We start from the raw sequence: 51,559 nt of genomic DNA, 5'->3' as shown, positions 1-51,559 counted from the left end.
GTAATCTGTTAGCAGCGAGCATTTCCATACTCCTTCTTAGTTCTGAATTTTTGGTTATCCCACGTGCAATAAGTTCAAGCAGTGCTTGAACTTTGCAAGTGTCACAACCTTGGTTCCCATGTCTGTCGGGTTGTTTTCAGTTGGAATCTTCTGCAGGTTCACTTCTCCTTTGGAGATCATATCCCTCACAAAATGGTACCTTACGTCCACGTGTTTTGTTCTCTCATGGTACACGGGATTCTTTCCCGATGGATGGCACTCTGACTGTCTGATAGATGTCACAGTTCCATCCAGCAGCTTGGCTTCTTTCAGGAATCCTTGTAGCCATATGGCTTCTTTGAATGCGTTGGTTACAGCAACGTATTCGCTTCAGTTGTGGACAAAGCTACCAGGTTGCAGTTGGGACTTCCAGCTGATGCAGTTCTCCCAGAGTAAACTGATATGCTGTGTGGTGGATTTCCGCGAATCTCTTCACCTGCAAAATCAGAAGTCTACATACCCAACCAGATCAAGTGTGGAGTTTCTTTTACAGAAATTTAGACCAACATTTTCTGTACTTTTAATGTATCTTAGTAGCCATTTCAGAGCATTCCAGTGATCACACCCGGGTTAGACATGAATCTACTTAGGAGTGATATAGAATAATAAATCAGGTCTAGTACTGATCATAGAGTACATGACAGAACCAATGGCATTTGCATATGGTATTGTTTCCATTTTTAATCTGTCAGATTCTGTTTTGGGACTTTGGGCTTTACTGAGAATGAAGTGACTTGCTAGTGGCATTGTGGTACATTTAGAGTCCTCATTCCAAATTTTAACACAAGTTTTTGCAGATAAGGCATCTGATGCAATTTTAGGCTGTAATTTTTTCTGTTTCTTTCTATTAGCATACCTAAAATTTTCTTAGCACAGCCCAAATCCTTCATGTCAAATTCAGCATGACATTTCCCTTTCAAATCCCAATTTGGGCCTTAAGTTACTAATTAATAACATGTCATCAACTATAATACAAGTACACAAGGTTTGTATTAGCATGTGCAAAATAGAAACAATTATCATGCTCACTTCTAGTAAACCCTATGCCTACTTTAAGGAGTCAAACTTTTGTACCACTGCCTGGGTGACTGTTTGAGACCATACAGGGATTTATGCAACAGACATGCATGATCAGGGAACCTTTTATCCTTAAACCCTATAGGTTGACTCATATGAATCTGTTCTTCTATTCACCATGCAAGAATGCAGTTTTTACATCTAACTGCTCTAACTCAAGGTCATAATGGGCTACTATAGATAGCATCAATCGTATAGTTTTAAATTTAACTACAGGTGAGAAAATTTCAGTAAAGTCTATACCTGCCCGCTGGGTGTAGCCTTTTGCTACCAACCTGGCCTTGTATCTTGGTGGATCAGTCTTGTTTATGCCCTCCTTTAGCTTGTACAGCCACTTGCAGTCTACTAGTTTGACATCCTTTGGTTTTGGAACCAGAGTCCAAGTTTTGTTCTGCCTCAGAGAGTCCATTTCCTCATCATGGCATTAAGCCAATGTTTCTTGTCCTTTAGTTGACTGTCTGTTCATAGGATCAGGTTCTGTTCCTGGATTTCTACCCCAGCCACAGGGCTGTGTAAATGAGGTCTGCATAACTGAACCTTGCTGGTGGTCTTATATCCCTTCTGGTTCTATCTCTGGCCAGTTGATACTAGGCCAGATCAGTTTGTTGGTCATGTCAAAGTTTTCTTCACTCTCATTTTCACCATCAGGTTCAGCATTGGTTGCAGTGTGCTCTGTTTCATATTCTGGTTCATCAGTATTGGTCTCAGGCACCTTTGCCTTGTTACTCCACCTCAAACTGAGTGTTGTCTGTTTGCTGTGATGTCTTCACTTGTTGGCTTGAGGTACCTGCATTGTTATTAGTAACCCTGCAAGGGAACACAGATTCATTAAAAATAACATCTCTACTGATGATGACCTTAACCCCTGGGTTTTCTCTCCCACAGCCCTATATCCTTTGGTTCCTTCTTGATATCCCAAAAATACACATCTTAAGGACCTAGGTTCTAATTTTCCATCTACTGTATGTGCAAGGCTGCACAGCCAAATACTCTTAGGTGGTTGAGTAGGGTTTTCTTCCTGTCCATCTTTCTTCTGGGCACACAGAGCCAGTAGCAGTAGAGGGAGTTCTATTTATAAATAGGCAGCTGTGGTTAAAGCCTCTCCCCAAAAAGACTTAGGTAGTCCAGCTGTGAAGAGGAGGCATCAACCTTTTCTAACAGGTTTCTATTCATTCTCTCAGCAACCTCATTTTGCTGAGGTGTTCTCCTAACAGTCTTATGTCTCAAGATCCCCTGGTCTTTACAGTATGCATCAAACTCAGTGTTACAGAATTCCATGCCATTGTCAGTTCTGAGTGCTTTCACCTTTTTCCCATTGGTTTTCTACTAAAGTCTTCCAACTCTTAAACTTGTTTAGTGCCTCATCTTTGGTTCTAAGAAGGTGAACCCACACTTTCCTACTGAAATCATCCACTATGGCTAGAAAGTAACTATTTCCCCCATGGGTTTTGACTCTTTCTGGACCCCAAAGGTCTGCTGAAGGTAATCCAAACTCCCTCAGACAGGTGAGTTCCTTTTGGGAAGCTCAGCCTGTGCTGTTTACCCATGACACAGACTCACAGAACTCTAAGTCTGAACATTGTCATTCCAAAATACCCGCTGTTTGAGATAACTCATACCATTTGGCCTATATGGCCCATCCTCAGGTGCCATTTTTCTGCATTAGAAGTGTTAGTGGATATAAAAGCAGTAGTATAACATCAACAGATAATATTGGCCACTCAATATATACAGACCATGCCTCTTTACACCCTCACACAGAATTTATCATTCTTATAACAGCTAATCATCCTTTTCAGCTCTATAGCTACACCCTGCTTCATCCAATGTGCCTAATGAGATCAGATACGCTTGAGCTCTGGTATGTACCTAACTTTGGTTAACATTATTAGTTTGCCATTCTTAAGTCTAATAGTAATGTTCCAACTCCTTGAACCCTACAAGAGTTATTGTTTCCAATGAATACTATTTCAGGTTTCACCAGTTATCAAGTCTTGAAACCATGTTTTGTTAGGGCTCATATGAAAGGAACATCCTGAGTCTAGCACCCATTCATTGGCAACTTCTGAACTGGACACAGTAAGAGCTTCAGTGATTTCAAAACTGTTATTAGAGGATGCTAGGTTACTCTCTGTACTAGTCTCGCTTTTGCTTCCTAATCCAATCGTAGCAGTTCTTTTTATGTGACCAGGTTGTTACAATGGAAGCATTTCCTAGTTTCTGACTTGGACTTATTGTTATTATAGCCTTTGCCTTTCTTCTTGTTCTTTGGTCCTAAGTTTTTGGCCCCCTTTACAGAGTCTTTACCAAAATAACCAGTATCTTGTTTTCCTTTTACAAAGAGATTATTCCCATTTCTCTTTTGTATCTTCAACTCTAGTTCTCTGATTTTAAGCCAGCCATTATCAAATCTACACTAGGGACTGTGCTAGTGTACTGTAATGCATTTTTTACAACTAAGTATTCATCGGAAGAGAATTTAACAGAATCATTGCAAGACTAGAATCTCCTAATTCCTGATCAGTTCCTTTTAGCACTATTGTCATTTTTAGAAATTCATCTAAATTTTCTTCTAATGACTTAGAGGCATCCATTCTATAAGAAAACAGAGCACCTTTCAAGAATGCTAAATTAGGAGCAGATTTCAATGCATACAGAGTTTCGAGTTTACCCCAGAGCTCTATAGGTGTGTCAAGACCATCCACTTTTCGCAGAACCCTATGATAAATTCATGATTATCAGATTGTATTTCTTCATCTATCTCTGCCTTCTTTTTCGTCTTTTCTTCTGGCCATTTGGTTTCATCTTTTTCCAGTGCTATTCCCACTTGTTGTGGGTAGAAGTGCCTTCATTTTTTTCTTCCAGGTATTGAAATCCATCTTCCCATCATACTGGGATATCTCTACACGCGTGGTAGTATCATCATATTTACGATGACAAAACAACAAAAAAAACAAGAACACCAGACTAAGGAGTACGTGGCTTTGTTACACCAGTAGTTACCAATTACTGCCAGGCAGTTTTTAAGAGGTCACTGGTATTCCAGCCTATATACCCTTGAACCAAGACAATCCCTAAATCTGACAAGAAACCCTAAACACAGTCTAAGGAGTACGTGCTTTGTTACACCAGTAGTTACCAATTACTGCCAGGCAGTTTTTAAGGAGGTCACTGGTATTCCAGCCTATATACCCTTAAACCAAGACAAACCCTAAATCTGGTTTTTGCCCTATTTAGTCGATCCCTCGTGTATTTGACCTAATCTCTGAATTAGCCCCAAGACTCAGCAAGAATTGATAGCCTAATGATCTAGGGACCTTTAAATTGAAAAACCCCCAAAATCTGACAACCCTAATTTTGAGTTCGTCAAGATTTGAACGATTTCTAACCCTAGACTCGATTAAGACCTAAAAAGGCTCTGATACCACTGTTGAAAACAAACACGAACAATCTTCAACCTGCAAGATTAACCACAAGCAAACCAAGATCTGCAAAATCAAGGCACACACACACAACACAGATATACCGTGGTTCGCTTGTTCAGATAGACAAGTTACATCCACGTTGAACTCCAGAATATGGAGCTCGCTGCACTAGTATTAATATCCTCAAAGATTACACTTTACAGAAGAATCTTCTTCACTAACAACTCAGAAACAATCACTCACTCACTCTCTGTATCCCGCAAATCCTAAACACTCTAGAGGGCCCTATAACCTTCAAGGAACCCCTGCCCTCAAACACAACTCTAGAGGATTCACACAGAGAAGATAAACCAGAATGAGTATGTAAACCCTAACACAGACCACCCACCATTATTCAGAGAAGAAGAACGAATAACCAAACTCGATTACCCTTAATGCGTGAATAGTCCCCCTTTTATACTGTTGACTTCTGAACGCATTGAGCCGTTGTTCTCTTTATGTTGATGGCTGAGATTCATTTGGGATGTTAGACAAAACGGCAGCGTTTTGTTTCCTGGTTAAAACGACGTCGTTATACTTCAATTATTTAACATGGCTTACCTTGATCTTTCATGACATCTCTCCAATATTCTCCCATATCTTTCCTTCCATCATAGAGCTAGCAAACTGCACAAGAAAAGAAAATTATTCCCATAAAAAACTGAGATATTGATGGAAAATCTTAATTTATTTCCAAGTAAAAATGTTCTACGTAAGCTATATGTAAAGCTTCAAAATATATATGAAAAAGATCGATATTGAGCCCTGTGTTAATCTTGCTCTTCGTAGAAAGAAATCTTACCAAGAAGTAAGGAGAGTATGCAGAGAGCATATGAAGCTTTTAGTTTCCCATTAAACCAAGGTTCTTAGATAAAACTGTATGATTTTGCATGGAAGCCTTATTTTTCTCGCTATTTATAAGAAAAAATTCTCGAATCTTTTGCAGGTGATTAGAGCTGTAAATAATTAAGCACGTGTTAAAGATGATATGAAAGCATGTTAAATAATTCAATTTGAAATCCAATATTTCAACGCCGTGACCATATATGATCTTTTAAAAAAGAACATCGACTGAGACACTTACCCTAATGAAGAGTGAATTATTTGTTCATTTCTACTTTCCCCTGGATACCTTACTGCAATAGGGTCGGGGCTGTGAAGGCATATGAAACTCATGTGCCACTTATTTTATCTTGATATTATTATATTTTGTTATTCAAATATTATATTATGAACTTTGTTTTATGTTTAAAGGGGTATCTTCTGTTTTCTAGCATATTAATTTCATTCTTAACATGTCCATAATCCAGAGATTTCTGTTAGAGTGGGCAAAATAAAATTAATTGTACATTGATATTTTTGTCCATTAATATTTTTGTTAGGTGGGTCAAAATCTAAAAATTATACATATAGCATTTAAAAACAAAATTTGAGGGTGGGCCAAAAGAGGCTGGATCTGCCCCCCTGTCCTAATGAAAGATAGATTCATTAATTATGGGTTCTTGTTTTATAATCTTATTGGTCGACCTTGTATTACTTTCACATTTTTAATTCTGGTTCATTGTCAAGGGGCACTTTTTGTTTTTTAGGTATATAAGATATTCATACCCTATTTTGAGCCTATCTATTCTTAAGGTCACAGAAATCAAGGGGCACGTTGAAAGCAAGCATACTAGACTAATTCATATTAAAACAAAAAGAATTCTTCTACTATTTCCACTTTAGGTATATAAATATTTTATGAAGATTCTTAAGATCCTTAGACGAAGTTTCATTTTAAACGAGTGTTCATCCACCCCGTATGATGTCGATGTAAAATATAATATGTGGTGTTGATGATATCTTCATGTTTAGTTATAGGATAGTACTCTTTGTATCTCATGTAGCTCATTACAGTATTTTGGCCTTCCACAAACTTAAATATGCAGAACAAATTAAGATGTCGTATGCTCTCTATGTAGGGATAGCAATTGGGCAAATAGAACTACGGATCCTAACCTCAAGGGAGTGTTCGGCGGTCAAAGAGGTTTGCTCTCTCCCTTGAGTTTCAGGTTTAAAGTTAAAACATTGGTGTCATCACATTGTGTTTACCTAGTCTTTTATACTTGTAAGGTATTTAATGAACCGTAAAAATTAATTGAGTTGCACGCAAACTGGCCTTAAAAAAATAATAATATAATAAATAAATAAGAATCCTAGCATTTCAAACCCTAATGAAGGTTGTGATAATCATCAAATTAAACTTGTTCTTTTAATTAGAGTGGTGTTATTTAACCCATTCAAACTTTCAAAGCCCCAAAAGCAATAATAATAAATAAATTGCTACAGTTAAAGAACTTTGGATCATACTGTGTGATGAACTTAATGGTCTCTCTCTCTGTCTCTCATCTAGCTAACCATGAATGAATTAAGAACGTAGAGATTTTACCTCAGAATTTGCATGAAGTTTTCTCATTTCAAATACCAATGGATTCAAATACTATATGGTCATAAAACATGTAAACATTAATTGAACATGCATGATAAAAACGAGTTTGATTGTGATCTCTTCATTATTGAGGCTGAAAAAAACTGTTAGTGGCAGACATCAATAATGCAAATTAAGATCATAAAGAACACCAAACCATGCTAGCTACCATTATCTAATATATAAATAATTTTAAAGATTTGGAAAATAAAATATTCTAGCGTATATTAAACTCATTCACCCCTTCTTCTCTGTCTCTACATTAATTATCCATTCGCACATATTTCTTTTTTAATTTGTCTTTGGTTAATAATGTGAAATTAATGCCGACACCAACCTAATATATATGGATATTAGCGTGAAGGTAACTTAATTTTTCTTGACTGCATGAAACACTCCAGTTCTGTTTCATGCAGGTGATTAGAGCTGTAAAAATAATTAAGCATGTGTTAAAGATGATATGAAAGCATGTTAATTAATTCAATTTGAAATCCAATAATTTTAACTCCATGGACCATATATGATCTTGTAAAGAAGATCATCGACTAAGACAACTTACCCTAAATGAAGAGTTAATTATTTGTTTATTTCTATTTTTCCCTGAATATCTTACTGCAATAGGGTCGGGGCTGTGAAGGCATATGAAACTCATGCTTCCACTTATTTTTTCTTGATATTATTATATATTTTGTTATTCAAATATTGTATTTATGAACTTTGTTTTACGTTTAATGGGGTATCTTTTGAGAGATGAATATATAGTTAATTAATTCTTTTGTTTTCTAGCTTATTAATTTCATCCTTACCATGTCCTTAATGAAAGATCGATTCATTAATTATGGGTCTTCACTTTACAATCTTGGTCCATCTTTTATTAACTTTTACATCTTTAATTCTTGGTTCATTGTCAAGGGGCACTTTTTTTTTTTTCTTTTTTTAGGTATTTGAGATATCCAGCCCACATTAGATCCCGTCTATTTATCAAGGTCACGGAAGTCAAGGGGCATGTTGAAAGCAAGCATACGAGACTAAATTCATATTAAAACAAAAAGAATTCTTCTACCATTTCGACTTTAAGTAAATAAATATTTTACGAGGAATTTTAAGATCCTTAGACGAAGTTTCATTTTAAACGAGTGTTCATCCACCTCATGATGATGCCGATGTAAAATACATTATGTGGTGTTGATGAAATATCCTCATGTTTAGTTACAGGATGGTAAACAAATTAAGATGTCTTAAACTCTCTCACGTAGAGATAGCAATTAGGCACATAGAATTACATATCCTAAACCCAAGGGATTGGCTTGACGGCCAAGGAGATTTGCTCATTTCCTTGAGTTTTTGGGTTCAAACTTTGGTGTCACCTATCATATTATGACTTACTTGGTCTTTTAGGCTTGTAGAGTGTTTAATGGACTGGGAGGATTAGTTGAGGTGTACGCAAGCTGACCCAGACACCCTAGTTACTAAAAAAAAAAAACCTATGGATCCTAAGGTTATCAAGCCCTAACGGGAAGGTTGTGATAATCATCAAAACTTGTTGTTTTAATTATGAGTGGTGTTATTTAAGCCCCATCCAAACTCTTTTTGAGCCCCCAAATCAATAATAAATAAATAAATTGCTACAGTTAAGAACTTTGGATAATCAACTTTGGATCATACTGTATGATGAACTTAATGGTCTCTCTCTCTCTTTCTCTCATCTCGCTAGCCATGAATGAATTAAAGAATATATATATATATATATATATTATGATCGGGGGTGTCCGAACCAGCTTGGGTGCACCTCAACTAATCCCTCAGGACCCTAGAACTATCGGCTGAGTAAGAGCCCCAATGCCACCCTTTTTTGGGGTCATGGGGAATCAAACTAGGAAGACCATATATTAGATCCTCCACTTGCTCTTTTACCATCTTGAGGACTTGAACTTGGGAGACCATGCTACATCCTCCTCTTCCTCTTTTACTATCAAGGAAACTTGAATTTGCAAGATCATGTTAGATCATATTTTACTCTTTTACCATCAAGTCACCTAGTGATGGTTGAAAATAGAGATTTTACCTTCAAAATTTGCATGAAAGATTTCTCAGCTCAAAAATGTATTCAAATACTACATGGTTAAAATTAGACTACAATAAAAAGAACATGTAAACATTAATTGAAACATGCATGATAAAAACGAGTTTAATTGGTGATCTCTTCATTATTGAGGCTGAAAAAAACTGAGAGTGGCAGACATCAATAATGCAAATTAAAGATCATAAAGAACACCAAACCATGCTAGCTACCACTATATAATATATAAATAATTTTAATGATTTTGGAAAATGATATATTCTAGCGCATATTGAACTCATTCACACCTTCTTTGTCTCTACATTAATTATCCATTTGCACAATTTTCTTTTCTAATCTATCTTTGGTTAATAATAGTGAATTAAATTAATGCCGACAGCAACCTAATATATATGGATATTAGCGTGAAGGTAACTTTTTTCTTGATTCCATGAAACATTCCAGTTCTTTGTTCTATATATATACAATCTCTTCTCTTTCTGATTTACTTGTTAACTAAAGGAAAAGGAATATGATGTGTGGACAGAAGAAGATGTTCAAGCTTCAAACTCAGCAAAATATGAACTACATGCATGCAACATCCTGCTGGTCCACGTGCATCAGTTAAAGTCAATAACGAACTTGCTTTGGTTAATGCAAGTTGCTTAGCAACTTGCAGTCTGTTAAAGCAAGTTGATGAGCAACTTGCGTGTAGTTAATGCAAGTTGATAATCAACTTACATACGACAGAAGAAGTGTGTTTTTCTGTTATGATCGAATGGTGTATAATGAAGCTCTTGAATTTTGGTTAATGGTGTAGATTTAAAGTTGATTAGAGTTTGTTACATACTCTCGCGTGTATATAAGACACAAGTGTACCTTAGTTTTATTCACTGAAAAAAGATGGAATAAGATAAACTTTTGTTTCCAGAATTTTTTTTACTTTTGCTTTGTTTCTTTCTGTTTTCGTTTCTTTTCTGCTCTATTTTGTTTTTTCCTCTGTTCATGGTATCAGAGCTATTGACATATGTCAATGGCAGATCCTAAGACACCCCTCACATCAGTTCTCAATACAGAAGGAAAAGCCATGAATTCAACTTCAGTCTCAACTCTGAATAGCGTGCTACCTACCATTACCGTAAAGCTTGGAGAACGAAACTATGCCTACTCCCAAGTCCTCCCTGCACTAAAAGCTTACGAGCTAGAAGGTTTTGTTACAGGTGACAAACCTTGTCCTCCTCCCTTTACTATTTCTGAAACTGATGAATCAAAACAAACGGTCAATCAAGAATAGTTAGCATGGAAAAGAATTGATCAGTTTTTATTTAGCTGGTTGATATCCATCATTTCAGAAACTATGTTCAGGCACGTTGCTAACTGTGGTACAACATTTGATATATGGCACACACTAGAGATGCATTTTCTAGCAGACTTTAAGGCTAAGATCCTACATCTAAGAAATCAACTACAAACGACTAGGAAAGACAGCTCTAGCATAAATGATTATGTGCTCAAGATGAAGGCAATTGCAGACTCTTTGACCACTAGTGGTGTGGTTGTAGCAGATGAAGAATTACTCTTATACATTCTTGATGGACTTGGAACCGAGTATGATGCAATGGTGGCTACTTTAACTGCTAGAAGTAGTGAAGTATCATTACAAGAAGCACAATTCCTATTACATAAACACGAAATGAGACTAGAGAAACAACATTCTGCCTATATTGGTTTTCATGAAGCTGCTGCTTTCTTGGCAAACAAACAGCCCTCCAACTCTCAACTGACCATGCCAATGTCAAACACCTCAGGACCACAAACAAATCAACCTATACATCATCTCTCTCACTCCCAAAATCAACATGAACCAAAACACTCCTACCTACCTACTCAAAATTTCCAACCCTATAATCAAAATTTCGACAGAGGTAGAGGAAGAGGTCGAAACTTTTATAAGCCTAGACTGTTTTGTCAATTATGTGGAAAGAATGGACACATGGCCTTGCAATGCTACCATCGGTTTGATACTTCCTTTCAAGGAAACCAAAATCACAGACCACATTTTGGGACAGAATACAATGCCTCGCAGTAGCATACTCAATCCACAACTCCTGCACAAGTGTTCTTTGCAACAACTTAGCCTACTCACTCAAGTTACTATCCAAGATAGCCTTACCAAATTTCCTCACTAGTGACACATCATCCACAATCGTTTCAGAACAATACTCCAGCAAACTCCTCTAAACGAAATCTGTCACAGCAGCATTATGAATATTCAAGAGAAAATGAATTGAACAAGCAAACTGCAATAATTTAGCCAAATCAGATAACATCTCCTCTAACAGTTTCAGATCCCAACTGGTTTATTGACTCAGGTGCAACTCATCATATAACACCTGACCTTCAAAATCTCTCAGTCAAAAATCAATATACTGGAACCGAATCTCTCCAAGTTGGGAATGGACAGTGTCTTGACATCTCACATACAAGTTTGACTATTTTACCCTCCTCTTGTATGAACAAATCCATTCAACTTAAAAACATATTATGCGTTCCACATGTGCTAAGAATTTGCTGAGTATTTCAAAAATTACAAGAGATAATAATGTGCTGGTTGAGTTCTTTGCTGATGATTGTGTTATAAAGGACAAGACTTCTCAAGTTATTCTTCTTAAAGGAACTTTACACAATGGCTTGTATCAACTTGACATCCCAAGTGGAAATGAAGCCTACCGACAACAGAATTCTATTCCATTACAACATTCTCTTATGCAACAATCACAAGCTGCAAATTTCTTTTCTGGTTTTTCTTGTTCACAAAATTCTACAAGACAGCAAGGTTCTCGTGATACATTTACCAAAGAAGGAAATAACAGCCAAGCTCCAACATCAATTAGTGAAGGAGACTTGTGGCATAGGAGATTAGGCCATGCTCATATTTCAGTCCTTAACTCCCTTGTATCAACGTTGCATGTAAAGGACAGCATTAATAAAATTCAATTTTGTGAAGCATGTCAATATGGCAAACTCCATCAAAACTCATTTCCTTTATCACATTCTCGGGCAAGTAAACCTTTTGAGTTGATATATACAGATGTTTGGGGACCTGCCCCTGTAGTTTCAACTACTGGATTCAGATATTACCTATTACTTGTTGATGATCATACTAGGTACTCCTGGATTTACCCCCTCAAACTGAAATCAGAAGTAACTTCAGTTGTTAAACAATTCATACAGCTAGTAGATCAACAATTTGATGCCAAAATCAAGACATTTCAATCAGATTGGGGAGGAGAGTTCAAACCACTTGCGGTTTTCTTTGCTCAATAGGGGATCCATTTTCGGCACCCCTGTCCTTATACGCATCAACATAATGGGAGGATTGAACAAAACACTGTCATGTTACTGAAATGGGACTCACATTACTAGCACAAGCTTCCATGCCACTACAATTTTGGTGGTTTGCCTTTCATACTGCTGTGTACCTGATTAACAGACTACCATATTCAGTTGTGGGAAATCAAACTCCCTTTTATCTTCTGTTTCATAAAGCACCAGACTACAAGGCTATCCGCATCTTCGGGTGTCAATGTTTTCCTTTTATTAGACCCTATCAAAAACAAAAATTTGCCTTTCATTCTGAGGAATGTGTTCTCCTTGGGTATAGCTTTATTCACAAGGGTTATCTATGTCTCAACACTATTGGATGAGTCTACACCATACAAAGTATCAAATTCAATGAACAGATTTTTCCTTTTGCAAAAGGTTTCTCTATTTCTCATACATCAGCAACCAAGACACCCCTGTCATTTCCATCTAATCCTTGGAAGCTTCTTGCTACCATTCCTAATCAGCATGCCTTTTCTACAGCACCTTCTCCAACACAAAATCTTTCCACACAAAATCAGTCCTCAGATCCACCATTAACTCTTGAAGTTGATCTCAGCTCGTATACCACTCAAGCCCCTTCTTCTCAAGTTCAACCTACCACCACCACTGTCCAGAACACACACCCTATGATTACCCGAAGAAAAGCAATAGCCCTTGTTAGCACTCTCACATCTGAATCTCATAAAGAACAACCAGTACAGTATTCGCCTTAACCAATCCTCTATGGGTGTAGGCTATGACTGCCGAATATGAAGCTCTCCAACAAAATCACACTTTGTCTCTGGTTCCATATACAAATGATATGACTCTTGTTGGCAATAAATGGGTTTTTAAGGTAAAACTTAATTCAGATGGAAGCGTTCAACATTACAAGGCAAGACTTGTTGCCAAAGGATTTCATCAAATTCCCGGAGTAGATTATTTTGAAACTTTTTCTCCAGTCATCAAAGTATCCACCATCCGAGTCATTCTCTCACTTGCGGTTAGTCATGGTTGGGAGGTCCAACAAGTTGATGTTAATAACGCATTTCTCAATGGTGATCTAACTGAATCAGTATACATGCCTCAATCAGAAGGATTTGTTGATCCATACAAGCCTCAATATGTCTGTAAATTACACAAGGCGTTATATGCGTTAAAATAGGCCTCGCGTGCATAGTATGACAAGCTAAAGACTGCATTATTGCTACAGAACTTCCAAAATTCAACCTCTGATTCAAGTCTATTCTATTATCATAATAGCAACAAAGTTGTGTATATCCTTGTTTACGTTGATGACATCTTACTTATGGGAAATGACACCTCAATCATTCAGCAAGTAATCACCAATTTGGACAGCATGTTTGGTCTCAAAATACTTGGCTCCATTAACTATTTCCTCGGCATATCTGTTGTTCATACTAGTTCTGGATTATTACTTAATCAGAGCAAATATGCGCAAGATATTCTTCTCAAGTATGGCATGACTGAGTGCAATCCCTACTCTACTCCGATGGTTCTTGGCTTCAAACTCTGTCTTGAGGATAGCCCTCCGTTTGAACAACCCTCTGTTTACAAGAGCCTTATTGGAGCTCTGTAGTACCTCAACATGACCAGACCCGATCTCTCCTTTACGGTAAACAAACTCAGTCAGTTTCTCAAGGCTCCAACTATTAATCACTGGCAGGCTTGCAAGCATGTTCTTTGCTATATTAAAGGAACTTTACACCATGGTCTAACATTTTCTAAAGGCTCCAGTCTACAGCTTGAAGGACATGCTAATGCTGACTAGGCAAGTAATCAATCTGACCGAAAACCAACCAATGGATATTACATCTTCCCTGGCTCCAATCTGATTCAGTGGTGCTCCAAAAAACAGCATGTTGTTGCCTTATCCTCCACTGAAGCAGAATATCGTGCCTTAGCCCATGCTGCTATTGAGATTGCTTGGATTCAAAATCTGTTTCAGGAGCTTCATATCTCCATTCCTGGCCTCCCCGTTCTCTGGTGTGATAATACAAGTGTTGGAGCTCTTGCTTCCAACCCCGTCTTCCATGCACGCACCAAACACATCGAAATTGATGTGCACTTTGTACAGGAAATGGTTCAAGCTAAACGTCTCGTAGTCCAATATGTTGCCTCCACCTTCCAAGTTATCGATATTCTTACCAAACCTCTCTCCAGCTCTCGATTTTGCACTCTTCGGGATCAGCTTCATCTTTCTGTCTCTCCCGAATTTGAGCTTGAGGGACGAACTGACCATCCTGAACAAGCTACAAATTCAAAGATAGTTTAGTGTTAACTCAGCTATGAGAGCAAACTTTAAAGACGATGAAGGTTGAGTAAATAAAGTTAAACTGGGTTCATTGTTATGCTTGAAAGATGATGAAGGTGACAATTGATGAAGTTTGTTAACTCAACTGTGAGAGAAAAATTTAAAGACGATGAAGGTTGAGTAAATAAAGTCAAACTGGGCTCATTGTTATGCTTGAAAGATGATGAAGGTGATGATGAAGTTTTTTTTGTTTAGTTTTTTTTGTTGAGTTTTTAGCTTGAGGGACGATGTTGACAGAAGAAGATGTTCAAGCTTCAAACTCAGCAAAATATGAACTGCATGCATGCAACATCCTGCTAGTCCACGTGCATCAGTTAAAGTCAATAACCAACTTGCTTTGGTTAATGCAAGTTGCTGCATGCAGTTAATGCAAGTTGATAATCAACTTGCATATGGCAGAAGAAGTGTGTTTATCTGTTATGATCGAATGGTGTATAATGAAGTTCTTGAATTTTGGTTAATGGTGTAGATTTAAAGTTGACTAGAGTTTGTTACATACTCTCACGTGTATCTAAGACACAAGTGTACCTTAGTTTTATTCACTAAAAAAAGATGGAATAAAATAAACTTTTGTTTCCATAATTTTTTTTACTTTTTGTTTCTGTTTCTTTTTGTTTTCGTTTCTTTTCTACTCTGTTTTGTTTTTTCCTATGTTCAGGATGAAGATGGGTTCAGGATTTGCAGCTTGGAACGTCTTCCTGTGTCTTCTTTTTTTTATGGTAATTAATCTTCAAACTCTATGGAATAAAAGCAAGTAAGGGTGTTTTCTGTAAACTTTGTAAGTATACTTAGGGTGTGTTTTGTAAAGATTGTAAGTAGTAAAACGTTGCATTTTTGTACTAGTCCCAGTCACTATATAAGAGGTTGTTACTGTTTGTTTTCTTAGAAGTAACAAGAAACACGATCTGTTAGCAATTAAGTCACATTTTTCATTCCTCTCTTTAGCTACAGCTCATACTTAGCCCTCTTTACAATTTTCTTCTGATTTTCATTCACTTTCTCTCAAATTAGTTCAAGAATCTTCATGGTGTTAGAGCCACCGACACACGTCCATGGTGAATCTGACTTCTAAGATCTTGGATTCTGGTTCGAAGGTTGTGAAAGAGCAAATTGACAGTGCGAGGGCAATAAGTTCAGTAGCCCACTCTTCACTTCCAACTCTTTCAGTCAAATTAGGGGAAAAGAACTACAGTTACTGGAGATCTTAGACTCTACCTGCACTTGCCTCTTATGAGCTTGACGGCTTTGTAACAGGTGTGAATCCATGTCCTCCAATGTTTATAGTTGAGAAAATGGTTGATTCTGAACAAACGGTTAAGAAACCTAATCCAAAATATTTTGATTGGAAGAAAACTGATCAATTTTTAGTAAGCTGGTTAGTGTCCTCTATTTCCGAATCCATGTTTAGACATGTAGCCAAGTGTATAAGTGCGTATGAGATTTGGAACACATTATAGTTGTAGTTTCAGTCATTCTCTAAGGCTAGGACTCTGTACTTACAAAATTTGTTACAAAGTACCAAAAAGGAGTCCATGAGTGTTAATGAATACATCTTGAGGATGAAAGAAATAGGTGATGAGTTGGTAGCAAGTGGAGTTCAAATTGGAGAAGAAGAGTTACTGTTATATATTCTGGATGGTTTAGGTCCAGAATATGATGCCATGGTAGCAAACCTTATTGCTAACAGTAGTAACACCATTATTCAGGAAGCACAACTACTGTTACATAAACATGAGATGTGCATTGAAAAACAAAACAGTGGAATGACCAGTTTTCATAAGCAAATGACCTCTGCTTTACTAGCTGCTAAGCAAGCTTCGATTGACCCAAATAATGTGTCACCAGTTCAAAGTCTTAATAGCACTTCACTAGTTCACAAACTTGGTCCTAGAGGAGGCATTTTTCAAACCTTGGGTCTGGCTCTTTAGTTCAACCGAATATGACATATACACATCATTAAGGGTATATTCAACAGCCTCCTAATTTGGCCATGTACACTACTATATCACCTCACATTGCTACTGCCCAATATCTTCCTACTGGTGGTTTTCAGTTTAATAACAGTGGAATGAGAGGCAGAGGTCGTGGCAGAGGCTTTTTTAGGCCTAGACTAGTTTGTCAAGTGTGTAGCAAACACTCAGCTCTGCAATGTTACCATCAGTTTGACTATAACTATCATGGGTTTCAACCTCACAACTCTTCTCCAATCCCACCAGCTAACTCACCCATACCTCCTCATATTACCAATACCCAGCAGTACTCTAGAAGTACTCATGATTCTGCTGCTCAAGTTCAAGCTCTTTATGCAACAAATTTCCTACAACCAAAAAATGTCTTTAGCCCCTATGATGGTTTTCATGATTTCTCAGCTACTAGTGGCACTAGAGGTTCTTCACCAAGTCCCACTACACCCGGATATCATTCACAAGTACCTGAATTTCAGTCCTTTCCTCAGTTTGGTCCTAGGACTTCTACCAACAACTCAACCATGGGGCAGATGTCTGTTGCATCTGTGTTGCCAATTTCAACTTCACAAGCTGTTGCCATGCCACAAACAGTTGCTGATAAATCCTGGTACATGGATTCTGGGGCATCAAATCATATGACTGCAGATGTCTCTAATCTAATGTTAAAGTCACCTTATCAGGGAGGATCTCAAGTCCAGGTTGGCAACGGTTAATCTATTCTTATCACACACACAGGTATATTACTAATACCCTTTACTGAATCTAGTAGGATTTTACAGCTTCTAAACATTTTGTGTGTGCCTCATATTACAAAAAATATGTTGAGCATATCTCAAACCACTAAGGATAATCGTGTGATTGTGGAATTTCATGCTGATTGTTGTTTAATAAAGGATAAACACAGCAATGATGTGCTCTTACAAGGGGTAGTGAAGGATGGTCTCTACCAACTCACTTTGCCATCACTTGGCAGCTCTACTGCTGGTTCTACCTTTCAGTCTGAATACTCAAGTTCCTCAACACTTACTTCACATGCAGTTACTTCATCTCTGTCTAATAAAGAGCAGTTTTCAGAATTTTGTCATAGTTTTGATAGTGATTGTTCTACTACTAATAAGTATTAAGAATTTTGGATTTGATGAGTCATTGAATGTTGTTTCTCTTTGGCATGCAAGACTAGGTCATCCTAGTTAGAACATTTTGCATAATGTACTTGACATACTACATGTAAAGCATTCTGGTTCTGGAAATTAAAAAAAAAAAAAAAATTGTGTGAAGCCTATCAATATGGAAAGCTACAGCAGTGTCAGTTTCCAGTTTCTACTTCTAGGGCTCTTAGACCATTAGAAATAGTCTATTCTGACTTATGGGGGCCTGCACCTCTTCTATCCACAGAAGGTTATAGATACTACATTATTTTTGTAGATGGTTTTAGTAGATACACTTGGATTTATCCCTTAAAGCTAAAATCAGAAACATTTAGTGTGTTTCTTTAGTTTCACTGTTTTGTTGAGAAACAACTGGATGCAAAAATGAAGTGTTTGCAAACAAATTGGGGAGGAGAATTCAGACCTTTTTCTAGTTATTTACAAAAACATGGTAAAGTTTAGACATCCTTGTCCATATCTTCATCAACAAAATGGGAGAGTGGAAAGAAAACATAGGACTATTACTAAATTTGGACTGTCTTTACTTGCTCATGCTGCCATGCCCCTGAAATTTTGGTGGTCTGCGTTTAGCACAGTAGTATACCTTCTAAATAGGCTTCCTTCAACTGCTATAGAGTTTATGTCACCCTATGAAACATAATTCAAACAGTCACCAAAGTATGCAGATTTGAAGGTGTTTGGTTGCTTCTGTTATCCATTTCTTCGACCCTACCAAAAACATACGCTATCTTTCCATATTGAGATAAGTGTGTGTTCTTAGGGCATAGTCTTGATTATAAAGGGTATAGATGTATGAATGCCTTTGGCCGAGTGTTTATAGTGAAACAAGTGAAATTTTTGGAGACAGATTTTCCATTCAAAACATGATTTCATTTTGCAGAACCCGCCTCTTCCACTACTGTATCTTCTTGTTTCAATACTATTTCTCAATCATGGGCTCTTCCACAACCATACTCAATATCTAAGGACTCACCTTCAGATTCTGTTATATGTCAAAAATGACTCTCTCAGACCCATAGATTCCATTACACCAGCTGTTCAGGACTGCAGTTTTTCTTCTCCAAAAGAAGCCTTCCCTAATGCTGATTCTCATCATTTATCCTTTCCCATAGGTATCTCTATAGTACCAGCCATAGCCACACACAATCTTGGATTTCACCTTGAAGTTGTACTTCCCATAGCACCTTCTACAACCTCTGTTCAACCTTCTATCAGCACTGAAAATGTCCATCCAATGATTACCAGGTCTAAGAGTTGTGGTCTCACTAATCCACCCCAAGCTCTTCTATCTACCAACACTATCTTACCTGAATCAAAATCCATTATAGAAGCCTTACAAACCCCTGAGTGGAAAGAAGCCATGGAGGCTGAATATCAAGCTTTGTTGAAGAATCAAACCTGGACTCTTGTACCCTATGAAGCTGGAATGAATGTTGTTGGTAGTAAGTGGGCTTTTAAAACCAAACTTCACTCAGATGGTTCACTGTCCAAGTATAAGGCTAGGCTTGTGGCCGAGGGATTTCAACAAACCCCTGGTCTTGATTATTTTGAGACCTTCTCCCCTGTAGTTAAAGCAGCAACTATTCGGATTATTTTATCTCTGGCTGTTTATAATGAATGGGAAGTGCAACAACTAGATGTCAACAATGCGTTTCTTAATGGAGAGTTGACTGAACAAGTGTTTATGACTCCACTAGGAGGCTTTACTGATTTATCTCAGCCTAAACAGGTGTGCCAACTACATAAGGCCTTATATGGCCTTAAATAGGCTCCAAGAGCCTGGTTTGAGAAGTTAAAAACTGTTTTTCTTTGCTGGGGATTTTAGAACTCTATTTCTGATATTAGTCTGTTTTTTTATAAAAAGGATTCTCATATAGTTTACTTACTAGTCTATGTAGATGATATTTTGGTGACTGGTAATAATAAGAAACTGATTGATGAAGTGGTGACTGATTTGAACAATAGTTTTGCTTTAAAAACACTTGGTCCTGTGAACTATTTTCTTGGTTTTGAAGTCAATAGAAATAACAAGGGACTGTTGTTGACACAAAGCAAATATGCTCAAGAATTATTAGTAAAGGTTGGTATGTATGAATCAAAGCCCTGCAATACACCTATGGCTATTGGAGTTCGATTGGGGAAGGAAGATAGTGCTGTTTTTTATCAGCCTTCATTGTTTAGAAGCATCATTGGGGGCCTGCAGTACCTAACTTTATCCAGACCTGACCTTTCCTTTGCTGTGAACAAGTTAAATCAGTTTTTACAACAACCTACTGTTAATCACTAGACAGCCTACAAGAGAGTGCTTAGGTATATAAAAGGCACTCTAAACCATGGTCTTTTGTTTACTAAGAAGCAGCATTTTTTAGTGGAAGCATATGCTGATGCAGATTGGGCTAGTGATATGGATGATAGAAGGTCTACCAGCGGGTATGCTGTGTTCATTGGAGGTAATCTGGTCCGGTGGAGTTCAAAGAAACAGAAAACAGTCTCTTTATCATCTACAGAAGCAGAATATAGGTCGCACAGCATCTACAGAACTTGTGTGGATTCGAAATTTATTTGAAGAAATAGGTATCTTGGTAAATGGTTGTCCTATTTGGTGTGACAACATGAGTGCTGGAGCTTTGTCTTCGAATCCTGTTTTTCATGCTAGGACCAAGCACATCGAAATTGATGTGCATTATGTTAGAGATCTGGTGGCAAAGAAGTGAGTGTTCAATATGTGGCTTCTGAATATCAAGTGACAGATATCTTAACTAAAGCTCTTCCCTGCAATCAGTTCACTTATTTGAAAGAAAAACTCAATGTGACCTCTGTGCTACCTGAGTAATACTTGTTTAATTTCCTCTGTTACTAATGAGTATTGGTGTTGCTGAGTAATACTTGCTTAGTGTTTTCTTTTTTCTACTGCTGATGTGTGTTAGTATTGTTGGATGATCAGAGTGTTGCTAAGGTGCATTCGTGTTCTGGATTATCAAAATGTTCTTCTGTTGATGATGTGTTTTGGTGCTGCTGGATGATCAGAGTGTTTAATCTGTGGCTGATATACATTGGTGGTCTGGATAATCAGAATGGTTGCTTATATGCATTGGTGATCTGGATAATCAGAATTGAGGTTATGTAGTATGTTGGAAGGTTAAAGTGTTGAGTTTGTTTATCTACTATCTGCTTAATGCCTACTTAATTTATCTATTACTGGATGATCAGAATGTTTAATTTGTTGCTAAAATGTTGACTGTGGCTTCTATGCCATTTGCTTGGTTAGTGTCTCTATTGCTGGTGTACATTGGTGTTTCTGGATAATCAGGATTGAGATTGTGTAGTATGATTGGAAGGTTAAGGTGTTGAGTTTTGGTTTTGCTGGTATGCGAATGAAAAAAAAAAAATGGTGATGTATCTGTCTCTGATAATTACCAACCAAAATATGATTGGTACTAAAGAAAGTTTTTTTGCTGGAGCATTCATTGACTATATGTATGACTGAAGAAAGTTTTTGCTAGAGTATTCATTGACTGTGTGTGTGATTGAAGAAAGTTTTTGCTGGAGCATTCATTGACCGTGTGGTTTATGGGGGAATATTAAACACAAGAATGAGCAGCTATGTGACAAGTGTCTGGGACACTCTAGTTTAAGGGGGAATATTAGGAATAAAAGCAAGTAAGGGTGTTTTCTGTAAACTTTGTAAGTATACTTGGGGTGTGTTTTGTAAAGATTGTAAGCAGTAAAACATTGCGTTTTTGTACTAGTCCCAGCCGCTATATAAGAGGTTGTTACTGTTTGTTTTTTTAGAAGTAACAAGAAACACAATCTGTTAGCAATTAAGTCACATTTTTCATTCCTCTCTTTAGCTACAGCTCACACTTAGCCCTCTTTACAATTTTCTTCTGATTTTCAGTTAATAAGTTATGAAACTCAAAATCTTGAATTTTTTTTTTTTTTTTTTTAAATATTAGAAATTGTATTGTTGATAATTCATCCAAGTTTATGCTAAGAATGGGTAAACTGTTTCACAGAGTGCTTACAGAAGTGGTGCCAGGGAGATGACTGATATACTCTCGCAGTCGGAAGAATTAATAGGCCATAACCATGATGCCCATCATCATGTTCATGCTCATCAGTCATCCCACATGGGTCACATGGATCCTTCATCTATGGTGTTCTTCACCATGAAAGATCTCAAAAAAGGGAACACTATGCTCATCTATTTCCGCGTGAATGAGCTTTCAAATGTTTTCCCTCATTTGTTGCCTAGAGAAGAAGCTGATTCAATTCCATTTTCACTGGAACAGCTTCCATACCTTCTAAAACACTTCTCCTTTTCAAAAGACTCAACTCAAGCCAGAGCCATGGAACATACACTCAAGCAATACGGAAACCAACCCATTGAAGGAGAAATTAAACTCTGTCCAACATCCTTAGAATCCATGCTCGATTTCGCCCGAAGTGCTTTCAGTTCGGGGACTGAATTTAAATTTGTAAACACTAGACGCCTCACAAAATCGACAACTGAATTCCAAAATTATACTATCCTGGAAGTCCCCGACCAGATATTTGCTCCCAAGATGGTAGCATGTCACACCATGCCTTACCCTTATGCTGTTTTTTACTGCCATACCCAAGAGACTGAGAACAAGGTATTCAGAGTTTCACTGGTTGGTGGCAATGGAGATAGAGTGGAAGCTATTGCAGTTTGCCACATGGATACCTCTAAGTGGAGCCGCGATCACGCGTCGTTTCGTGTGCTTGGGATCGAGCCAGGGAGCTCCCATGTTTGCCATTTCTTCCAACCAGATAATCTCATATTTGTTCCAGTTTCTTCCTCCATTAGTAATATCTAAATTAATGTTATGCTGCTTGCTTGCTTGTGTTGTACGTGCCTATCTAAGTTTCTGCAAATAAATGTTGTTTAGTACTGTTGTGTAGCTCCAGTGTGGAATGGAATAATGTCGCTGTAAATGGGTCGACCTTGAAATCTAATAAACAGTACTTACTGTTAAGAACCCTGTTCAATTTCATAACGAAGTGGCAAAATTATGTGTGCTTTTCTATTTTAATTTCTTTGATTTTACAGTAATTAATCTTCTTAGCACTAACACCATCTTATCACAAGATCAATGCTCAGCAATCATCAAAATACTATTGCATAAGTTTTATATTCTGGACTGAAATTGGAGCTATGTCCTTTAACCGTGAACTCCTTTTAACGACAAAGAACAATAATCAGGTCTGATACCCACCAACATCATGACAGAAAGGTCTCTGCGTTTTGAAAATGGTTTAGAAAGCTTCAAATTCAAAAAAAAAAAAAAAAACACACACACATAAGAGTTGAGAAGAAGAAGAGAAACAAAATTTTTGCGTTTAATTTCATATACAGCGAAACTGAGAATTATATATTGTATTTAACGGTGTGTGTATTTGTTTAAACGTTGGGAGGTTACAGACACGGGCATTTTTGTATGTAATGGGATTTGTTGGTCATAAAGGGTTAGGGATGAGGAAGTTAGTTTTTTTTCACAGTTTTTTTTCTATGATCGGGTGTCTGCGCCAACTTACACGCACCGACACTAATCTTACAAGACCTTGAAACTATCTGACACTAATCTTAGTAGACCTTGGAACTACAGTCAGGTAAAAACTCTAGTGATTAGGCTACCTCTATTAGCAGACGAGATGAATTGAGCTCATGATCAGTAACACATCTAAAGGTCTTACTTGACCATTCGATCACCCAATGGTGATTAAAAAACAATGTTACAAATGTGATACTAAGAGACTAATTTCCTTAAAACCCCATTTTGATTACCAAAGGCAAAGTTAATCAAATACAAGATTGGATTCTAGATATTCCTAAAATTTATGCTGTTGTTATACTAATGTACATAAATAATTTACTTCGCACAAGAAAAAAATATTAACAAAACTTAATTACGTACCAGCAGTATTGCGTTAGCCATATTTATTGATGAAACCAAAAAAATAAATAAATAATAAATTTGATTGGAACTGAAAGAAGAATTAACTTGGCAGGACTTTATTTCATGATCATATCTTACATTGCTCACATGGTAACTTCCTGCATTTCATATAGAATACAGCAAAGTGAGCCACATTATTCTTATATAGCTAATTTATACACGCTGAGCCCCTGCTAGCTCCCACAAACGACACACTACATGCTCGATTATTACAAACGCCAGAAAACCTAACTGATCAAGTCTTCTTGTTCTGAGCATTAGATACGGTAAGGAGGGTCGATCGACCTGGTCGGTTTAACGTCAGGACTCAGATTAAACATCCATGACCAAGGATTTCTTTCCATTTGGTTTAACGTCATTGTGGTAAATTGTAACATCAGGTCTTGGTTCGCAGTCCTTGACAAAGAGTTTATTTGTGGTTGGTTTAACATCATTATGATAAATTGTAAATCGGTCTAGGTTCGAAATCCTTCTAAAAGAGATTTCTGTTCATAGGTTTGATATCATTGTGATAAATGTGTGACATCAGGGCTCGGTCCCAAAATCCTCAAAAAGGATTTGTCTCGGGTTGCTTGATATCATTGCGGTAAATGGTGACATCGGGTCTCGACTCGAAATATTTAAAAAGGACTTGTCGTGGGTTGGTTTAATATCGTTGTGGTAAATTGTGATATCAGGTCTTGGCTCAAAATCCTTAAAAAGGTTTTCTCCTGTGTGGCTTGATATCGTTGGGGTAAATGGTGACATCGGGTCTCGGTTCAAAATCCTTGGAAAAGGTTTGTCTTGGGTTGGTTTGATAATGTTGTGGTAAATGGTGACATCGGGTCTCGGCTCAAAATCCTAGAAAAGGATTTGTCTTGGGTTGATTTGACATCGTTGACATAATTGTGACATCACTCGGCTCAAAATCCTTAAAAAAGGATTCTTCTTCTGCTGGTTTGATATCGTTGTGGATAAATTGTGACATCAGGTCTTGGTTCAAAGTCCTTAACAAAGGATTTCTCCCCCGTTAGTTTGATATCTTTGTGGTAAATGTAACATCTTGCGGTGGCCGAAGTCACTGACAAAAGACTCTCTCCCTTCTGCTTGATGTTTCTGATATAAATAATCAACTTTGTCATTAGAGATAGAGTTGGAAGTATCTGCACGGACAAGATTAATCTCGATTGATTGCTGGCTTACCTTGATCTTCATGACATCTCTCCAGTATTCCCATATCTTTCCTTCCATCAATAGAGCTGGCAAACTGCACAAGAAAAGAAAATTTTCCCATAAAAAACTGAAGATTATTGATTGAAAATTTTAATTTATTTCCAAAATAAAATGTTCTACGTAAGCTATATGTAAAGCTTCAATAATATATATGAAAAAAGGATCGATATTGAACCCTGTGTTAATCTTGCTCTTCGTAGAAAGAAATGCTTACCAAGAGAAGTAAGGAGAGTATGCAGAGAGCATATGAAGCTTTCATGTTTCTCATTAACCAAGTGTCTTAGATAAAACTTTGTATGATTTTGCATGGAAGCCTTATTTTTCTCGCATTTATAAAGAAAAATTCTCGAATCTCTTGCAGGTGATTAGAGCTGTAAAATAATTAAGCACGTGTTAAAGATGATATGAAAGCATGTTAAATAATTCCAATTTGAAATCCAATAATTTCAACGCAGTGGACCATATATGATCTTTTAAAAAAGAACACATGAGACAACTTACCCTATATGAAGAGTGAATTATTTGTCATTTCTACTTTTCTCTGGATACCTTACTGCTAGGGGTTTTCAAAAGAACCTGTTGGAATCACCGATGGGTACCCTAGGTTTGTTCCTGTTCCTACCCAAACCAATTATCAATGGGTAGTTCCGTTCCAAATTTTTGGAACAATTACTATGCGGTTCCGGTTTCGGTTCCTATAGTTAGAAACCGAAACCAAACCAGAACCAAAACCGAGACTAATATAAAATTAAATTAAATATTATGGGGTTAATAAAACTTTTGTAGAAAAAGTAATGTTAATACATTTATATTTATATTTCATAACATTTAAAGTAAGTTGGTTTGACTTTTAAGAATCTACCTTTACAAAATAATGGAGTTTGTAAATTTGAATTTATAATTGTAATTTATTTTTGTTAACAGTGCAAGGTGGGGGGTATTTGTAAGTTTTTAGGATTTTTTTGCTATTTTAAAAACTTTTGGGGGTCCATAAATTTACAGGGTACCCAAAACCGGAACCGGAACCGAACCATGTTACAGGTTCTGGTTTTGGGTACTAGAACCGAAACCGTCGGTTCCGGTTCTGGTTCCAATTTCAAGGACCCGCTGTTCCGTTCCAGTTCCTTCAAAAAGTGCAGGGTACCCGCGACCGAACACCCCACTTACTGCAATAGGGTCGGGGCTGTGAAGGCATATGAAACTCATGATGCCTTTTTTATTTGATATTATTATATATTTTGTTATTCAATATTATATTTATGAACTTTTTTATGTTTAATGGGGTATCTTCTGTTTTCTAGCATATTAATTTCATTCTTACATGTCTATAATCCAGAAATTTTTGTTAGGGTGGGGCAAAATAAAAATTAATTATATTGATATTTTTGTCCATTAATATTTTTATTAGGGTGGGTCAAAATCTAAAAATTATACATATTAGCATTTAAAAAACAAAATTTGAGGGTGGGCCGAAAGAGGCTGGATCTGCCCCTGTCCATAATGAAAGATTGATTCATTAATTATGGGTCTTTGTTTTATAATCTTATTGGTCGATCTTGTATTAACTTTCACATCTTAATTCTTGGTTCATTGAAAGATTGAAGAGGTCAAGAAAACTAAGAAAACAAAAATGCAGAAGAAAAAATTCAGAGGAAGCTATTGGAGAACGAAGAAAGACTGAATCAGAATTTTTTAATTAATTTTCTGTTACAGTACATTAGCACTTATATGCCAATTGAAACGACAGTGCTTTTAGTTCTGAAATTACACTTAGTACATGCAGCTTATACAATCATTACAAACAAGACCCCGGCTTCTTTAAACTCCTCTGTTTTTCACTAATTTCTCACAGTACCTCTGCTTAACATTTCCCCTTAAACTAAACATCAGTTTCTTCTAAATAACTGCTCTAGTTTCCACTAATTCTCTCATCCAGCGCCTTTGCTTAATATTTCCCTTAAACTAAAAATTCATTCTATTCTCAGTGCTTTGGCCAACAATTCCCCTTAAACTAAAAAAAAAAAAACATTTTCCTATCAAACCATATAATAACACCAGTCTAGACAGACCACTTCTTATACCACTGCTGCTCTCAAACCATCACCAGAAAATTCAAAAGCTCAACTATATCATAACACCAGTCAAACCCCATATCAAACCAAAAACATTGTCTATCAACTACATCAAACACCAGTCTAGGCAGACCACTTCTTATATCATCAAGCAAGAAATCTTCAAACTGAATTATCAGTCAGTTTAGCAGACAAAAGAAGATCTTTAGTAACAGAAAAATGATTATACAGTTGAGGTATATATTTCCGATTTGGAAGTAAAGCAACAACATTCAGTTTATCTTTTAGCATGAGAATCTTTGTGCAGGGAGAGCTTTAGTGAGAATATCAGCAAGTTGATATTCTGATGCAACATATTGCACAGCTAACTTCTTATCCATGGCCAACTCTCTTACATAGTGAACATCGATCTCAATGTGTTTAGTCCTGGCGTGAAAAACTAGATTTGATGACAATGTACCCGCACTCATATTATCACACCACAGTATAGGACAGCATTTATCTGGATTCCAAGCTCTTGAAACAGATGTTGAATCCAGACTAATTCTGTGGAAGCTTGACTCAAGGCTCTATATTCGCCTCTGTTGAAGAAGAGAAACCACTTTTTGCTTCCTAAACCCCATTGAACTAGATTCCCTCCAAGAAAAATACTGTAGCCGAGGTGGATCTTCTATCACTTACATCGCTGGCCCAATCTGCATCAGCATACCCTTCTAGCAGAAATTTTTCTTTTTCTGGAAAAATAGTCCATGTTGAACAGTCCCTTTAATATACCGGAGCACTCTCTTGCATGCAGTCCATGATGATTGTGGGGTACTGAAGAAACTGACTTAACCTGTTGACTGCAAAAGCCAAGTTAGGTCATGAGATGTAAGTACTGAAGGCTCCCCACTAACTTCTATACAGCGTAGGTTGATCAAAGAGGAAACTATCCTCTTTTCGCAATTCGTACCTGTAGCCATTGGGGTATTACATGGCTTACACTCAGCTAAACCGCTTTGCTCAGTAATTCTTGTGCATATTTGGTTTGGGTAAGGAGTAAACCTGTCTCATTTCTACACACTTCAAACCCAGAAAATAGCTTATCTCTCCTAAAGTTTGAGTGCAAAATAGCCATTCAAATCAGTAACAATCTGATCAATCAACTCTGAATCATTTCCAGTAATTAAATATCGTCAACATACACAAGTAAGTAATTACCTGAGTATCTTTCTTGAAAAGAATAGACTTGTATCTGAAGTGGAACACTGAAAACCCCAAGTTAAAAGGGCAGATTTCAACTTATCAAACAGGCCAAGGTGCCTGTTTTAATCCATACAGAGCTTTGTTGAGTTTGCACACATGTTTGGGATGAGTCTTATCACCAAACCCTCAGGTTGCATCATGAAAACATTCTCGACAGGTCTCCATTCAAGAACGCATTGTTAATGTCGTTTGCTGTATCTACCAACTGTTATGGACTGCCAGGAGAACATAATCCTGATGGTAGCTGGTTTGATCACAGGAGAAAAGGTGTCAAAGTAATCAACTCTTGGTGTTTGTTGAAATCCTTTTGCCACCAACCGAGCTTTGTATTTTTGAAGTGTGCCATCGTCTTTTAATTTAGTCTTGAAAACCACCCTTGCAACCTACTATATTCATATCGGAGGTGGGAGAGAACTCCCATGTGTTGTTCCTTTTTAATGCTTCAAATTCTTCATTCATGCTTGTTTCCATTTTGAAATGCTTAGGCTTCAGACACACTTTTTGGTTCAAATAGGATGGAGGTTGTGGCCAGAAAAACTTGACTTATAATCTGGTTATTCTTGGTTTTTGATCTGGTGTGCATTGTATGACAGTTTGAGTAGCATTGGTGTGTGCTAGAGGTACTGACATTGATGCATTGTTCTGAGAGATGGTAAGACAACCTCCAGGTGTATTCCGGGAGCTGAAGGTTGATCAGAAGCAGTGTAAGTGCCTGCTGTATTTAAGAAGAGTCACTAAAAAATTAGAACACTCGATTCTGAAACTGGATAGTATCAGTAACGGTCTCCATGAACCCCTTGATGTTGTTGTAGAGGTAGGTTTATAACTTCTGTTATTCTTGTGCTGAGAGACCCTTTCCATATAATGAATCTCCACCTGGTTTTTCAGTAGGCAATTGTGAATTAGTAGCTCAGCAGCCAGTGAAGTTTGTTTTACTTCTGTAGTAGGACACTTGTTATTAGTGACAAAAACATAATTTGAATCTAAACAATGAGCAAGGTTCCAGGATGAACAAAACTCTTCAGAACTAGTGGTTTGTAGATACCCCTATAAGATCCAGATTTTTCAGTTGCATACACTTGAAATCATGTTTAAAGGAAACATTGTCTCATTGAACTTGGCTTGTTTAACAATATAAATCTTTCCTATGGAAGACAAGCATTTAAACCCCTTATGAGCTGGACTATACCCAATAAACACACATTGCTCAGTGTGATAAGAAAACTATGTTTTGATAGGGTCGTATTTATGGGTAGCAACAACAGCCGAAGACCCTAATATCAGTATATGTGGTTCTTTACCACAGTTTGATATGTGAGACATCTTCAAGAGCAACAGAGGCAGTTTGTTAACAATGAACACTGCTGTGCTAAAGGATTGCCACCAAAAACATAAAGGCATTCCTGCATGTGCTAACAAGTTAAACAAACTCTGTAATTGTTATGTGTCTTCTTTCCACCTTCCATTCTGTTGATGTAAATAGGGGTAGGGGTGCTAAAACCTATGCCATGAGTTTCCAGATAGAAGTAAAAGACCTGAACTCCCCTCCCCATCAGTTTGAAGTTCTTCAGTGAGCATCTAATTGTTTTTCAACAAACACATGAAAACAGTAAACACCTTAAAGGCTTCAAACTTGAGTTTCAAAGGGTATTCCACATGTATCTACTGTAATCATCAACAACAACATATAATATTTGAACCTTCTGTAGAGCATACGTGTAGGCCCCATAAATATGAATAACCAGTTCAAGTGGCCTAGAAGTCTTAGAATTTGACAAAGGAAAAGAGTCTGAGCCAATTTGCCAAATTGGCAGGCTTCACAAAAACTTTTATTATAGTAGACAATCCAGGTACATCAATTTATTTATACATGCTTAAGAGTTCTTTCTTGGGATGTCCCAATCTAGCATGCCACACCATTATTGACTTATCAGCTACATCGAATTATCAATTACATCAGATTGCACCCTATGTAATACATCAGTAGTATTATATTATGACTACACCATTATTGAGAGTAGTAGAGGATGCCACATTACAGGAAGCAGTTGGAGCAGATACACCAGAAGATTAAACACAGCAGGAGAGGGTTTCCAGTTGATATAAGCCATCCTTTAGGACACCTTGAAGGAGTACATCTCTGGTGTTCTTATCCTTAATAAGACAACGATCAACATGAAATTCAACTATACACATTATCCTTTGTAATCTGTGAAATACGTATAATTCTTTGCTATATGGGTCCACATAGCATATTCTAAGATGCAACAATCTAGAAGCAGAGCCAGAAGTTAGAAAAACTCACCTGTGTGTGAGACAGGTACTGTCTAGCCATTCCAACCTGCACATTTGAGCCACCTTGATAGTTGTTCTTTAATGATCGATTGTTGACATCAGCTATCATGTGGTTTTGCACCAGAGTCCACATACCACGTTTGGTCTTGCACAGTGTGGGAGAGGCAACTGGTATATGCTGAGCAGCTACTGATGAAACAGATTCTGAGATAGCTGAGGAACAGAATGTTGTACAGATAACCAAGGTAGTTCTGTGGTGTATATTCTGTGTAGTAGGAGCATTGGTTATGGATGAAATAAAATTTCCAGGATTAGGATTTCCAGCAGCAGTCCTGGGAATGAATTGTCTTGGCATGACTGTAGTAAGAAGAGCTTATGCTGACTCAGTAGAGTTAACTAGTAGAACTTTGTGAACCATTAAAACTAGTAGTTCCATTAAAACCAGTAGATCCAGGTACTAAGAAACCATAAACTAGTAGATCCAGATACTGATCCAGGGACTGAGAAACTTAGATATTCATGATCAAATCTATGATAGCACTGCAGTGCTGTGTGTCCTCCCTTACCACATACTTGAATTAGTTTAGGCCTAAAATATCCTTTTCCTCGGCCTCTACTTCTCACATTCCAATGAAACATGTGAGACTAGTTTCCAAGGTTAAAACATATCCAGTCTGTGAGTATTGGGAGGAATGTGAGGGATTAAATCCGAGTGAACTGCACTGTTTAAACTGTTTCCTCTAGAATGGTTTTACTAGGCATTTGTTGGTGAAGGAATTCTGATCTGAAGGTTGAAAATTGGGCATTGATTGAAACTGAGGAGTATGAAATTATGAGCACGAAAAATCCCATTACTAGCACCAGAACATTCTGAGAACCTAAAGAGACTTTATCTGAGACTGTTTGGAAGCCAAAAGAGCTGAAGCCATGTGTTCATGAAATTTGACAAAGAACTTTGTTGTCTCTCCAACCTAATCTCATGTTTGTGAAGTAAGAATTGGACTTTCTGTAGTGTCGTTTGACTACACAAGCTGTCAGATTTGCCACAACAGCATCATACTCTAGCCCTAAGCCGTCTAATATATACACAAAGTTCTTCATCTGTGATATTCATTCCACTTTCTTTCATTTTCAACACATATTCACTCACATTACAACCTTCTTTTTTAGTAATTTGTAATAGGTTTCTCAGATGTAAGGTCCTAGCTTTGGATATCGATGGGAAATGAAGCTCTAAAACATTCCATATTTCATATGAAGTAGTGCATTTTGCTACATGCCTAAACATGGATTTAGAGATTGAGAGTAAAGCCAGCTTACCAAGAATTGGTCAATCTTCTTCCCAGTGAGGTAGCTAGGGTTTTGTTTTCTTCTCTGTCTGTCCTGAGTCAGTAGATTTCTCTAACAATCATCGGTGACCATTTTCACCATTAACAGCCTTCGAGACCATGAGATGTCAGGGCCGGCAGAATCTGTGATCTCTAGAACGAATAGTTCTTCTATAGCAGTTTTACAGAGACGACGGGTAGGGTAGGTGAAGAACTCCTAAGGAGTGAGATTTGAACTGGAGCTATGAGCCTCCATTTTAAAATTCCAAGATTATTCAAGATCGGATGAATTTTCCCTTGGATGTTGGTCTAGGCTCTGTACCATGAAGATTTGAAGAGGTCAAGAAAACTAAGAAACAAAAAATGCAGAAGAAAAAAGTGCAGAGGAAGCTACTGGAGAAACAAGAAAGACTGAATCAATTTTTATTAATTAATTTCTGTTACAGTACATTAGCACTTATATAGCCAATTGAAACGGCAGTGCTTTTAGATTCTGAAATACACTTAGTACATGCAGCTTATACAATCATTACAAACAAGACCCAGGCTTCTTTAAACTCCTCTGTTTTTCACTAATTTCTCACAGTACCTCTTCTACAATTGTCAAGGGGCACATTTTGTTTTTTTAGGTATATAAGATATTCTACCCACATTTGAGCCTATCTATTCCTTAAGGTCACAGAAATCAAGGGGCACGTTGAAAGCAAGCAATACAGATAAATCATATTAAAACAAAAAGAATTCTTCTACTACATTTCCACTTTAGGTATAAATATTTTATGAAGATTCTTAAGATCCTTAGATGAAGTTTCATTTTAATGAGTGTTCATCCACCCCTTCTGATGTCGATGTAAAAATATATGTGGTGTGATGAAATATCTTCATGTTTAGTTATAGGATAGTACTCTTTGTATCTCATGTAGCTCGTTACAGTATTTTGGCCTTCCACAACTTAAATATGCAGAACAAATTAAGATGTCGTACACTCTCTCATGTAAGGATAGCAATTGGGCATAGAACTACGGATCCTAACCCCAAGGGAGTGGTCTGGCGGTCAAGAGGTTTGCTCCTTCCTTGGTTTCTGGGTTTAAAGTTAAAACATTGGTGTCATCACATTGTAGCTTACCTAGTCTTTATACTTGTAGGGTATTCAATACGTGAGGATTAGTTGAGTTGCACGCAAACTGCCCGACACTTTAATTATTAACAAAAAAAAAAAAAAAAGAATACGAATCCTAGATTATCAAACCCTAACTAGAAGGTTGTGATAATCATCAAACTTGTTCTTTTAATTATGAGTGGTGTTATTTAAACCCCATTCAAACTTTCTAAGCCCCAAAAGCAATAATAAATATAAATTGCTACAGTTAAAGAACTTTGATCATACTTGTGATGAACTTAATGGTCTCTCTCTCTGTCTCTCATCTCGCTAACCATGAATGAATTAAAGAACGTAGAGATTTTACCTTCAATTTGCATGAAAGTTTTCTCATCTCAAATACCAAATGGATTCAAATACTATATGGTCAATAAAACATGTAAACATTAATGAAAATGCATGATAAAAACGAGTTTGATTGGTGATCTCTTCATTATTGAGGCTGAAAAAAACTGTTAGTGGCAGACACAATAATGCAAATTAAAGAATCATAAAGAACACCAAACCATGCTAGCTACCATTATCTATATATAAATAATTTTAAGATTTGGAAAAATAAAATATTCTAGCGTATATTAAACTCATTCACCCCTTCTTCTCTGTCTCTACATTAATTATCCATTGCACATATTTCTTTTTTATTTGTCTTGGTTAATAATAGTGAAATATGCCGACACCAACCTAATATATATGGATATTAGCGTGAAGGTACTAATTTTTCTTGACTGCATGAAACATTCCAGTTCTGTTTCATGCAGTGATTCAGAGCTGTAAAAATAATTAAGCATGTGTTAAAGATGATATGAAGCATGTTAATTAATTCAATTTGAAATCCAATAATTTTAACTCCATGGACCATACATGATCTTGTAAAGAAGATCATCGACCGAGACAACTTACCCTAATATTTGTTTTAGATTGAAGCATGTGTTAATTATTTGTTTATTTCTATTTTTCCCTGAATATCTTACCGCAATAGGGTCAGGGCTGTGAAGGCATATGAAACTCATGCTTCCACTTTTTTTTTCTTGATATTATTATATTTTTTGTTATTCAAATATTATATTTAGAACTTTGTTTTATGTTTAACGGTTATCTTTGAGAGATGAATTATAGTTAATAATTCTTTTGTTTTCTAGCTATTAATTTCATTCTTACCATGTCCTTGAAAGATCGATTCATTAATTATGGGTCTTTACTTTATAATCTTGGTCCATCTTTATTAACTTTTACATCTTTAATTCTTGGTTCATTGTCAGGGGCACATTTCTTTTTTTCTTTTTTCAGTTATTTGAGACATCCAAGCCCACATTAGAGCCTGTCTATATCTCAAGGTCACGGAAGTCAAGGGCATGTTGAAAGCAAGCATACGAGACTAAATTCATATTAAAACAAAAGAATTATTCTACCATTTTGACTTTAAGTAAATAAATATTTTACGAGGATTTTTAAGATCCTTAGACAAAGTTTCATTTTAAATGAGTGTTCATCCACCTCATGATGATCCGATGTAAAATACATTAGTGGTGTTGATGAAATATCCTCATGTTTAGTTACAGGTGGTAAACAAATTAAGATGTCTTAAGCTCTCTCCTCAGATAGCAATTAGGCACTAGAATTACAATCATAAACCCAAGGGATTGGCTTACGGTCAAAGAGTTTGCTCATTTCCTTGGGTTTTTGGGTTCAAATTTTGGCGCCACCTATCATACTGTACTTAGTCTTTTGGGTTTGTAGAGTGTTTAATGGACTGGATTAGTTAAAGTGTACGCAAGCTGATCCGGACACCCTAGTTATCAAAAAAAAAAAAAAAAAACCTACAATCCTAAGGTTACAAACCCTAACGAGAAGGTTGTGATAATCATAAAACTTGTTGTTTTAATTATGAGTGGTGTTATTAAACCCCATCCAACTCTTTAAGCCCCAAATCAATAATAAATAAATAAATTGCTACAGTTAAAACTTTGGATATCAACTTTGGATCATACTAGTGATGAATTGAACTTTGGTCTCTCTCTATCTCTCTGTTTCTCATCTAGCTAGCCATGAATGAATTAAAGAATATAGTATTTTTTTTTTTTTTAATGATCGGGGGTGTCTGAACCATTTGCATGCACCTCAACTAATCCCCAGAACCCAGAACTATCGGCCAAGTAAGAGCTCCAATGCCACCCATATTGGGGTCATGGAATCGAACTTGGAAGACCATATATTAGATCCTCTCCTTGCTCTTTTACCATCCCGAGGACTTGAACTTGGGAGACCATGATACATCCTCCTCTTGCTTTTTTACTATCAAGGGAACTCGAATTTGATAGATCATGTTAGATCCTCTTTTACTCTTTACCATCAAGTCACCCAGTGATGGTTGAACATAGAGATTTTACCTTCAGATTTGCATGAAAGTTTTCTCAGCTCAAATACAAATGGATTCAAATACTAATGGTTAAAATTAGACTACAATAAAAAGAACATGTAAACATTAATTGAAACTCATTCACACCTTCTTCTTTGTCTCTACATTAATTATCCATTCGCACATTTTTCTTTTCTAATTTGTCTTTGGTTAATATAGTGAAATTAATGCCGACAACAACCTAAATATATGGATATTAGCGTGAAGGTAACTTTTTCTTGACTGCATAAAACACTTCAGTTCTTTGCTCCATATATATCAATCTCATCTATTTCTGATTTACTTGTTAACTAAAGCAAGGAATACGATGAAGATGGGTTTAGGATTTGCAGCTTGGAACGCTTCCTGTGTCTTTCTTCTTTTATGGTAATTAATCTTCAAACTGCATGGAATTGCTGTTATTAAGACATAAACTCAAAATCTTGATTTTTTTTTTTAAATATTAGAAATTGTTTTATTGATATTCATCCAAGTTTATGCTAAGAATGGGAAAACTGTTTCACAGAGTGCTTACAGAAGTGGTGCCAGGAGATGACTGATATACTCTCGCGCAAATAGGCCATAACCATGATGCCCTTCATCATGTTCATGCTCATCAGTCATCCCCACATGGTCCTTCATCTATGGTGTTCTTCACCATGAAAGATCTCAAAAAAGGGACACTATGCCCATCTATTTCCCGTGAATGAGCTTTCAAGTTTTCCCTCATTGTTGCCTAAGAAGAAGCTGATTCAATTCCATTTTCACTGGAACAGCTTCCATACCTTCTAAACACTTCTCCTTTCAAAAGCCTCAACTCAAGCCAGAGCCATGGAACTACACTCAAGCAATCGGAAACCAACCCATTGAAGGAGAAATTAAACTTGTCCAACATCCTTAGAATCCAGCTCGATTTCGCCCAAGTGCTTTCAGTTCGGACTGAATTTAAATTTGTAAACACTAGACGCCTCACAAAATCGACAACTGAATTCCAAAATTACACTATCCTGGAGTCCCCGACCAGATATTTGCTCCCAATGGTAGCATGTCACACCATGCCTTACCTTGTGAAAAAAACTTTACACAGTAGAGAGAGAAAGAAAAGACGACTGAGAAAATAAACTGTGAGAAGAAAAACAGTGCACTAGATTATTTTCATATTTCTTAATACACTTCTACTTTTTCTTACGTGAACAGTAGCTACTACAATATTTATACATGCAAACTTTCTTCTCCACCGTTTGATCATTAACAACCAATTAATGCCATGCGTTTAATCTGCAACTTGCATCTCCACTTGCAGGCCAACTTGTACTCTGTTTTGCTACTTGCATTCCCACTTGCATGCTGTTAGTTAGTGATAGGCCGGCTTATATTCTGTTTGTGCAACTTGTATTCCCACTTGCATGCTGTTAGTTAAGGATAAGGCCAGCTTGTACTCTGTTTGCAACTTGTAGTGCAACTGTATTTCCCACTTGCATGCCGTTGGTAGATGATAAGAGTGTGAACTGCTTTTTCTAAGTTTGAAACTTTGCTTAAGTGAAGATTGATATTTTGTTTACAATCGTCCCTCAAGCTGAACTTAAGACCAAAAAAAATTGAGGGAGAAACCAATCAGAAGAGAGAGAAACCAATCTGGAAAAATTGAACTAAACTGGACTGATTTTTCTTTCTAGGATTTATTATTTCAACTGCTGAATCTTCAGAATTTGAGGCTTGACAAGTGAAGGATCGTCCCTCAAGCTCAAATGGGAAGGAAGCAGCACCAAGGCGCAAACCATCACGAAGAGTTTTAAACCGAGGACCTGACAATAGCTTGGTCAAGATGTCAGCAACTTGAAACTGAGAAGCAACATATTGAACCATCAACCGTTTAGACTGAACCATTTCACGGACAAAGTGAACGTCGATTTCAATGTGTTTGGTGCGCGCGTGGAACACGGGATTTGCGGCAAGAGCACCTGCACTGGTGTTATCACACCAGAGAACAGGAACACCGGAATGGTAATATGAAGCTCACGAAAAGGTTTTGAAGCCAGGCTACTTCAATTGAGGCTTGAGCCAAGCACGGTACTCAGCTTCAGTGGAAGAAAGCTACTACCTGCTGTTTTTTGAACTCCATTGGATTAAATTGGACCCAAGAAAGAGACAATAGCCGCTGGTAGATTTCCGATCAGACAAATTACTTGCCCAGTCGGCATCCGTATAGCCCTCAAGATGCAGGGTAGAACTTTTTTGAAATGTCAGACCATGACTCAGAGTGCCCTGAATATAGCGAAGAACTGCTTACAGGCTTGCCAATGAGTAGTTGTTGGAGCTTTGAGGAATTGGCTCAGCTTATTAACAGTGAAGGATATGTCCGTCTAGTCATTGTAAGGTATTGGAGAGCACCAATAAGGCTGCGATACAAGGAGGGTTGATCGAAAAGAGGTCCATCATCAAACTGCAATTTTGAACCAAGCACCATAGGAGTAGAACACGGGTTGCAATGCTGCATACCAAAACGTTGGAGAACTTTTTTAGCATACTTTACTGATTTAGTTGGACCACAGGGGATGAACTACAGAAATGCCAAAAAGTAGTGAACACGACCAAGGATTTTAAGACCAAAAGTTTCATCCAAAGAGCTGACAACTTGTTGAATAAAAGAGGCATTACTACCAGTTAACAGGATGTCATCTACATAAACAAGTATGTAGATTACTGTAGTATCTTGATGATAATAAAATAAGCTGGAGTCATAGAATTGGTGAAACCGTGACTAACCAAGGCTGACTTAAGCTTCAAACCACGCCCGGTGCTTCCTTTAGCCCATACAATGCTTTATGAAGTTTGCAGACATAGGATGGTTGGGAGGAATCAACAAAACCTTCCGGTTGAGACATATACACAGACTCAGTGAGGTCGCCATTGAGGAAGGCATTGTTAACGTCAACTTGTTGCACTTCCCATCCATGATAAACGGCAAGGGAGAGTATAACTCGAATAGTGGAAGCTTTAACAACGGAGAAAATGTCTCAAAGTAATCAACTCCAGGAACCGATGAAAGCCTTTTGCGACAAGCCACGCTTTATACCGTTGAAGACTTCCATCAGCATTTAACTTGACTTTAAAAACCCATTTATTCCCAACTAAGGTCATCTCATCTGATATAGGACTAAGGTCCACGTATGATTGGCTTGGAGTGCATCAAACTCGGCTTTCATGGCTTGGAGCCAAAGAGGGTGCTGAAGGGCTGTTGCAACAGAGGAAGGTTTTGTATGATTTTCTGGGAGGATGGAACAGGAGGGCTTTTGCTTTATATCTGGTTATCATGGGATGGAGATTTTGAGTGGGCTGATGAGATGAAGGAAAAGAAGGTGACAGCGTTGTGTTGATAACGCCGAAGGTCAACCTCTAGTTGAAGAGAGGGAGGTGTGGGGAGGTGTGAATACAGGTGCTATGGAGGTAACAGAATTTGGGTCAGTAGATGTAGTGGAGGATGGTGACAAGTGAGAGGAATCTGGTACATGTTGTTGCCGAGAAGAAAAAACAACTGGTAGTCTCCAAGGCTGCAGACAGGTTTGTGGTGAGTGGGAGCAGGTTTAAGGGTAAATTGTGGGCAAAAGGGAAAACTTCCTCATTAAACTTTACACTTTGAACAGTATAGACCTTGCCATGATATTAAGACACAATATCCCTTATGATGTGAGCTATACCCCAGGAGAACACATTGCTCAGAATGGAAAGAGAACTTATGTTTTTGTAGGGTCTGATGAAGGGAAAACATTGGCACCCAAAGATCGAATAGCTTGGTAATCCGGGGACTTGTGAGAAGTTTTTGAAAAGAGTTTGATTATGTAGAACCACCGTAGGTAACCTGTTAATTAGGTACACAGCGTGTGGAATGCAAACCACCAATATCAAGTGGCATGGAGGCTTGGGCCAATAATGTTAATCTTGTCTCTGTCACATGCCGATGTTTACGTTCTATTTTTCCATTTTCTTGATGTGGTGGGGGCATGGATGCCTAAAATGAATTCCTTGTTGTCAAAGTATACGCTAAAGGGCGAAACTCTCCACCCCAATCCGACTGAAAGGTCTTTATTTTCTGTCAATGCAACTGCTGAGTAACCAGTTGTACAAACTGTTTTATTATATTGGTAACTTCAGATTTGAGTTGCATTGGATAAATCCAAGATACCGTGTGTAGTCATCAACCAAGAGTAAGTAATATTTATAACCAGTAGCTGAGTAACAGGGGCAGGTCCCCAAACATCTGCAAAAACAAGCTCAAAAGGCATATATGTTTGTGAATCAGAAGAAGGAAAATGATTTTGATGAAGTTTCCCATACTGACATGCTTCACAAAAACTAATTCGCTATGATCTTTTATTTTTAAATTTGTAACAAGAGTGTTAAGTACAGAGGAATGAGGATGGCCAAGTCTTTTGTGCCATAACGTCCCCACTTTATCAACAGTTGAAAGTAAAGATTCATATTTGCTGTAGTAATATCTGGACATGAACCAGGGCTAGATGAGTTACTCAAATTTTAGTGACAGATGCAGCAAGCTTTGAACTGATGGAGGAATTTATGGAGGAGTTTGCCGTATTAAGAAATACTTGAGGAATCTGGAGTTGAGAAGATGTTCCTGTAGAGGACTCAGCCTTGCTTGTGAACGCCAGTTGAATGTCAAGCTGATAGAGTCCATTATGTACATGGCCTTTAAGTAGAATCACCTGTGATGTCTTGTCCTTAACAACCATTCATCCGCAGAAAATTCAACAACCACATTGTTGTCAGTGTAATCTTTGAAATACTTAGAAGATTTTTTGTTACTTGAGCACACAGAGATATTTTAAGTTGTAAGGACTTATTCATGCAAGAAGGAATAAGAGTAAAACTGTGTGGAGAAATGCCAAGACATTGACCATTGCCTACTTGAAGAGACTCTAACCATTGTATTGGTTTTTGAAAGAGAGATTCTGTAAGTTTGGAGTGATATGGTGCGTCGCTCCTGAATCAATATATCAAGTTGGATCTGCTACGGTGAGTGGAGTGCTGTTGAAGATGTTGATTTCCATTGAGTGGTTTTTCATCTGCGTTTCTCCTGGAAATTCATAAGGTGACTGTGTTTGATCTGTATGAAGAGTTGAATAGGTGCACTAGAGTGATTTGCTTGTGCTAAATTTTGAGGCTGAACTGATTGTGACGTATAGGTGGAGAGATAGAAGGAAATTGATTTGGGCCATAGCTGAAGTTTGGCTGCTGTGTGCTTACAAAATAGCTTGAGCAGGAGGTGTCATTTGTGCAGATTGTTGATTATAGTCAAGGTGAGATTTATGATTTTGGTTCCCTTGAAAATTGGTTTCAAACCGATGATAACATTGAAGAGCCATGTGACCACCTTTTCCACACAACTGACAAAATAATCTTGGCTTATAAAGTTCCTGCCTCTCCTCTACCTCTGCCGAAACTTGGATTATAAGGCTGAAAATTTTGACCAATTTGATACGAATTTCTATGTTCATTTTAGTTTGAGGTAGATTGAGTGAGATGTTGTGTTGGTTGTTCTGACTATTTTACAGTGGCATGCTTTGAGCTGAAGATAAGGACTATTTAGTTGCCAAAAAAGCAGCAGCTTCATGAAAACCTATATGGCTGTATGTGTTTTTCCAATCTCATCCGTGTTTGTGCAGCAGAAATTGTGCTTCCTGTAGAGACACTTCACTACTTCTTGACATTAAGGTTGCTACCATGGCTCATATTCAGAGCCAAGGCCATCAAGGATGTATAATAACAATTCTTCATCATTTATGGTTACTCCACTAGCAGTAAGAAAACCACAATCTCCTTCATCTTCAGTACATATTCGTTTATGATAGAGTTTTCTTTCTTAGTGGTTTGCAACTGGTTTTCTAAGTGCAACACTCTAGCCTTAGAACAGTTAAGAAATGCATCTCTAAGGTGTGCCATATATCATATGCCGTCTCACAATTTGCTACATGCCAAACATAGTTTCGATATGGATGAGATTATCCAGCTAAATAGAAATTGATCTATTTTCTTCCACATGATTGATCAGAATTGATTACTTTCTTAGATTCATCGGTTGAGGACTGAATAAAAGTAGAGGGACACGGTTTCTCACCTGTGACAAAGCTTTCCACTCATAAGCTTTCAATACTGGGAAGACTTGGGACTTCCAATATGCGTAGTTCCTCTCTCCTAGCTTTACGGTGATAGTGGGCAAAGTGTTGTTCAGAGTTGTGGATGAGAGGAGTTTGTCATCTTCTCAATTGAAGCAACACCGAGGATGGAGGAGTACTTGGATCTCCATTGACGTGTGTCAGGTGTAGCTCTGATACCATGTGAAAAAAAATTTACACAGTAGAGAGAGAGAAGAAAAAGACGACTGAGAAAATAAACTGTGAGAAGAAAAACAGTGCACTAGATTATTTCATTTTCTTAATACATCTTCTACTTTTTCTTACGTGAACAGTAGCTACTACAATATTTATACATGCAAACTTTCTTCTCCACGTTTGATCATTAACAACCAATTAAATGCCATGCGTTTAATCTGCACTTGCATCTCCACTTGCAGGCCACTTGTACTCTGTTTTGCTACTTGCATTCCCACTTGCATGCTTTATTAGTGATAGGCCGGCTTATATTCTGTTGTTGCAATTGTATTCCCACTTGCAGCGGTTAAGGATAAGGCCAGCTTGTACTCTGTTTTGCAACTTGTAGTGCAACTTGTATTTCCCACTTGCATGCCGTTGGTAGATGTAAGAAGTGTGAACTGCTTTTTCTAAGTTTGAAACTTTTGCTTAAGTGAAGATTGATATTTGTTTAACACCCTTATGCTGTTTTTACTGCCATAGCCAAGAGACTAGAACAAGGTATTCAGAGTTTCACTGGTTGGTGACAATGGAGATAGAGTGGAAGCTATTGCAGTTTGCCACATGGATACCTCTAAGTGGAGCCGCGATCACGCGTCGTTTCGTGTGCTTGGGATCGAGCCAGGGAGCTCCCATGTTTGCCATTTCTTCCAACCAGATAATCTCATATTTGTTCCAGTTTCTTCCTCCATTAGTAATATCTAAATTAATGTTATGCTGCTTGCTTGCTTGTGTTGTACGTGCCTATCTAAGTTTCTGCAAATAAATGCTGTTTAGTACTGTTGTGTAGCTCCAGTGTGGAATGGAATAATGTCGCTGTATATGGGTCGACCTTGAAATCTAATAAATAGTACTTACTGTTAAGAACTCTGTTAAATTTCATAACGAAGTGGCAGAATTATGCATGCTTTTCTATTTTAATTTCTTTGATTTTACAGTAATTAATCTTGTTAGCACTAACACCATCTTATCACAAGATCAATGCTCAGCAATCATCAAAATACTATTGCATAAGTTTTATATTCTGGACTGAAATTGGAGCTATGTCTTTTAACCGTGAACTCCTTTTAACGACAGAGAACAATAATCAGGTCTGATACCCACCAACATCATGACAGAAAGGTCTCTGCATTTTGAAATGGTTTAGAAAGCTTCAACTTCAAAAAAAGAAAACACACGTGTTGAGAAGAAGAAGAGAAACTGAGAATTATATACTGTATTTAACGGTGTGTGTATTTGTCTAAACGTTGTGTTAGAATTTGAGGTGGGCTTGACTCCTCACCCAATAAGGCCTTGTTGAATGGGAGAATTACCCCCTCTTATAACCCAATAGGCTTGAGCGTACCTAGTTGATGTGGGACTCCAACACTCCCCCTCACGGTCAAGCCCATATGTTGGGTCATGCCTGTTATTGGAGATAGTTGCTGGCTCTAACTCTTCACCCGTTGGTCAAGTGCTCAGCTCAACTGAACCTGGGCTCTGATACCATTTTAGAATTTGAGGTGGGCTTGACTCCTTACCCAATAAGGTCTTGTTGAATGGGAGGATTACCCCCTCTTGTAACCCAATAGGCTTGAGCGTGCCTAGTCGATGTGGGACTCCAACACTTCCCCTCACGGTCAAACCCATATGTTGGGTCATACCTGTTATTAGAGGTAGTTGCTGGCTCTAACTCCTCACCCGCTGGTCAAACGCTCAGCTCAACTGAACCTGGGCAATGTTGACCAAGGTTGATGTAGCTGGAAATGGCATGAGATGTTGGATTCAAAGTAGTTTGGTTTCAGGGAGCATGTTGACCAAGGTTGACTTTTTCATTTAAGGACAAAAGTGTAAAAAGGAGAAACGGTGTCGTTTCTCTCTTTACTTTCCTCTTTGTTTACTTTCTTCTCTCTCTCTCTCTCGTTCACTCACCTCTTCATATAAAAGATAGTTAAGCTTCTCTGTAACAGTAAGCAAAAACAAGCAATAATAGAGCATTCTTCTTCTCAAAAAAAAAAAAAAAATGGTTAAACTTAGAGCCAGCAACTACCTCCAATAACAGGCATGACCTAACATATGGGCTTGACCATGAGGGGCAGTGTTAGAGTCTAACATCGACTAGGCACGCTCAAGCCTATTGGGTTATAAGAGGGGGTAATCCTCCCATTCAACAAAGCCTTATTGGGTGAGGAGTCAAGTCCACCTGAAATTCTAACATGGTATCAGAGCCCTAGCCTAATGTCAATGGCCAAATCATCTGAATCAAATCAGTTTGTTCTCAATACACAACAGATGTCTCAAAGCTCCAGTTACAATTTCACCTTAGCTTTTCCTTTGAGTCTTCAAGTCATAAGCCCCAAATTGACTCGCGACAATTACAGAGATAACTACCGTTTTTGGAAGTTCTAAGTAATTTCAGCTATTGGAGCTCATGAATTAGAAGATCATCTCATAAGTTTGATTTCTTGTCCTTCTCCTTTAATCAGTGTTGAAGATAAGATTGTTAGTGAATCAGGAGAAGTTAGTTCGAAAGATACCTTGGTTAAAGAAATAGTAAATCCAGATTATGTTGCATGGAAAAGGACTGATAAATTTTTAGTAACCCGGTTGTTAGCCTCAATATCTGAGTGCATGTTTCATATGTATCAAAATGTCAGTCTTCAACTGCTATTTGGTTAACACTTGAGAATTAATTCTTGAATGATTCAAAAGCAAGAATCTGCATCTGAAAAATTTATTGTAAAATACACAAAAAGGAAACCTAAGTGTTAGTGAATACATTAAGAAAATGAAAAGGATAGCTGAAAATTTGTCAGCCAGTGGGCAACTAATTCCTGATGAAGATTTGCTCCAATATATTCTTGATGGTCTAGGACCAGAGTTTGATGCTGTCGTAGTTAACTTAACATCCAAGATTGAGTCCAAGTTTGATTCAGTTACTCTTCAGGAAGTGCAGTACTTACTTCAAAAGTTTGAGATGAAATTGAAAAGTTTAATTCTATTGATTTTCAAAGCTCTGTTCATCTTGCTTCCATTAGTAATCCAGGATAACAACTGATCAGTCCAAATGTTGCTTATAATCCAGCACTTTCTCCTAACCTAATACTACAATCTGCTACACCACCATGTTAGATTAGCTAAAATGGAGCAAGAGCTTAGCTAAACAATCAAGAAATGAAGCAAAAATGGATTTGGATTCTGTTTCAGAGAGAAACAAATTCTGTTGCTTTTCTTAACTGAATTAGTAAAGTTACAACTTAGTTTTTATACTGACACTTAACACTCCTGAAACGTCATTGTTTTTTATGACTTACAAATGTGCATTTACAACGTAACCCTCGTATTTTATAAGCTTGCACTTTGGTCTTGTTTACTTCTTTAAGCAATGCAATCAACATTCTGCCTCAATTCGAACTAAGTAAATTAGCTAACATTCCCCCTGAAACTGGACCTGATGAGTTAACTAACACACCACACTCCTATCCTACTAGTACTTGTAGATGTAAAAATCTACTTGTACGAAGGGGGGTCTAATCCCGTGAGGTTGAGGCCACTAGCGATCCGCTGCACCTACACACGTAGAAAAACACATGCGTGAAGTGAACGGGAAACACCGAGGTGGTGTTTGCCGTAGGCACTCCGACGCTCAAGTCAGCAAGGCTGAGAGAGGCTAATATGGTGAGGGCTAAGGAGTAGAGATTACCGAAAGTCTAGTCGGGGACTGTGACTACGACGGTGATGTGAAGCTCTTCAAGTCAGAGCTCTCAGTATGGAGGTGTAATGTAATGTGTCTTATGAGAGGGCTGGCCTCTGCTTATCTAGTGACTATCTGGTCTTCCAATCCTGGCAGAAGTAGGAGTCCTAGTGTGACTCTGATGCAAACCCTAGAAGAATTAGGGTCGTGGTAAGCTGTCTTACCCGTGTCCGGATAGGAAGGTGATTCTAATTAGGAGATTGACTCCGAATAGGAAAGCGATCAGAAATAGGAAGGCGACCTTGAATAAGAGATTGATTAGGAGTTAGAAAGTATTCTGAGGGGCCTGTAGGCTCTGGATTCGCCCATGGACCTAGGAAATGGACTGGGATTAAGAGGCTCGCGCCCACGTGGTTTGGGCTGGCTATATTTTGTACCGAAAGGGCCTAATCCGATTGGATCATATCGGATTGGGCCTGGCTTCTTCTTCAGTGTCGGGCCCGTTTTCCTATTTAGGCCAAGGATGATTTTTGGCCCTAACAGTTTGCCCCCCACTCTTTGAGTTAAGAGTTTCTTAAGTCAGAGAGTAGGAAGCGATTGATGGGCGCTCGGTCATCCTTCCGGGATGACCCCGCAGGCGATCCATGTCTTGGGGTGGTTCGGTCTCCATTCCCAATCCGATGCGGGCTATCATTGCAAAATGATGTAGTTGATCGGTATGGGGGGCCGGAGGTAAAGAGAAACAGGCTTCGGAGACTCACTAGCTCGTTCGGTACGTCCGACCGACCAGCGAACTAAGCTGTAATACTATAGCCTGGGTGTTTGTTTGGCATGCTGGGTCAACCGAATCAGATATATTGAACCAAAGGTTCATTCGGTCGGGGTATATGGGTGGTCGAGTGAGTGTAAAATGCAAGTCTCGACCAGTGAGTGACTACTCGTTTGCTACGAAAGAACGAATGAGCAAGGCATCCCGGTTTGGTCACCTAGAAAACATGTAGGCCAAGCAACTCGAAGCTTCTCGATAGACCGGGAGGACCTCATGGGCCCGTGTAGGTTGGATGTGTGTTGGGTGCAATCTGGCTTTCGTATACTGGCTCGATCGGGGTACTCGGGCAATCCAACGCGTCCTCCGTACAACACTGCAGTTTCCTAGGTTACTTGGATTCTTGCCACGCGTACGATGCTGATCCATCTTCATTCCGAGGGTGGGAAAACGAGGGGTCTCTCTGATCCACGACTACTCTTGGGTCGCCACGTGTCGGCCTACGTCAGATCCCTTTTATAAAAACTAGTTTACAGACTCTTCATCTTCCATTCCCATTTTCTGTGTTTCGAAAATTTTCTTCTCTTTCTTTCTTCTTTTCATTTCGATTTCCTGAAGCGGTGGTGGCTTTCTCTCTATAGTGTGTCACTTTATGGTAAATCTTCTTTTCCTTTGGACTAATTTCTGGTTTGTTTCTGTTGTTTGTTGGGTTTTTGGATGATAGGGTGAAGTTTTTGGGGATTTGAGTAGTTTTGACTAGTTTTGGGGAGTTTTAGAAGTGTTGGCATTTTGGTTTTGTAGAATCAGATTTTCGGATTTTCGATGTGTTTTTGGCAAGTTGGCTGTTATTTTTAGTGTTTTTCCGGGCGTTTTGGGTAGAATCTGGAAGTCGAAGTCGACTTAGGCATTGTTTTGTTTGGTTGGTACTTCTGACCGAGTGGTGAGGGGGCGTGTGGCGTGGACTGAATAGGCGATCAGTCACCCAAGGCGAGTGGGAGTTTTTAGGTTGGTGGATTGGTGAGCAGGGCGAGTAGGTAACTAGGTTTGAGCTTGGAGGTGGGTCGGTCATCTGGGGCAAGCGAATTAGTGCTCTACTAAACCTGGTTCCAGGGTCGGTTGGTCGGTTGGAGGGGTCGACCAAGGGTAGGGTGCGATCTCGTTGTTGGACAGGTCGACTGGTAACGAGCCTCTTCCTTCGGTCGGTCGATTAGGTGGGGCGACTAACTGTCGAAGGTTCCATATCTCTTGATAGGACGGGTCGACTGAGATTGAAGAGGCTGATTTTTAGGGGTGTCGGACGGTGTTAAAGGGCGACCAATAGCTAGGTTAATACTTTGAGTGGTTCTTTCAATTGGGAGTTCCATAATGAGGAACGAGTCGGTCGGTTGGGATGGGTGAGCGATCCAATATGTCAAGCGATACATCAGCAGATTCGAGTCGAGATGTGGTAGATGTTGGGGATGAGTATGAGCATGCCCCGACTATTGTGATGATGCTTGAAAGGAGCGTCCCGGTGGGCATACCGACTGGAGTTAGTGTAGCTGCTCCAAAGGCGAGTCAAGCTGGGCCGAATGGCTCAGGCAGGCATGGGAGGAGTGGGGAAGACTCCAGAGGGGCCAGCAGTCCATCCTCGTCCAGCAGTAGCTCCAAGGAAGAGCCGAGCCAGCAGGACAGTGGGATTCTGACCAGGGATTATCCGCCCGTGCTGAAGGATAGTGACGTGTGATGCATCCGTACATTGTATCATATCCCTGGTTCGGTCGATATCCGGACCCCACAGTCGTATGAGCGGGTTGATTGGGAAACTGAGGGTTGGGTCTATGTTTATGAGAAATGGTTTCATGACGGGTTGAGATTGCCTGTGCCTCGCCTCATCTGGGAGGTGCTGAACCACTTCATGATTGCCCCTTCCCAGCTTATGCCGAACGCTTGGAGATTGCTGATGGCCTTGGAGGATCTGTGTGTTCGACACCAAGTTGTGTTTGGGTTGCACGAGCTGCTATACTCGTACTTCCTGAAGGAGAACGATAAGGAGAAGGACCGATATTTGCGGAACTTGAGGCACGACCGGTCTCACCTGGTGACCGACCTGTGGTCTAGTGATAAGAACTGGAAAGACCGCTACTTCTTCCTAAGGGGTCAGGCCGTTTTGGGAGAGAGGGGCTCGGGCAAGGTCCCGATCGGCTAGCGAGCTACTGGTGAGAACTTGTTTCTTTCGTTCTTTTGATTACTAAATCTTGATTGTGTTTTTTGTTTGCAGAGCTTGAGTTCAATCGAGCCGGGCAGAGCGGAGACGGCTTGGACGTAACGACTCAGAGAGTGTTAGCCATCCCATTGGAGCCGAGGGATTGGCAGGTAGTGCTAGCGGAGTCCAACTTGAGGACCAGCATTCTTTGGGCTGGAGTAGAGGCGATACAGAGAGGTACTCCCTTCCCCTCGTTAAAGCAGATTTAGGACGTTCTCCTAAGTCGATATTGCAATCAGCTAATTTTTGGTGAGTCCGGGCTGAACCCACTAACCGTTGGAGAGTTTGCACTTGCAGAGTCACTTATGAAGAAGTTGAGCGTCCCAAGTACAAGCGAGTCCATCGCCAGGTGTCGAGAGAAGAAGATGAGGGAGTCATTGGCTAGGGCGGACGTGAGGGTTGAGGATGTATTGGTGATGTCACCTAGTCAGCCGCCGCCAAGCCAGCAGCCTTCAACAGGAGTTGGGTCGTCCCAGGCTGCCGTTATGGATGAGGAGGCTGGGACTATTACTATCACGATTACGGCTACTGCATCGACTTATTCCGATGTGACATCTATGAGTAAGCTGGCCGACTCTTTCTTGTTCCCGACGGACGAGGCACGCCTAAACCAGATGGGTGCAGTTGCTACCGCCGATTGGGGTGTATCCCGCGTCTTTCAGGTATGGCAGTACTTGTTCATTTTTCCTGTTTTTGACTTTGTTCTCATTGCTGAGTTTTGTTGTGCAGGTACTCACTAGCAGTCTTCATCTGAGGAAGTCTGTCGTGGCGCAGGAGAAGCAGATACAGGATGTATCCAAGGCCAATACTGGTTTACGCCAGAGGGAGGCAGCGTCCCAGAAGGCTGAGCAGGAGAGTCAGCAGTGCCTCAGGGATAATGAGGCCGAGGTCGAGAGGTTACGGCGCGAGTTGGCCGAGAGGACCGCGGAGGTCGAGTCCCTCAGGGAGCAGTGCATCTCCATTACTGATGACGCCATCATTAAGGCCCGAGGCGAGCTCATGCTGGAGTTCAAGGAAGGGCAGACCTCTCATTGGGATCTGAATGAAGACATTCTGCTCATGCAGGAGTTGTTGGAAGAAGGAACTAGTCATCTGGGAGGGCAGGACGAGGAGCAGGCGTCTGACTTTAGTCAGCCGGGGCAGTCGGGTGTTGGGGACATGAGCGACCAGGGTGCGGGGCCGAGCACTAGCGGTGCGGACATGGCGACTAATTTGGTGATGGAGGATGAGGCTCGTGCTGAGGATGCTTAGCGCTTTCTTTTATTTTTGTATTTTGGGGTCTACGATGCCCTTTTGTCTGGCGTCTGTGCCATTTTTTGTATTCTGAACTGGGGTGCTTGATGCCATAAATACCACCTTTGACTGTTCTGATTTCTAGTGTTGTCTCCTTGGATGAATGAACTGTTCTTTTATTTCTCTTCTTATAGGTGCGTTATGTTTGTGTATGTTACCTCAGCGTGGCCCAGTGGCTAAGGCATGTAGGCCTTATGTTGGGCTGGGTTGGTGCTTTGCTTGTCAATGGTGTAGGAATCATTCATTCGGTCTGGCCGACCGAGTGTGTAGTCCCCTGGATGAATGACGTTGCATCTTCAGTTCAGTTCTTGGGTCGAATGGGGCCGATCCTAAGGTGCCAAGTCTTGGATCGGGCAGGGCTGATCTGAAGGTATCATCGTGAGTCGAGCGAGGTCGATTCGAAGGTGTGAGTAATTCATCGACCGGGGTCGATTTGAAAGGTGTCCGTATGTATCGGGTAGGGCTGATTTGAACGTGTCCGTACGTTTATCGGGCAGGGCCTATTGAAGGTGTCCGTACATTTTATCTGGCGGGGCCGATTGAAGGTGTTCGTACGTTTTATCAGGCAAGGCCAATTTGAAGGTGTCCGTACGTTTATCAGGTAGGGCCGATTTAAAGGTGTCCGTTCGTTTATCGGGTAGGGCCGATTTGAAGGTGTCCATACGTTTATTGGGCAAGACCGATTTGAAGGTGTTCGTACGTTTATCGGGCAGGGCCGATTTGAAGGTGTCTGTACGTTTATCAGGCAGGACCGACTTGAAGGTGTTCGTACGTTTATCGGGCAGGGCAGATTTGAAGGTATCCGTACGTTCATTGGGCAAGGCTGATTTGAAGGTGTCTGTACGTTTATCGGGCAGGGCCGATTTGAAGGTATCCATACGTTCATTGGGCAGGACCGATTTAAAGGTGTCCGTATGTTTATTGGGCAGGGCCGATTTGAAGATGTCTGTTCGTTTATCGGGCAAGGCCGATTTGAAGATGTCCGTACGTTTATCAGGCAGGGCCGATTCGATGGTGTAACAATTCGTCGACCGGGGTCGATTTGAAGATGAGAACTTCTGAATAATACTTCATTAAATATTTGGCCATGAGGCCGACTGTCTAAGAGGAAGTGGATAGGCCCACTCATCCTTTTAAAAATGAAAAGAAACGAAAAACAAATCCTCAAAAAAGACAAGGTTCACCTAGAAGTAGTAGCGTTTAAGGTGAACAGCATTCCAACTGTTGTTGATGTCTTTGCCCTCGGGGGTCTGGAGTTTGTAGGTACCCTTCCCTGCTTCTTTGATTATCTTGTAGGGGCCTTCCCAAGTGGGGCCGAGTTTGCCAAAGTTAACTTCCTTGGTGTTTTGGAAGACCCTACGAAGGACCCAGTCGCCTATCTTGAAAGTGCGGACCCTTACGTTGCGGTTGTAATGTCGGGCAGCCTGTTGCTGATAAATTACGTTGCGGATGTTCGCCCGTTCCCGTAGCTCATTCACTGTGTCTAGGTTCTGGCAGAGGTTATTACTGTTTGATTCCTCGTCCACCTATTGGAGCCTGGTGGATGGAACTAATACTTCAACTGGG

At 38.9% G+C, this 51,559-nt stretch overlaps 1 protein-coding gene across 1 annotated transcript; it reads left to right on the top strand.

Moving 5' to 3' along the window:
* Positions 1 to 15,467: 15,467 nt before the first annotated feature.
* On the top strand, positions 15,468 to 22,871 carry LOC116143804 (BURP domain-containing protein BNM2A-like). The gene is made up of 2 exons (XM_031429264.1): positions 15,468 to 15,526; positions 21,960 to 22,871. Exons 1-2 carry the CDS (start codon positions 15,473 to 15,475, stop codon positions 22,782 to 22,784), a joined length of 879 nt encoding a protein of 292 aa, XP_031285124.1. The 5' UTR covers positions 15,468 to 15,472; the 3' UTR covers positions 22,785 to 22,871.
* Positions 22,872 to 51,559: the final 28,688 nt, after the last annotated feature.

The sequence above is a fragment of the Pistacia vera genome, unplaced genomic scaffold (assembly GCF_008641045.1).
Source record: "Pistacia vera cultivar Batoury unplaced genomic scaffold, PisVer_v2 Contig432, whole genome shotgun sequence".
NCBI classification, from domain to species: Eukaryota; Viridiplantae; Streptophyta; class Magnoliopsida; order Sapindales; family Anacardiaceae; genus Pistacia; species Pistacia vera.
This window is presented reverse-complemented; position numbering and strand designations above follow the sequence as displayed.

Coding starts and splice junctions, on each gene's coding strand:
- LOC116143804 (XM_031429264.1), top strand. CDS start 15,473: ATGGGTTCAGGATTTGCAGCTTGGAACGTCTTCCTGTGTCTTCTTTTT. Junction 15,527..21,959: donor TGTGTCTTCTTTTTTTTATG/GTAATTAATCTT, acceptor ACTGTTTCACAG/AGTGCTTACAGAAGTGGTGC.